The sequence below is a fragment of the Salmo trutta genome, chromosome 19, assembly GCF_901001165.1.
Source record: "Salmo trutta chromosome 19, fSalTru1.1, whole genome shotgun sequence".
Lineage (NCBI taxonomy): Eukaryota > Metazoa > Chordata > Actinopteri > Salmoniformes > Salmonidae > Salmo > Salmo trutta.
The window spans coordinates 2,305,274-2,371,845 of NC_042975.1; the positions used below are offsets into that span (position 1 = coordinate 2,305,274).

General features: G+C 45.7%; 2 protein-coding genes across 2 annotated transcripts in view; one reads left to right on the forward strand and one right to left on the reverse strand.

The window, feature by feature from the left end:
* Positions 1 to 8,637, reverse strand: part of LOC115153809 (superoxide dismutase [Cu-Zn]) — a 9,414-nt gene extending 777 nt beyond the window's left edge. Inside the window, exons 1-3 of the mRNA XM_029699404.1 lie at positions 8,502 to 8,637; positions 5,197 to 5,363; positions 996 to 1,113 (exon numbers count right to left, since the gene is read on the reverse strand). Of these exons, the coding sequence (XP_029555264.1) occupies positions 996 to 1,113; positions 5,197 to 5,363; positions 8,502 to 8,573 (357 nt within the window). The 5' untranslated portion in view covers positions 8,574 to 8,637. The remainder of the gene's footprint in view (positions 1 to 995; positions 1,114 to 5,196; positions 5,364 to 8,501) is intronic.
* A 13,490-nt stretch (positions 8,638 to 22,127) lies between these two features.
* LOC115153810 (hormonally up-regulated neu tumor-associated kinase homolog A-like) lies at positions 22,128 to 55,586 on the forward strand. Its single transcript, XM_029699405.1, has 10 exons — positions 22,128 to 23,049; positions 43,614 to 43,756; positions 45,083 to 45,232; positions 47,303 to 47,358; positions 49,334 to 49,469; positions 50,704 to 50,831; positions 51,022 to 51,148; positions 51,582 to 51,750; positions 52,274 to 52,433; positions 54,834 to 55,586. The coding sequence occupies exons 1-10, from the start codon at positions 22,732 to 22,734 to the stop codon at positions 55,565 to 55,567; spliced, it is 2,121 nt and encodes a 706-aa protein (XP_029555265.1). The 5' UTR covers positions 22,128 to 22,731; the 3' UTR covers positions 55,568 to 55,586.
* Positions 55,587 to 66,572: the final 10,986 nt, after the last annotated feature.

The window sequence follows — 66,572 nt, forward strand, 5'->3', positions numbered from 1 at the left end:
TAAAGAGCGAGGAGATAAGAGATTGGAAAAGATAGTAAAACAGCACGAAAGAGAATTAATGACAGTGAGAGGGGAGATGGGGCGAGAACAGGGTTGTGTTAACTTGGAGAACTTTGAGCTTTGTCACATTTCCTGCCTAGTGGCCACAGGTTCCTTCCATTTCCTGCCTACCTACCTTCCATTTCCTGCCTTCCTTATATCCTGCCTGTTTGGCCCTGTCCAGGGGTATCATCGGATGGGGCCACAGTGTCTTCTGATCCCTCCTGTCTCAGCCTCCAGTATTTATGCTGCAGTAGTTTATGTGCCGGGGGGCTAGGGTCAGTCTGTTACATCTGGAGTATTCTCTTGTCTTATCCGGTGTCCTGTGTGAATTTAAACATGCTCTAATTCTCTCTTTCTCTCGGAGGACCTGAGCCCTAGGACCATGCCTCGGGACTACCTGGCATGATGACTCCTTGCTGTCCCCAGTCCACCTGGCCATGCTGCTGCTCCAGTTTCAACTGTTCTGCCTGCGGCTACGGAACCCTGACCTGTTCACCGGACGTGCTTGTTGCACCCTCGACAACTACAATGATTATTATTATTTGACCATGCTGGTCATTTTAACATCTTGACCATGTTCTGTTATAATATCCACCCGGCACAGCCAGAAGAGGACTGGCCACCCCTTATAGCCTGGTTCCTCTAGGTTTCTTCCTAGGTTTTTGGCCTAGGAAGCAATGCATGTGCTTCTTTCACATGCATTGCTTGCTGTTTGGGGTTTTAGGCTGGGTTTCTGTACAGCACTTTGAGATATCAGCTGATATACAAAGGGCTATATAAATAAATTTGATTTGATTTAGTGGACACAGCTACAGGTTCCTCCCATTTCCTGCCTAGTGAACACAGCTACAGGTTCCTCCCATTTCCTGCCTAGTGAACACAGCTACAGGTTTTCCATTTCCTGCCTAGTGGACACAACACGCAGCTACAGGTCAGGTAATGTTTGTTCTTACCACCATGGTCCTGCCGATGATAGAGTGGGGTCCAGTGAGAGTCAGTATCTCGTCCTGGATGTTGATCTTAGCCACACTGTCAGCTCCTGCAGTCACGTTGCCAAGGTCCCCTGCGTGCCTAGCAACAGAGACAGAACAGCTGGTCAGAGGAGAGATGGCTTTACAATAGTTTAACCCCGCCTCCCACATTGGTTGGTTGGACACTAGACCCACCTCCCACATTGGTTGGTTGGACACTACATCTCTCAAACAACCCTTGAATGTTGTGCAAATATGAAACAACGAAAACAGTGATAAGAGGTGGGGTTAGTTTATACCACTAGCCAGACTGACCCGTTTTCAATGCCATGGTTCAGTACATGGACTTAAAACAAGTTCCAACGACACGACGCTGGTAGAACTGATCACCGACGATGAGGCAGCCTATAGGGAGGAGGTCAGAGACCTGGCAGTGTGGTGGTGCCAGGACAACAACCTCTCCCTCAACATCAGCTAAATAGCTACCCGGATTACCCGATCCTCTCTGCACACCGACTCTGCACACAAACCCAGACGCTAAGCGATTAACCAACATTTGTGTTTAGAACTAATTAACCGAAGTCTGTTCATTTATTTTGAAATCCATTTAAATTCAGTGCACATAAAACAATTTTTCTAGAGAGATCTGAAACATGGTTGTCCAACTCACCATAGATAAACACAGAAAATGTGGGAAATAACTACAATGACCAGAATCCATTGCACCTACAGCTGCCTGTTGTCATTGGTTCTTGCCGGGCTGGCAGACAGACACCAGACGGACAGAGCAGTTGCTTGGGTATCGCTACCTGACAATACATTAATTGATAGTTATATACTTTGAAGAACTAGTGAAATGGTTGTCAGACAGCTATCCAGCTAGGCTACTAGCCTGAAGGGTGACTGAGGAGAACAGAAAACGGCTGGCTGGCAGCCTAAGTAGAGATGAACTTACTTGGAATGAAATGCATGTTTCATAATACACCCAACTGAAATGTATTAACGGTAACGTTAAAAGAGCGGTTTATTAGTCATCTACAGTAATGGGCAGTCACTACCATCATTGTGTTTTATTAATCAAATAATCATACTAACACAACCAGATTTAATTTAACAATAGTAATGTGAAAACATGGTTAGAGCCTAATACGTGATCGTACTGGCCAGTCACTATCATATACCGTTGTGTTACACCCCTACCTACAGTATACTGCTGTTACTGTCTATTATCTTTCCTTTACCCCTACCTACAGTAGGTTGCTGTTACTGTCAAAATCTAATTTTATTGGTCACATACACGTGACCAACATTAAATTGATCAGAAATACAGTGGACATTATTAACGTTGTAAATGACTATTGTAGCTGGAAACAGCTGATTTTTTTATGGAATATCTACATAGGCGTACAGAGGCCCATTATCAGCAAACATCACTCCTGTGTTCCAATGGCACGTTGTGTTAGCTAATACAAGTTTATCATTTTAAAACAGCTAATTGACTAGAAAACCCTTTTGCAATAAAACTGTCCTTCAGGCTAATTGAGTATCTGGAGCATCTGCATTTGATTACAGGCTCAAAATGGCCGGAAACAAAGTACATTCTTCTGAAACTAGTCAGTCTATTCTTGTTCTGAGAAATGAAGGCAATTTCATGCGAGAAATTGCCAAGAAACTGAAGATCTCATACAACGCTGTGTACTACTCCCTTCACAGAACAGCGCAAACCGGCTCTAACCAGAATAGAAAGAGTGGGAGGCCCCGGTGCAAAACTGAGCAAGAGGACAAGTACATTAGAGTGTCTAGTTTGAGAAACAGACACCTCATCTGGGGAAGGGTACCAAGAAAATGGCTGCAGCATTTAAGGTCCTCAAGAACACAGTGGCCGCCATCATTCTTAAAATAGAAGAAGTTTGAAACCACCAAGACTCTTCCTAGAGCTGGCCGACCGGCAAAACTGAGCAATCGGGGAGAAGGGCCTCGGTCATGGAGGTGACCAAGAACCCGATGGTCACACTGACAAAGCTAAGGAGTTCCTCTGTGGAGATGTGAGAACCTTCCAGAAGGACAACCATCTCTGCAGCACTCCACCAAATCAGGCCATTATGGTAGAGTGGCCAGCCGGAAGCCACTCCTCAGTAAAAGGCACATGAAAGCCTGCTTGGAGTTTGCCAAAAAGGCACCTAAAAGGACTGACTATGAGAAACAACATTCTCTGGTCTGATGAAACCAAGATTGAACTCTTTGACCTGAATGCCAAGTGTCACGTCTGGAGGAAACCTGGCACCATCCCTACGGTGAAGCATGGTGGTGGCAGCATCATGCTGAGGGGATGTTTCAGCAGCAGGGACTGGAGGACTAGTCAGGATCCTTGATGAAATCCTGCTCCAGAGCGCTCAGGACCTCAGACTGGGGTGAAGGTTCACCTACCAACAGGACAACAACCCAAAGCGCACAGCCAAGACAACGCGGGAGTGGCTTCGGGACAAGTCTCTGAATGCCCTCAGTGGCCCAGCCAGAGCCTGGACTTGAACCCGATCTAACATCTCTGGCGAGATCTGAAAATAGCTGTGCAGCAACGCTCCCCATTCAGCCTGAGAGTTTGAGACCATCTGCAGAGAAGAATGAGAGAAACTCCCCAAATACAGGTGTGCCAAGCTTGTAGCGTCATACCCAAGAAGACGAGGCTGTAATCGCTGCCAAAGATGCTTAAACAAAATACTGAGTAAAGGGTGTCAATACTTATGTGAAATGCTGTATTTCCATATTTTTATTTTATACATTTGCCAACATTTCTACAAACCTGTTTTTTCTTTGTCATTATGGGGTATTGTGTGTAGATTGATAAAGGGGAAAACATTATTTTATTCATTTTAGAATAAGGTGTAACGTAACAAAATGTGGAAAAGGTCAAGGGGTCTGAATACTTGACGAATGCACCGTTTGTCAATCTACTATCCCCTCCAGTACACCTATTCTATTGGTCAGCTTGTTGGCCAATACAATAGCACAGGAACAGTTGTGGGATGATAGAGCCCAAATTCATACTAGAAGGCACGGACATAAACCTGTAGACTGATAAGCATGACCAGTGAAATGTTTACTGGTTTCTACATCAACGAACAGATTCAAAAAAAAAAAATATTACAATGGAATTTCCTCTCCTGGACAAATGGCCTGCGCAAATATTTTAAGGTTTGGGGGCCCTAAAGTTGGCTAACGGAAACACTGCGCATCGACTCGGTACTTCCTGTATACAGCCATGTTATTACCTGGTACTTCCTGTATATAGCCATGTTATTTTTACTCAATTGTTATTCACTGTGTATTTATTCCTGGTTTCACTAATTCAATAAAAAAAAAAAAGGTACTTTAACTCCGCATTGTTGGAAAAGGACCCATAAGCAAAAAATGCACTTTAAACACAATTTGATTTGACTCCGAAGTAGAAAACATTAACCAAATTAAAACAGAGCCAACCTCCCCCAACGGCGCTGCCCATTAAAACAGAGCCCCCCCCCCCCCCCCCAACGGCGCTGCCCATTAAAACAGAGCCACCCTCCCCCAACGGCGCTGCCCATTAAAACAGAGCCACCCTCCCCCAACGGCGCTGCCCATTAAAACAGAGCCACCCCCCCCCCCCCCCACCGGCGCTGCCCATTAAAACAGAGCCCCCCCCCCCCCCCAACGGCGCTGCCCATTAAAACAGAGCCACCCCCCCCCCCCAACGGCGCTGCCCATTAAAACAGAGCCACCCCCCCCCCCCCAACGGCGCTGCCCATTAAAACAGAGCCCCCCCCCCCCCCAACGGCGCTGCCCATTAAAACAGAGCCACCCCCCCCCCAACGGCGCTGCCCATTAAAACAGAGCCACCCCCCCCCCCCCAACGGCGCTGCCCATTAAAACAGAGCCACCCCCCCCCCCCAACGGCGCTGCCCATTAAAACAGAGCCACCCCCCCCCCCAACGGCGCTGCCCATTAAAACAGAGCCACCCCCCCCCCCCCCCAACGGCGCTGCCCATTAAAACAGAGCCACCCTCCCCAACGGCGCTGCCCATTAAAACAGAGCCACCCCCTCAATGGCGCTGTCCATGTGGTCACTAAAGCCATTATGGCACAGATACAAAGACGAGTTCTCCTTTCTACCGCCATGGTTCAACTCCACTAGTGATGAGGCCAGACTCACCTGACATCGTCGTTGGGTCCTCCGTGGGTCTTGTTGTGGGGGTTGAAGTGGGGTCCTGCACTCATGCAACCGTTGGTGTTGTCTCCGAAGGCATGGACGTGGAAGCCATGTTCCCCCTGGGCCAGACCTGAAATCTCCCCGGTCAGCTTCACTGGAGTATTGTCACCCTGATAACAGAGAGACAAGTGTCAGTGGACCTACAGAAGACCACAGGCACAGGAAGCACAGAACAAACACACACATTGAAGACACAGATGGACAGTCAAACACTGAGGGGGGTAACAAGACTAGAGAATGGGGTTTGCAATGTGGTGTCAAAATCATGTGTCAGGATTGGGAAGACCGTTTCAATTAGCATATGAATGAGCCATGAGTTACACTGGAATAGCACCTACAAAACCAAGATGTGTAGCCAGCTAGTTGTTATGCTACTTCTGACATTTTGAGGGAGCAACTGTCAACTACAGTCAGTGGTCCACAAGCCTTTTTTTTAGGCAAACTTTGCTTTGTTTTTTGACAGTAGACCAACACACCAGACCAGGTTCAAGGGGAAATGAAAATGAAGGCCAAGGCAGAATGACTCTAGCCTGATCCCAGATCTGTTGCTGCTATTGCCTACCGTGTCAACACAACGTTGCATGACAATTCCATAAGGATTGGGCAAGAGAGCATAAACAGACTGGAACTCGGGCAAAAAAATGCTGCCTCTTCATCTGTAACGACGCTACATGCAGAGTGGTAGCTGGCAGCTAGTAGTAGCAGCCGCGTTGGCAAGTAGCAGCAAGCAGCCGCGTTGGCAAGTAGCAGCAAGCAGCCGCGTTGGCAAGTAGCAGAAGCTGCTTTGCCTGTTGTAGTATAGTTTAGCTAGAACCCCCCCCAACTTGCTAGCTAACTTGTACGACAGGCAAAACTAGCAATTAGCCTGCATTCATCTCAGCCATATTATTTTGTAAGCAGGGTAAATTGCTATCTAAATTGATGATTTACCAAGAGGGCTTAAGGGCAACTGCAAGATTAGGACTGGACTAGTATCAATGGTTGCCAAATGCTTGTATGGCTTAGTTGTAGCTAGTGAGCGTTAGGTACTTCTAGCACGTAACGTTAGTAGCAAGATACATTTTGCTTGACTGGCTACCCAAACTCCTTGCAGTGGCCAAACGCTATGCCACGCACAAGGATGTAACGTTTCTCCTCTACAATGAGTCTGTATAGGAGTAGCTACCACCCAACGATTTCTAGAATGGAAATCCATTCTAGATCGTCTGATTGGTGCCAGAAACAGATGGGTTGGGCCAGAGGCAGAACACGTGGATAAAAACAAAATTTGATACTCTGATTGGTTAGAGATGATCCAATCACTGATGGATTTTTATCAAAATGAAGTGTTTTACATGAGTCATTGCTATCCAGAATCCTTGGGACATCACTACCATAAAACTTAACCAAGATAATAAAACCACAGCTTGTAGTTTCCAATGGGAACAAAATGAGTCCTAGTGGGCAGAGCCAAGCTAGAAAGATCCTATTGGCCAGTTCTAACATGTGTAAGAGTGTAGGTTCCGTCCCAACCTGGGCTCGAACCAGGGACCCTCTGCACACATCAACAACTGACACCCACCGAAGCATCGTTACCCATCGCGCCACATAAGCCACGGCCCTCGCAGAGCAAGGGGAAACCCTACTTCAGGTCTCAGAGCGAGTGACGTCACTGATTGAAACGCTATTAGCGCGCACCACCGCTAACTAACTAGCCATTTCACATCGGTTACACAGGCATCTGCATATTTCCATTAAAAGAGGTTTTAAGGAACACCTACTCTGAAGTGCACATGTGCAATAACTCAATTCACCTTTGCACTCCTAAAGCTAGCCATTTTAAAACTTTGGCAAAGGGTAAAGTCTACAAAAATGGAGTCCACAACAGATTCTAGTTTTAGGAACAGAACTGTATTGAGAGCAAATGTTACATCGTTGAGAAAATGTGCAGAATTTCAGCCAAAATCCTTCTCCTCCTACTGCCGGCCACTGGGCATCCGTCCACCAAGCGGACACTAGACATTTATACAGCCGGTGAAATCTCCGTCTCATTGTTTCAGCCCCTACACTATTTTAAAATTAAACTTCAATGGAGAGGGGGGCGTCCCAAGGATCCCATGTTGCACGGACCTTTAACGTCCTATATAAGACTTCAATGCCGGCAGTCTCTCATGCCCTATTCAAAACACATCTGCTAATGTCAGGTATGCATGACACGATGTTGGCGGCCCAGACCCATGTTCATGGGGTGAAATCCTTTGGGCTCAAGGCCACACCAATGTTCCGTACTCCAGACCCCTGTCGGATGTTCCGATAACTTTAACGTGTCACAGATGTTGGTCGTGTATGTTATAGTAGCAGAAATACAACGTGACTGGGTAAGGACTGCGGATAATAGCGTATGAGCATTCAGCATGTGAGACCAAAACAAGGCTTAGAGACTAACGCCACACGCACCGTGTGGACTAACCGTGTGGACTAACGCCACTGCCTTTTCAATGGACCAATGCGTTTTACATAACCCGGTGCCCCGGTTAGGCAGAGTTACATATTTTAGGCGATTTGTTTTATTTAACTAGACAAGTCAGTTAAGAACAAATTCTTATTTACAATGACGGCCTACCGGGGAACAGTGGGTTAACTGCCTTGTTCAGGGACAATAACAGGTGTACCTTGTCAGCTCGGGGATTTGAACTGAATCAAATGTATTTATAAAGCCCTTCTTACATCAGCTGATGTCAGAAGTGCTGTACAGAAACCCAGCCTAAAACCCCAAACAGCAAGCAATGCAGGTGTAGAAACACGGTGGCTAGGAACCGTTCTGCACATTAAGCAGCTCACTGTTTGCGTGTCGGTATGTTTTCCCCTCTATGACAACCGGGAACCGTAGAGCAGCATCAACTAGGGAATATCCACGTCCTGGGGTTAAGGACGGCCAGAATTAAAGCTTCAAAATCAAGGAAAATGTGAAAATGTGAACACGTCCAAGTTGGAACGTGATTTAACTCTTAACGCTAGCTAAAACAACGTTACATAAATTCGCTGGAAGGGTTTTGATATAAAAAAAACAAGCTAACTAGCCGTCCTAGCTAGCTAGCCTCGCTAAGTCTGGTCGTCATGCCAACCGGATTTGTAAATGAACGCTAGCTAGCCAAGTTGCTAGCTAATCGATAAAGCCAGCCTCAGTCAGGTGTTTCAAATACATATATTCTGCAAAAAGTCCAAATGCAGGCTTGTATTTCCCCCCCCCGATTAATGGCATACTTTACCTCCTGTTCAAAGAATACGGTCCCGGTAACTTCCCCGGTTCCTTTCAGCACGCAAACAGCCTTCAACACCATCTCTATAAATTCACAAATTCCGTATGTCCACCGACTGACTTCCGGTGTGAACGCAGAGCTTTATTAACCGTTAGAGAGTTAATATCTTCCAATCAGCGGCCAGGGAATGGGTGAGCAGAGATCTGATTGGTAGGCGAGGTCATTACCGGTAGTGCGCAGCCGTAGATTCAACCGAGATAAACTTCTATTATAATACCGCACATGGAAAAATCAAAAGAACGATGTGAGGTGGTGTTTTTTTCCCCCAATATGAATTAATCTAGTCTATAAAAAAAAAAAATGTTAATATTATGTGTCTCCTCCATAGGTTAGAAATCAAATGTACATCCAACCTACAACTGACCTCCAGGTAAGATTGTTGCAGCTCAAACAGTTGTCACTGGTCAAATGTATCATTTCAGAGGCTTTTATCCCAAGGCTCTGCTATAGACTAGCGTCTTGTCCAGGGGGTTTACTTGTACATCAAGCTGCCTCACACTACAGAAACAGGAGATCGGCTCCTGCCCTTGCTCTTTTGCACCCCAGTATTTCTACATTGCACATTCATCTTCTGCGCATCCTACCATTCCAGTGTTTAATTGCTATATTGTAATTACTTCGCCACTATGGCCTATTTATTGCCTTTACCTCCCTTATCTTACCTCATTTGCTCACATTGTATATAGACTTATTTTTCTACTGTATTATTGACTGTATGTTTGTTTTACTCCATGTGTAACTCTGTGTTGTTGTGTGTCGAACTGCTTTGCTTTATCTTGGCCAGGTCGCAGTTGTAAATGACAACTTGTTCTCAACTAGCCTACCTGGTTAAATAAAGGTGAAATATATATATATTTTTAAATGAGCTGGTCTGGCTCAGGTGAAGCTACTTTACAGTTCTATTCGGTATGAACGGGGCATACAGGTATCAAACCCACAACTCCAGTGTTGTAACACAGGGTCAGGAATAAGCTATTTATAGTGTGTGGGTTAGGAAATTCTTTGTCAATATATTCTGTCTGTATTGTTTGTCTATATTCTGTCTGTATTGTTTGTCTATATTCTGTTTGTCTATATTCTGTCTGTATTGTTTGTCTATATTCTGTCTGTATTGTTTGTCTATATTCTGTCTGTATTGTTTGTCTATATTCTGTCTGTCTATATTCTGTCTGTATTGTTTGTCTATATTCTGTCTGTATTGTTTGTCTATATTCTGTTTGTCTATATTCTGTCTGTATTATGTTTGTCTATATTCTGTTTGTCTATATTCTGTCTGTATTGTTTGTCTATATTCTGTCTATATTCTGTTTGTCTATATTCTGTCTGTATTGTTTGTCTATTATCTGTCTGCATTGTTTGTCTATATTCTGTCTGTATTGTTTGTCTATTATCTGTCTGTATTGTTTGTCTATATTCTGTCTGTATTATGTTTGTCTATATTCTGTTTGTCTATATTCTGTCTGTATTGTTTGTCTATATCTGTCTGTATTATGTTTGTCTATATTCTGTCTGTATTATGTTTGTCTATATTCTGTTTGTCTATATTCTGTCTGTATTGTTTGTCTATATTCTGTCTGTATTGTTTGTCTATATTCTGTTTGTCTATATTCTGTATTGCACTCCACACTGCCCTTTCCCACCTGGACAAAAATAACACCTATGTGAGAATGCTATTCATTGACTACAGCTCAACGTTCAACACCATAGTGCCCTCAAAGCTCATCACTAAGCTAAGTACTCTGGGTCTTAACACCTCCCTCAGCAACTGGATTCTGGACTTCCTGACGGGCCGTCCCCAGGTGGTGAGGGTAGATAACAACACATCTGCCCCGCTGATCCTCAACATGGGTGGCCCCTCAGGGGTGCCTGCTCAGTCCCCTCCTGTACTCCCTGTTCACTCATGACTGCACGGCCAGGCACGACTCCAACACCATCATTAAGTGTGCTGACGATACAACAGCGGTAGGTCTGATCACCGATAACGATGAGACAGACAGCCTATAAGGAGGAGGTCAGAGACAATGACCCTTTGGTGCCAGGACAACAACCTATCCCTCAGCGTGATCAAGACAAAGGAGATGATTGTGGACTACAGGAAAAGGACCGAGCACGCCCCCATTCTCATCGACAGGGCTGTAGTGGAGCAGGTTGAGACCTTCAAGTTCATTGGCGTCCACATCAACAACAAACTATCATGGTCCAAACACACCAAACACCTCCCTCTGCAACTGGATCCTGGACTTCCTGACTGGCAGCCCCCAGGTGGTAAGGTTAGGTAACGACACATCTGCCACGCTGATCCTCAGCACAGAGGCCTGCTCAGTCCCCACCTGCAGTGGAGCAGGTTGAGAGCTTCAAGTTCCCTGGTGTCCACATCAACAACAAACTAGAATGGTCCAAACACACCAAGACAGTCGTGAAGAGGGACAGTTCCCTGGTGTCCACATCACTCTAACAAAGTAAAAATGTAGATTTCCATCAACCTCGCGCGCAAAAGTGTAGATATCAAAGAACGCCGCATTTCGCGGGTAGAGTAGTGGGTGAAACCATTCACTTCAGGAAAAGGGGTGATTATAAATAAAGTTTCCTTTCATTATGTGTTACTGAATTCCTAAAAAAATATTTGCTGCCATTGTAGTAAGGTTGGTAATACGAGAGGTCTTCGGACTTACCATTTTTGTATTATTTTCTTTGAAAGAACAACTTGTGGGTTTTGAGTGCTTCTCCCCTATTTGAGAAGTTGGTGTGCCTGCTCCTCAGGTCTGAGAGAGATATTCTGAGAGCAGGTTCGTGTCTCCTTCCTCTGTATATAAAAACTTGTCACGTCCTGACCATAGTAAGATGTGATTTTCTATGGTAGACTAGGTCAGGGCCTGACAGGGGGTGTTTTGTGTTTTTCTATGTTTTATATTTCTATGTTTAAGTTCTAGTTGTTCTATTTCTATGTTTTTTTTGTGTTTTTTTTATCTCCAATTGGAGGCAGCTGGTCCTCGTTGGCTCTAATTGGAGATCATATTTAAGTAGGGGTTTTTCTTCCTGGGTTTTGTGGGTGATTATCTTTTGAGTAGTGTTTGTTTCTCTCTGTGTCACGGTTTGTTGTTTTTGGTAAATTCAGTTATTTATGTTTTGCAGAGTTTCACGGATTTAATACAAATGTGGAACTACAACCACGCTGCACTTTGGTCCGATCCTTTCGACAGCCGTGACAAAACTGTTTAAAACTTTATAACACAAATAGTGTTTTTGGAAAACAGGTTCATATATCCTAAAGTCAATAGCGAATGTGGCTATGTATATATTTATTTTGCCTGTTAATGTATTGAAGACCTATTTCAGTAAGTGAAACAAGTGTGTGCTGGCTTAGCTAGCCATGTTAATGACGAGCTAACTAGCACCGTTGGTCACTGCACTACAATGTCACGCTAGCTATTGCCAGCAGGTGATTTATCTAAATATTAAGTGAATGTTTATTTTCTTACTACCTGTAAAGGTTTATATGAAAAGGGTTGTACTTATGCTCTGTATTTATGGATTAATATCAGTTAACATTGAGGCTATGTATCACTACTGTTGATCCTATCTAAAAGATATCTTGTGTCCTACCTAACCAGTGAACGTGTGGCTGTGACTGGCCTGTCAATGTCTGTCATCACTGTTTGATATCTTTTACTGCAGATAAAAATCGAATCAACCTGAAGTGTGGGTGTCCGTGTGCCTTTCTTCTGGGGGGGGGGGGTTACTACGTGAAGTTGGTTACATCACCAAACAAACTAACATGGTCCAAGCACACCAAGACAGTCGTGAAGAGGGCACGACAAAACCTATTCCCTATGTTGTAGGGAAAAGATGAATTTAAACTCTTACCATTAACTTATCAAACCCAACCATAGGATACCGTACATGGACTCAGGACTGTTACTCTACCTTGTAATCGTGCCTGTAGGGCTCCTTTTGTAACAGTTTAGCTTCCGTCCCTCTCCTCGCACCCTACCTGGGCTCGAACCAGGGACACTCTGCACACATCAACGACAGCCACCCTCGAAGCATCATTACCCATCGCTGTGGCCCTTGCAGAGCAAAGGGGAACAACTACTTCAAGGTCTCAGAGCGAGTGACGTCACCGATTGAAACACTATTAGCGCGCACCACTGCTAACTAGCTAGCCATTTCACATCGGTTACACCACCGCTAACTAGCTAGCCATTTCACATCGGTTACACCACCGCTAACTAGCTAGCCATTTCACATCGGTTACACCACCGCTAACTAGCTAGCCATTTCACATCGGTTACACCACCGCTAACTAGCTAGCCATTTCACATCAGTTACACCACCGCTAACTAGCTAGCCATTTCACATCAGTTACACCACTGCTAACTCGCTAGCCATTTCACATCGGTTACACTTTGTCAACATGGTCTCCCACACGCCACACTGTAGGACTTGTCCTTGAAATTGTGGCTGACCAGGATTTTCAGCCCCTGTCACTCATCCTGGATAGCAGCCATGTTGCACCCCGATCTGCAGGATTGAACAGAGCAAGTGAGTAACATTGTCTCATAAATGGCAATGCAGTGTCAAATAAATTCTTACCTCTCTAGGAGGCTCCGTGATAATGCCTCATCAGGTCTGCCACACCATCATCGTCAAAGGTGAGAAGGTTGGCCTGGTCTTCTGGCCATGCCATGCGTCGGGGTTTAGCACTCTGAAAGACTCCACTGGGGTCTGGACACCCTCCTTCCCAACTGTCTCTTGTGCCAACAGAAAACAATAATTCTGTGGTATTTACCATTCCAGCACTTAGCGGACGCACGCACACGCACACACACACACACACACACACACACACACACACACACACACACACACACACACACACACACACACACACACACACACACACACACACACACACACACACACACACAGTATTGTTTAACATTCTCTGCTAGCAAATAAAACTAAATCATAGAGAATTTATTAGTTACAAACCTATGTGGCATACAGTGGATTTGGGTTTATATGCCCCCCTGCCTCTCTCTGCAGGTGGTGCAATCACTCCCCCACGGTGGCCCATGGTCACGGAGGCGCCATCTGCCCCGAAGGAGATGCACCTCTTCCTCCATGACCCTCCATCCTCCTCTGGGAAAACAGCACGAAATGCCTTGGTGGCATCCAAAAAACACCTCGAATGAAAACACAAAAAAACAATTATACAAAAGTATTTCTGACAAATTAAATGATCTCCATTATGAATAATGATTCATGTGGAATGTGGGACTTGTACTGGTTACCCTGTTACAGTAGCATGGTTAATAGATACTAACCAGTAGCAGGGTTAATAGATACTAACCAGTAGCAGGGTTAATAGATACTAACCAGTAGCAGGGTTAATAGATAGATACTAACCAGTAGCAGGGTTAATAGATACTAACCAGTAGCAGGGTTAATAGATACTAACCAGTAGCAGGGTTAATAGATACTAACCAGTAGCAGGGTTAATAGATAGATACTAACCAGTAGCAGGGTTAATAGATACTAACCAGTAGCAGGGTTAATAGATAGATACTAACCAGTAGCAGGGTTAATAGATACTAACCAGTAGCAGGGTTAATAGATAGATACTAACCAGTAGCAGGGTTAATAGGTACTAACCAGTAGCAGGGTTAATAGATACTAACCAGTAGCAGGGTTAATAGATACTAACCAGTAGCAGGGTTAATAGATAGATACTAACCAGTAGCAGGGTTAATAGATACTAACCAGTAGCAGGGTTAATAGATACTAACCAGTAGCAGGGTTAAAAGATAGATACTAACCAGTAGCAGGGTTAATAGGTACTAACCAGTAGCAGGGTTAATAGATACTAACCAGTAGCAGGGTTAATAGATAGATAATAACCAGTAGCAGGGTTAATAGATAGATACTAACCAGTAGCAGGGTTAATAGATAGATACTAACCAGTAGCAGGGTTAATAGATACTAACCAGTAGCAGGGTTAATAGATACTAACCAGTAGCAGGGTTAATAGATAGATACTAACCAGTAGCAGGGTTAATAGATACTAACCAGTAGCAGGGTTAATAGATACTAACCAGTAGCAGGGTTAATAGATACTAACCAGTAGCAGGGTTAATAGATACTAACCAGTAGCAGGGTTAATAGATACTAACCAGTAGCAGGGTTAATAGATAGATACTAACCAGTAGCAGGGTTAATAGATAGATACTAACCAGTAGCAGGGTTAATAGGTACTAACCAGTAGCAGGGTTAATAGATACTAACCAGTAGCAGGGTTAATAGATACTAACCAGTAGCAGGGTTAATAGATACTAACCAGTAGCAGGGTTAATAGATAGATACTAACCAGTAGCAGGGTTAATAGATACTAACCAGTAGCAGGGTTCATAGATACTAACCAGTAGCAGGGTTAATAGATACTAACCAGTAGCAGGGTTAATAGATACTAACCAGTAGCAGGGTTAACAGATACTAACCAGTAGCAGGGTTAATAGATACTAACCAGTAGCAGGGTTAATAGATACTAACCAGTAGCAGGGTTAATAGATAGATACTAACCAGTAGCAGGGTTAATAGATACTAACCAGTAGCAGGGTTAATAGATACTAACCAGTAGCAGGGTTAATAGATACTAACCAGTAGCAGGGTTAATAGATACTAAACCAGTAGCAGGGTTAATAGATAGATACTAACCAGTAGCAGGGTTAATAGATACTAACCAGTAGCAGGGTTAATAGATACTAACCAGTAGCAGGGTTAATAGATAGATACTAACCAGTAGCAGGGTTAATAGATAGATACTAACCAGTAGCAGGGTTAATAGGTACTAACCAGTAGCAGGGTTAATAGATACTAACCAGTAGCAGGGTTAATAGATACTAACCAGTAGCAGGGTTAATAGATACTAACCAGTAGCAGGGTTAATAGATAGATACTAACCAGTAGCAGGGTTAATAGATACTAACCAGTAGCAGGGTTAACAGATACTAACCAGTAGCAGGGTTAATAGATACTAACCAGTAGCAGGGTTAATAGATACTAACCAGTAGCAGGGTTAATAGATAGATACTAACCAGTAGCAGGGTTAATAGATAGATACTAACCAGTAGCATAGTTAATAGATACTAACCAGTAGCAGGGTTAATAGATACTAACCAGTAGCAGGGTTAATAGATACTAACCAGTAGCAGGGTTAATAGATAGATACTAACCAGTAGCAGGGTTAATAGATACTAACCAGTAGCAGGGTTAATAGATAGATACTAACCAGTAGCAGGGTTAATAGATACTAACCAGTAGCAGGGTTAATAGATAGATACTAACCAGTAGCAGGGTTAACAGATACTAACCAGTAGCAGGGTTCATAGATAGATACTAACCAGTAGCAAGGTTAATAGATACTAACCAGTAGCAGGGTTAATAGATAGATACTAACCAGTAGCAGGGTTAATAGATACTAACCAGTAGCAGGGTTAATAGATAGATACTAACCAGTAGCAGGGTTAATAGATAGATACTAACCAGTAGCAGGGTTAATAGATACTAACCAGTAGCAGGGTTAATAGATACTAACCAGTAGCAGGGTTAATAGATACTAACCAGTAGCAGGGTTAATAGATACTAACCAGTAGCAGGGTTAATAGATAGATACTAACCAGTAGCAGGGTTAATAGATACTAACCAGTAGCAGGGTTAATAGATACTAACCAGTAGCAGGGTTAATAGATAGATACTAACCAGTAGCAGGGTTAATAGATAGATACTAACCAGTAGCAGGGTTAATAGATACTAACGCAGTAGCAGGGTTAATAGATAGATACTACCAGTAGCAGGGTTAATAGTAGATACTAACCAGTAGCAGGGTTAATAGATAGATACTAACCAGTAGCAGGGTTAATAGATAGATACTAACCAGTAGCAGGGTTAATAGATACTAACCAGTAGCAGGGTTATAGATAGATACTAACCAGTAGCAGGGTTAATAGATACTAACCAGTAGCAGGGTTAATAGATAGATACTAACCAGTAGCAGGGTTAATAGATACTAACCAGTAGCAGGGTTAATAGATAGATACTACCAGTAGCAGGGTTAATAGATACTAACCAGTAGCAGGGTTAGATAGATACTAACCAGTAGCAGGGTTAATAGATACTAACCAGTAGCAGGGTTAATAGATAGATACTAACCAGTAGCAGGGTTAATAGATACTAACCAGTAGCAGGGTTAATAGATAGATCTAACCAGTAGCAAGGGTTAATAGATACTAACCTAACCAGTAGCAGGGTTAATAGATAGATACTAACCAGTAGCAGGGTTAATAGATACTAACCAGTAGCAGGGTTAATAGATATATACTAACCAGTAGCAGGGTTAATAGATACTAACCAGTAGCAGGGTTAATAGATACTAACCAGTAGCAGGGTTAATAGATACTAACCAGTAGCAGGGTTAATAGATAGATACTAACCAGTAGCAGGGTTAATAGATACTAACCAGTAGCAGGGTTAATAGATACTAACCAGTAGCAGGGTTAATAGATAGATACTAACCAGTAGCAGGGTTAATAGATACTAACCAGTAGCAGGGTTAATAGATAGATACTAACCAGTAGCAGGGTTAATAGATACTAACCAGTAGCAGGGTTAATAGATAGATACTAACCAGTAGCAGGGTTAATAGATACTAACCAGTAGAAGGGTTAATAGATACTAACCAGTAGCAGGGTTAATAGATACTAACCAGTAGCAGGGTTAATAGATACTAACCAGTAGCAGGGTTAATAGGTACTAACCAGTAGCAGGGTTAATAGATAGATACTAACCAGTAGCAGGGTTAATAGATACTAACCAGTAGCAGGGTTAATAGATACTAACCAGTAGCAGGGTTAATAGGTACTAACCAGTAGCAGGGTTAATAGATACTAACCAGTAGCAGGGTTAATAGATACTAACCAGTAGCAGGGTTAATAGATAGATACTAACCAGTAGCAGGGTTAATAGATACTAACCAGTAGCAGGGTTAATAGATAGATACTAACCAATAGCAGGGTTAATAGATACTAACCAGTAGCAGGGTTAATAGATAGATACTAACTAGTAGCAGGGTTAATAGATACTAACCAGTAGCAGGGTTAATAGATACTAACCAGTAGCAGGGTTAATAGATACTAACCAGTAGCAGGGTTAATAGATACTAACCAGTAGCAGGTTAATAGATACTAACCAGTAGCAGGGTTAATAGATACTAACCAGTAGCAGGGTTAATAGATACTAACCAGTAGCAGGGTTAATAGATACTAACCAGTAGCAGGGTTAACAGATACTAACCAGTAGCAGGGTTAATAGATACTAACCAGTAGCAGGGTTAATAGATAGATACTAACCAGTAGCAGGGTTAATAGATACTAACCAGTAGCAGGGTTAATAGATAGATACTAACCAGTAGCAGGGTTAATAGATACTAACCAGTAGCAGGGTTAATAGATACTAACCAGTAGCAGGGTTAATAGATACTAACCAGTAGCAGGGTTAATAGATAGATACTAACCAGTAGCAGGGTTAATAGATACTAACCAGTAGCAGGGTTAATAGATACTAACCAGTAGCAGGGTTAATAGATACTAACCAGTAGCAGGGTTAATAGATAGATACTAACCAGTAGCAGGGTTAATAGATAGATACTAACCAGTAGCAGGGTTAATAGATACTAACCAGTAGCAGGGTTAATAGATACTAACCAGTAGCAGGGTTAATAGATAGATACTAACCAGTAGCAGGGTTAATAGATAGATACTAACCAGTAGCAGGGTTAATAGATACTAACCAGTAGCAGGGTTAATAGATAGATACCAACCAGTAGCAGGGTTAATAGATAGATACCAACCAGTAGCAGGGTTAATAGATAGATACCAACCAGTAGCAGGGTTAATAGATACTAACCAGTAGCAGGGTTAATAGATAGATACTAACCAGTAGCAGGGTTAATAGATACTAACCAGTAGCAGGGTTAATAGATACTAACCAGTAGCAGGGTTAATAGATACTAACCAGTAGCAGGGTTAATAGATACTAACCAGTAGCAGGGTTAATAGATACTAACCAGTAGCAGGGTTAATAGATAGATACTAACCAGTAGCAGGGTTAATAGATACTAACCAGTAGCAGGGTTAATAGATATATACTAACCAGTAGCAGGGTTAATAGATACTAACCAGTAGCAGGGTTAATAGATACTAACCAGTAGCAGGGTTAATAGATAGATACTAACCAGTAGCAGGGTTAATAGATACTAACCAGTAGCAGGGTTAATAGATAGATACTAACCAGTAGCAGGGTTAATAGATACTAACCAGTAGCAGGGTTAATAGATATACTAACCAGTAGCAGGGTTAATAGATACTAACCAGTAGCAGGGTTAATAGATACTAACCAGTAGCAGGGTTAATAGATACTAACCAGTAGCAGGGTTAATAGATACTAACCAGTAGCAGGGTTAATAGATACTAACCAGTAGCAGGGTTAATAGATACTAACCAGTAGCAGGGTTAATAGATACTAACCAGTAGCAGGGTTAATAGATACTAACCAGTAGCAGGGTTAATAGATAGATACTAACCAGTAGCAGGGTTAATAGATACTAACCAGTAGCAGGGTTAATAGATAGATACTAATGGTAATAAATAATTAATGAACAGCAGCGTAGAAGGGTGGTAATGAATTTTATCTATAATAAATGTTAGCATCAGTGTAGATGTGAGACAGAGCCATTTAACAGTCTATGCAACTCATATCACTGCATGTAGGATATTAAGATATGGTCCAAAGTAACTTGGTAACTGCTATGACAATATAATAGCCTAGTTATATCAGTCATATTGAAGATATTAATGGCTGACATGTATAGCTCACCTGGCTGGCTCATTCATCACTACAGTACAACTTCGGGGTTTTGAAGAAATCATTGTATAGCTCGTAATATATAATACTACCAATAGGTGGCGCCACATTCTTGTTTTAGCTCAGTTATTTGTTCGTCTTGTCTGATTTCGTCAGTGTCTAGACAGCACCTTCCAGGAGACAAAGCAAGGTGGAGCAACTATAAGGCAATGTGCTGAGCTGACACTTTGCAGCGGAGAGAAAAATGAAACAGTCCCATTTTCTAGGCTATAAATGACAACAACAATTAAATGATCGAGTTTTTCCCAAATCATGAACAAATAAAAATAGCAAAATGATATTGTGTTCTCTAACAACCCTACCGCCCAAAATATGGTATTTTTTTGTCGATTGATTGATTATGATTTGCACCAAAATGCTTTTCCTGCAGACAGTGACCTCATAGGTGGAAAATTATTCATATTTTTCCTAATGAATAAAGATTATTTCTTTTTTTTTTATGACAAAAATACAGTGTTTCTATGCTAAACAGTTTTGCTTATCAAGTGTAATATTGGGATATAAACTCAAAATAGAATAGATTTCAACACTATATCTGACACGGTACGGATGTGTGTTGTGTATACCTTTGTTTTAAGACCAAGAATCACTCTGTGTGACCCTGATTTATCACACTGCAGTAAATTACAGTGTAAATCACAGTCCACAGACACTGAGACTCGCTAGTCCTGCGTCCCATACAGTAGGTACTTGTCTCTGAGACCACCATTTCACAGGGAATACACAGAGCGAATGTCCCAACCAACACATCTCCAGTACGAATCCTCTAGTCATTTCAACCTGTCGACAGTTGGAGAAATTGTTCCTGTTCTGAGAATTCCAAAAGTATGAAAGTCAATTGTCCAATATTCATATATACGTTTTGAACTATGATCAACCTTTTTTTTTAAAGCGTAAATCAGAATCCATAGACGCTGAGACGAGATAGTCCAGAGTCCCGTAACTACTCAGCTCTGAGACCACCATCCGCTGGGGGACGGGGGGACGGGACAAAGCCCGAATGTCCACCTTCCCACAATTCCCAACCAATGTGACTCCAGTAGGTGTCTTCTGTTCATCTGAATGGGTTGACAGACTGATAATCCCTTTAAGTGTTGACAGACTATGATAATCCCTTTAAGTGTTGACAGACTATGATAATCCCTTTAAGTGTTGACAGATTGATAATCCCTTTAAGTGTTGACAGACTGATAACCCCTTTAAGTGTTGACAGACTATGATAATCCCTTTAAGTGTTGACAGACTGATAACCCCTTTAAGTGTTGACAGACTGATAATCCCTTTAAGTGTTGACAGATTATGATAATCCCTTTAAGTTTTGACAGACTGATAATCCCTTTAAGTGTTGACAGACTATGATAATCCCTTTAAGTGTTGACAGACTATGATAATCCCTTTAAGTGTTGACAGACTATGATAACCCCTTTAAGTGTTGACAGACTATGATAATCCCTTTAAGTGTTGACAGATTGATAATCCCTTTAAGTGTTGACAGATTGATAATCCCTTTAACTGTTGACAGACCATGATAGACACTGTACTCTTCGGGAGCTTAATTTAAGATGTTGAATGTAATGCACTTTGCTTATGAACTTAACATAAGCTTTCTCGTGTGTGCGTGCGTGCGTGCGTGCGTGTGTGTGTGTGTGTGTGTGTGTGTGTGTGTGTGTGTGTGTGTTTATAGAGACTGACGGGAGAGAGACTGAGCTCATTCCTCTCAGATGAAGAGACCTTCAAAGGGACTCCGCTGCTCTTTGTTCACTTCAATTATCATTCATTCATGAATTAAAACAGCCGGCTTCTCCATGGTGACGAATAAACGGAGAAAAGGGAAACCGTTTTAGTTTCCCCGTGTGCTACTTCTCTTGTATTGAAGACCAAACACATCTGATGCAATAGCTGTATCCTATGCGTTCGACTCGCACTCATAACACACGGATAGAAAGACAACACAAATGTTATTGTGTTTAGAATGTCATTTAGACCAGACCACTGTCATATTTGTCTTGAGACATCACTGTATAATAATAATGTCCATTAGACAAGCATGTTAGCTCATTTGGGTTATTGGTACGCGGAGACTCTCCGTGTTATTTTGGTAACGGAGCTGATCGTGTGGAACGGAGAGTCACAGCCCTTTAACGGTTCAACATCATAAATCAAAACATTTCTTTGTTCCTAAAAAAAAAAAAAAAAAGAACATGCAAAAAGCACCCCTATATTAACTTAGACATAACACATCATTTACGTTTAGACTATTCATGGTTACCAACACAGCCTAGTCTACACTACAAGGTTATCTATATTCAAGACCGGACTCCCTTGGAGGAGGGGAGGGAAAGGGGGGGTGTCTCTCGCCAAACAGCAAGACAAATCAATAGGCTCATTAATCACGATGCATATTCTTTCGCTACCAGGAGTCACCTTCCAATCAGGGAAGAGAGAGAGCCAGGTGATACCATCCCCATAGCCAGTCTCCAGAAGAGTTGGACCAGTCTTTGTTTGAGAGAGAGAGAGAGAGAGAGAGAGAGAGAGAGAGAGAGAGAGAGAGAGAGCACTTTGAGTTGAGAGGTGTGGAGGGGGGTCTCACGTCTGCTCCCGCCGCCGCGTCTGATAGGATTACAGCTCAACCCGGTTACCGAGTCAAGGAGCGTTTTTCTCACAAACATGTAACGCCCATCCAGTGAACCGGGAAAGTCGCATCAAACCCTACAGCGTTCTTCACTCTCAAATGCAAAAACCGCTTCACCGGGAAGGAGCGCTCAGCTCCACAAAACACCGAGAGAGACAAGTTTATTAATGAACAACACAAGGATATTTACACTCCTTTTTAAACACATTTATGACAACTTTTGGAAATATTTAGATATTTATTTCTCAGTCAAGAAGCCTATTTTGATTTTGTATTTTTCTTTATGAGACCGTTTAAGTGTTAGAAAACGTTTGGACGCGTCAAGCTCTTGGAAACTACGCACAAGTGCATGTTAACGCGTTGGTTGAACAGGTGGCTCGGAATCCGGTTAAATTGGTCTATTTACATTCAACGGGGACAACGGACAGGACAGGCAGACGGGACTTTCCTCACATACCGTACTGGCCAGATTTAGAGCGCAGGGGACACAACGAGGACGGACAGTTGGAAACGACTCCAAAAGGGTGAAAATAAACCTTGCTTTTGTAAGTTTGACAGTTCGGAGTTTTTATGCCAGCCGTTGACGTTGACATGGTTGTCGATAGTCCCCGGTTACACGGGGGTAAAGCCCCGGCCTCTACACCGGAGAACGTTGTCCCGGGGGGTAAAGCCCCGGCCTCTACACCGGAGAACGTTGTCCCGGGGGGTAAAGCCCCGGCCTCTACACCGGAGAACGTTGTCCCGGTTCCTCTAGGCAGTCCTGCTGCGGATATCCTCCGTAACTTTTACCACACTAAGCGGGTGGGAAACTACTTGATTGGGAGGAAACTTGGAGAGGGCTCCTTCGCTAAAGTCCGAGAGGGACTTCACGCCATGACTGGAGAGAAGGTAGGGCTAGTTCACAGTTGGCAAACTTATTTGTGAAGTTTTTACTGATGCATGAATAGTTTTTTTTTCACATTTTCCATGCATGTGGAATGATTATTTTCAGCAAGCGACAAAAAACACTTTGGATTTTTTGTTAGGTGATGTGATGATTTATTCCTCATTTTGACAACTTTGGTAACTGGATTACAATACTATTAAACACTTAGACACTTCACATTACAATACTATTAACACTTAGACACTTCACATTACAATACTATTAAACACTTAGACACTTCACATTACAATACTATTAACACTTAGACTCTTCACATTACAATACTATTAAACACTTAGACAGTTCACATTACAATACTATTAACACTTAGACATTTCACATTACAATACTATTACACACTTAGACTCTTCACATTACAATACTATTACACACTTAGACACTTCACATATAAATACTATTAAACACTTAGACACTTCACATTACAATACTATTAAACACTTAGACACTTCATATATAAATACTATTAAACACTTAGTAGACACTTCACATATAAATAGACACTTCACATTACAATACTATTAAACACTTAGACACTTCACATTACAATACTATTAAACACTTAGACACTTCACATTACAATACTATTAAACACTTAGACAGTTCACATTACAATACTATTAACACTTAGACATTTCACATTACAATACTATTAAACACTTAGACACTTCACATTACAATACTATTAAACACTTAGACACTTCACATTACAATACTATTAAACACTTAGACACTTCACATTACAATACTATTAAACACTTAGACACTTCACATATAAATACTATTACACACTTAGTAGACACTTCACATTACAATACTATTAAACACTTAGACACTTCACATTACAATACTATTAAACACTTAGACACTTCACATTACAATACTATTAACACTTAGACACTTCACATTACAATACTATTAACACTTAGACACTTCACATTACAATACTATTAACACTTAGACACTTCACATTACAATACTATTAAACACTTAGACACTTCACATATAAATACTATTAAACACTTAGTAGACACTGCACATATAAATAGACACTTCACATATAAATAGACACTTCACATTACAATGTGATGTTATTGTTATTTTCCAATTATATCACTTGAGTTCACTTTAGTTTAGGTCTAATATACAATGACTGATAACCTTAATATTCTTAATGTTATCATCGCTGTTTAATCTGAGCCTTTAATAACACAGTTTAATGTTATCATCACTGTTTAATCTGAGATGTTAATAACCCATTTTAATGTTATCATCACTGTTTAATCTGAGCTGTTAATAACCCATCTTAATGTTATCATCGCTGCTTAATCTGAGATGTTACCCATTTTAATGTTATCATCGCTGTTTAATCTGAGCTGTTAATAACCCATTTTAATGTTATCATCGCTGTTTAATCTGAGATGTTAATATCCCATTTTAATATTTCATTATGAATGAGCTAGTATAGTGCCAGGTTGTGGATGGCCAACCAACACAGTGAGGCACACACACACACACACACACACACACACACACACACACACACACACACACACACACACACACACACACACACACACACACACACACACACACACACACACACTCTCCTGCCCAAAACCCAGCTTGACTATTGTCAATATTTACTGCAGTGTGTGTTCTGTACCATGTGGTGGGTAGTGGCTGTGCTGTGATGAGGTTTCCTCAGTAGCTTTGCTCAAACATACAGACTGTTCTGCTGTCTAGTAGTGATCTCACCTCACCTCCACTGTATGTCTCTGTGTGTGTGTTTGTATCTCTCTCTCTCTCTCTGTGTGTCTCTCTCTGTGTCTCTCTTTCTCTCTCTCTCTGTGTGTGTCTCTCTCTCTGTGTCTCTCAATTTAAGGGCTTTATTGGCATAGGACACATATGTTAACATCGCCAAAGCAAGTGAAGTAGGTAATGAACAAAAGTGAAATAAACAATAAAAATTAAACAGTAAACATTACACTCACAGAAGTTCCAAAATAATAAAGACATTTCAAACGTTTAAAATGTCATATTATGTCTATATACACTGTAGTAACGATGTGCAAATAGTTAAAGTACAAAAGGGAAAATAAATAAACATAAATATGGGTTGTATTTACAATGGTGTTTGTTCTTCACTGGTTGCCCTTTTCTTGTGGCAACAGGTCACACATCTTCCTGCTGTGATGGAGCACTGTGGTATTTCACCCAGTAGATATGGGAGTTTATCAAAATGTGGATTTGTTTTTTGAATTCTTTGTGGATCTGTGTAATCTGAGGGAAATATGTGTCTCTAATATGGTCATACATTGGGCAGGAGGTTAGGAAGTGCAGCTCAGTTTCCACCTCATTTTGTGGGCAGTGTGCACATAGCCTGTCTTCTCTTGGGACCCAGGTCGGCCTACAGTGGTCTTTCTCAATAGCAAGGCTATGCTCAATGAGTCTGTACATAGTCAAAGCTTTCCTTAAGTTTGGGTCAGTCACAGTGGTCAGGTATTCTGCCACTGTGTCTCTCTGTTTAGGGACAAATAGCAATCTAGTTTACTCTCTTTTTTGTTAATTCTTTCCAATGTGTCAAGTAATTATCTTTCATTTTCTCATGATTTGGTTGGGTCTAATTGTGTTGCTGTCCTGGGGCTCTGTGGGGTCTGTCTGTGAACAGAGCCCCAGGACCAGCTTGCTTAGGGGACTCTTCTCCAGGTGTATCTCTCTGTAGGTGATGGCTTTGTTTTGGAAGGTTTGGGAATCACTTTGTTTTAGGTGGTTGTAGAATTTAACGTCTCTTTTCTGGATTTTGATAATTAGCGGGTATCGACCTAATTCTGCTCTGCATGTTTTACGTTGTACATGGAGGATATTTTTGCAGAATTCTGCATGCAGAGTCTCAATTTGGTGTTTGTCCCATTTTGTGAATTCATGGTTGGTGAGCGGACCCCAGACCTCACAACCATAAAGGGCAATGGGTTCTATAACTGATTCAAGTATTTTTAGCCAGATCCTAATTGGGATGTCGAATTTTATGTTCCATATTAGATTTGATAGGGAAGCTGAGAGGTCAAATATACTGTTTAGGTTTTCCACTGCCAAGTTTACACCTTCACTATTACAGTGGAACGTTTTGTCCAGGAAGTTGTCTGAAATGGATTGAATTTGTTGTAGGGCTGGGCGGTATACCGTATTTTATGATAAACCGGTATTGATGCAGGGACCAGTTTGGGTTTTTACTTTACCTTCTATACCGGCATTTGAATGTTTGGTTTGTTAAATATGATACGCCATGTGTAATGTCCATTTTTATAATTTACTTCGCTACTTGAGGCATCTCTCTCCGTTCTTTCTCTCCGTGCCACTTTCCACACAGACCTATTCACGCCCCACGTCACTCAAGGACATTTGATGTTCCTCAACCAGGAGACACTTGCGTTCAGTCTGCATGGAACAATGTTGACGACAACGAGGCTGTTTTCACTTTGCTTCTTAATATAAATCCACTAGCGTTCTATAATGACACTATTAGTTTCTGTTTCTTATATCAGCAAAACAGCTAGTTTGTCTTTTCTTAACAAGTTGCCCTTAATCTTGTGATACGCTAATTGTTAGCCGCTAACGCTAATAGCTAGCTAGTTAATAAATGTACTGAGTCAGAGCAAACGTAGCTAGCTAAAACAGCCTGATAATACCAGTGATGGTGTAGACCTAAAATCAGCATGTTGTTTGTGCAACAGTATCTTCTAAATCAAAGAGGAATATGCAAAACAAGAATATGTTAGCTACATGAAGTAGCTAAGAGAAAACATTCAATGTAGCCAAAGCTTATAGGGTCCCCTAGGAAACACTTATCAACACTTTAGTTCCTACCCTGTCACAATAACTCCTTCCTGACATTTTAATTCACTGCCATCGCAAACAATACTGTATTCAAAGTGCCCACTATTATATTACAACTATATAATTAGACTAGTCATTCTATTTACATGATTCCAACAGTTTTACTCCAATTCGCAAGTCAAATCACAATTGCAATATTTGTTTAAAAATAAGTCCTAGATTATTTGCCCATATCGTGCAGCCCTACGTGGCAGTGTGGAAATTATCTCAATTGAGCAGTGGTGTAAAGTACTTAAGTAAAAATACTTTCAAGTACTTAAGTAAAAATACTTTCAAGTACTACTTAAGTTTTTTTGTTTGTTGGTATCTGTACTTTAATTGACTATTTTTTTTTTGACAACTTTTACTTCACTACATTCCTAAAGAAAATACTGTACTTTCTACTCCTTACATTTTAATAGGAAAATTCACACACTTATCAAGAGAACATCCCTGGTCCTCTCTACTGCCTCTGATCTGGAGGACTCACTAAACAGAGAACATCCCTGGTCCTCTCTACTGCCTCTGATCTGGAGGACTCACTAAACAGAGAACATCCCTGGTCATCTCTACTGCCTCTGATCTGGAGGACTCACTAAACAGAGAACATCCCTGGTCATCCCTACTGCCTCTGATCTGGAGGACTCACTAAACAGAGAACATCCCTGGTCATCCCTACTGCCTCTGATCTGGAGGACTCACTAAACAGAGAACATGCCTGGTCATCTCTACTGCCTCTGATCTGGAGGACTCACTAAACAGAGAACATCCCTGGTCATCACTACTGCCTCTGATCTGGAGGACTCACTAAACAGAGAACATCCCTAGTCATCCCTACTGCCTCTGATCTGGAGGACTCACTAAACAGAGAACATCCCTGGTCATCCCTACTGCCTCTGATCTGGAGGACTCACTAAACAGAGAACATCCCTGGTCATCCCTACTGCCTCTGATCTGGAGGACTCACTAAACAGAGAACATCCCTGGTCATCCCTACTGCCTCTGATCTGGTGGACTCACTAAACAGAGAACATCCCTGGTCATCCCTACTGCCTCTGATCTGGAGGACTCACTAAACAGAGAACATCCCTGGTCATCCCTACTGCCTCTGATCTGGAGGACTCACTAAACAGAGAACATCCCTGGTCATCCCTACTGCCTCTGATCTGGAGGACTCACTAAACAGAGAACATCCCTGGTCATCCCTACTGCCTCTGATCTGGAGGACTCACTAAACAGAGAACATCCCTGGTCATCCCTACTGCCTCTGATCTGGTGGACTCACTAAACAGAGAACATCCCTGGTCATCCCTACTGCCTCTGATCTGGAGGACTCACTAAACAGAGAACATCCCTGGTCATCCCTACTGCCTCTGATCTGGAGGACTCACTAAACAGAGAACATCCCTGGTCATCCCTACTGCCTCTGATCTGGAGGACTCACTAAACAGAGAACATCCCTGGTCATCTCTACTGCCTCTGATCTGGAGGACTCACTAAACAGAGAACATCCCTGGTCATCCCTACTGCCTCTGATCTGGAGGACTCACTAAACAGAGAACATCCCTGGTCATCCCTACTGCCTCTGATCTGGAGGACTCACTAAACAGAGAACATGCCTGGTCATCTCTACTGCCTCTGATCTGGAGGACTCACTAAACAGAGAACATCCCTGGTCATCACTACTGCCTCTGATCTGGAGGACTCACTAAACAGAGAACATCCCTGGTCATCCCTACTGCCTCTGATCTGGAGGACTCACTAAACAGAGAACATCCCTGGTCATCCCTACTGCCTCTGATCTGGAGGACTCACTAAACAGAGAACATCCCTGGTCATCCCTACTGCCTCTGATCTGGAGGACTCACTAAACAGAGAACATCCCTGGTCATCCCTACTGCCTCTGATCTGGTGGACTCACTAAACAGAGAACATCCCTGGTCATCCCTACTGCCTCTGATCTGGAGGACTCACTAAACAGAGAACATCCCTGGTCATCCCTACTGCCTCTGATCTGGAGGACTCACTAAACAGAGAACATCCCTGGTCATCCCTACTGCCTCTGATCTGGAGGACTCACTAAACAGAGAACATCCCTGGTCATCCCTACTGCCTCTGATCTGGAGGACTCACTAAACAGAGAACATCCCTGGTCATCCCTACTGCCTCTGATCTGGTGGACTCACTAAACAGAGAACATCCCTGGTCATCCCTACTGCCTCTGATCTGGAGGACTCACTAAACAGAGAACATCCCTGGTCATCCCTACTGCCTCTGATCTGGAGGACTCACTAAACAGAGAACATCCCTGGTCATCCCTACTGCCTCTGATCTGGAGGACTCACTAAACAGAGAACATCCCTGGTCATCCCTACTGCCTCTGATCTGGAGGACTCACTAAACAGAGAACATCCCTGGTCATCCCTACAGTTTCTGATCTGGAGGACTCACTAAACAGAGAACATCCCTGGTCATCCCTACTGCCTCTGATCTGGAGGACTCACTAAACAGAGAACATCCCTGGTCATCCCTACTGCCTCTGATCTGGAGGACTCACTAAACAGAGAACATCCCTGGTCATCCCTACTGCCTCTGATCTGGTGGACTCACTAAACAGAGAACATCCCTGGTCATCCCTACTGCCTCTGATCTGGAGGACTCACTAAACAGAGAACATCCCTGGTCATCCCTACTGCCTCTGATCTGGAGGACTCACTAAACAGAGAACATCCCTGGTCATCCCTACTGCCTCTGATCTGGTGGACTCACTAAACAGAGAACATCCCTGGTCATCCCTACTGCCTCTGATCTGGAGGACTCACTAAACAGAGAACATCCCTGGTCATCCCTACTGCCTCTGATCTGGAGGACTCACTAAACAGAGAACATCCCTGGTCATCCCTACTGCCTCTGATCTGGAGGACTCACTAAACAGAGAACATCCCTGGTCATCCCTACTGCCTCTGATCTGGAGGACTCACTAAACAGAGAACATCCCTGGTCATCCCTACTGCCTCTGATCTGGTGGACTCACTAAACAGAGAACATCCCTGGTCATCCCTACTGCCTCTGATCTGGAGGACTCACTAAACAGAGAACATCCCTGGTCATCCCTACTGCCTCTGATCTGGAGGACTCACTAAACAGAGAACATCCCTGGTCATCCCTACTGCCTCTGATCTGGAGGACTCACTAAACAGAGAACATCCCTGGTCATCCCTACTGCCTCTGATCTGGAGGACTCACTAAACAGAGAACATCCCTGGTCATCCCTACAGTTTCTGATCTGGAGGACTCACTAAACAGAGAACATCCCTGGTCATCCCTACTGCCTCTGATCTGGAGGACTCACTAAACAGAGAACATCCCTGGTCATCCCTACTGCCTCTGATCTGGAGGACTCACTAAACAGAGAACATCCCTGGTCATCCCTACTGCCTCTGATCTGGTGGACTCACTAAACAGAGAACATCCCTGGTCATCCCTACTGCCTCTGATCTGGAGGACTCACTAAACAGAGAACATCCCTGGTCATCACTACTGCCTCTGATCTGGAGGACTCACTAAACAGAGAACATCCCTGGTCATCCCTACTGCCTCTGATCTGGAGGACTCACTAAACAGAGAACATCCCTGGTCATCCCTACTGCCTCTGATCTGGAGGACTCACTAAACAGAGAACATCCCTGGTCATCCCTACAGTTTCTGATCTGGAGGACTCACTAAACAGAGAACATCCCTGGTCATCCCTACTGCCTCTGATCTGGAGGACTCACTAAACAGAGAACATCCCTGGTCATCCCTACTGCCTCTGATCTGGAGGACTCACTAAACAGAGAACATCCCTGGTCATCCCTACTGCCTCTGATCTGGAGGACTCACTAAACAGAGAACATCCCTGGTCATCCCTACTGCCTCTGATCTGGAGGACTCACTAAACAGAGAACATCCCTGGTCATCCCTACTGTCTCTGATCTGGAGGACTCACTAAACAGAGAACATCCCTGGTCATCCCTACTGCCTCTGATCTGGAGGACTCACTAAACAGAGAACATCCCTGGTCATCCCTACAGTTTCTGATCTGGAGGACTCACTAAACAGAGAACATCCCTGGTCATCCCTACTGCCTCTGATCTGGAGGACTCACTAAACAGAGAACATCCCTGGTCATCCCTACTGCCTCTGATCTGGAGGACTCACTAAACAGAGAACATCCCTGGTCATCCCTACTGCCTCTGATCTGGTGGACTCACTAAACAGAGAACATCCCTGGTCATCCCTACTGCCTCTGATCTGGAGGACTCACTAAACAGAGAACATCCCTGGTCATCCCTACTGCCTCTGATCTGGAGGACTCACTAAACAGAGAACATCCCTGGTCATCCCTACTGCCTCTGATCTGGAGGACTCACTAAACAGAGAACATCCCTGGTCATCCCTACTGCCTCTGATCTGGAGGACTCACTAAACAGAGAACATCCCTGGTCATCCCTACAGTTTCTGATCTGGTGGACTCACTAAACAGAGAACATCCCTGGTCATCCCTACTGCCTCTGATCTGGAGGACTCACTAAACAGAGAACATCCCTGGTCATCCCTACTGCCTCTGATCTGGAGGACTCACTAAACAGAGAACATCCCTGGTCATCCCTACTGCCTCTGATCTGGTGGACTCACTAAACAGAGAACATCCCTGGTCATCCCTACTGCCTCTGATCTGGAGGACTCACTAAACAGAGAACATCCCTGGTCCTCTCTACTGCCTCTGATCTGGAGGACTCACTAAACAGAGAACATCCCTGGTCATCCCTACAGTTTCTGATCTGGAGGACTCACTAAAGACAAATGCTTAATTTGTAAATGATGTCTGAGTGTTGGAGTGTGCCCCTGGTTATCTATAAATAAATAAATAATAAAACGGTGCTGTCTGGTTTGCTTAATATAAGGACTTTGAAATGATTTATACTTTTACTTTTGATACTTCAGTATATTTAAAACCCAAATACTTTTTGACTTTTACTCAAGTAGTATTTTACTGACTTTCACTTTTACTGGGTACTTTTCCACCGCTGTCAGTTGAGTGCAGGAAATGATCAAATATCTGAAATTAGTTTTGGTTGAAGTTGAATTGAACAGTATTTAACCAATCAGAATGGAGAAAGACTCATTGAAATCCTGGGACCCTGGGATCTCTCACTACCCATAAAGCACCCTGGGATCTCTCACTACCCATAAAGCACCCTGGGATCTCTCACTACCCATAAAGCACCCTGGGATCACTCACTACTGCACCCTGAGATCACTCACTACTGCACCCTGGGATCACTCACTACTCATAAAGCCCCTGGGATCACTCACTACTCATAAAGCACCCTGGGATCACTCACTACTCATAAAGCCCCCTGAGATCACTCACTACTGCACCCTGAGATCACTCACTACTCATAAAGCACCCTGGGATCACTCACTACTCATAAAGCACCCTGGGATCACTCACTACTGCACCCTGGGATCACTCACTACCCATAAAGCACCCTGGGATCACTCACTACCCATAAAGCACCCTGGGATCACTCACTACCCATAAAGCACCCTGGGATCACTCACTACTCATAAAGCACCCTGGGTCTCTCACTACCCATAAAGCACCCTGGGTCTCTCACTACCCATAAAGCACCCTGGGATCTCTCACTACCCATAAAGCACCCTGGGATCACTCACTACTCATAAAGCACCCTGGGTCTCTCACTACCCATAAAGCACCCTGGGATCACTCACTACTCATAAAGCACCCCTGAAATCACTCACTACCCATAAAGCACCCTGGGTCTCTCACTACCCATAAAGCACCCTGGGATCACTCACTACCCATAAAGCACCCTGGGATCACTCACTACCCATAAAGCACCCTGGGATCACTCACTATCCATAAAGCCCCCTGGGATCACTCACTACCCATAAAACAACCTGGGATCACTCACTACTCATAAAGCACCCTGGGATCACTCACTACCCATAAAGCACCCTGGGATCACTCACTACCCATAAAGCACCCTGGGATCACTCACTACTCATGAAGCACCCTGGGATCACTCACTACTCATAAAGCAAACGTAGAACTTTTATTATTAAAAAAACGAAAAAAATACTGTCATACCATCCAATTTAAAAAATAAAATACTGCGATATAATATTTTTGCCATAATGCCCAGCCCTAATTTGTTGCTGCCTTATTGTTTTTTGGTCGGTTTCCACACTACTTTCCTTCCATCTATAGCATTTCTTAATGTTACTCAGTTCCTTTGGCTTTGATGCCTTGTGATTGAGTATTGCTCTGTTCCAGTAGACTGTGATTTTGCTGTGATCTGATAGGGGTGTCAGTGGACTGACTGTGAACCCTCTGAGAGACTCTGGGTTGAGGTCAGTGATAAAGTAGTCTACAGTACTACTGCCAAGAGATGAGCTATAGGTGAACCTACCATAGGAGGCCCCTCGAAGCCTACCATTGACTATGTACATACCCAGCATGTGACAGAGCTATAGGTGTACCTACCGTAGGAGTCCCCTCGAAGCCTGCCATTGACTATGTACAGACCCAGCGTGCGACAGAGCTGCAGGAGTTGTGACCTGTTTTTGTTTGTCACGACGGTGACGGATGGTGGCGCCCCTCCTCGGCCGGGCGGGGCTCGGCGGTCGTCGTCGCCGAACTACTAGCTGCCATCGATCCCTGTTTTGTTTCACTTTCGTTTGGTTAGGTCTAGGTAGGCACGCACCTGTTTTGGGTTAGTCATTAGAAAGGGGGGGTTATTTAGGTTAGCGTAGGATGTATGGTTTTTGTACGTGATTGTGTTTCTCTGTTTGCTTCGCTTGGCGACACTCTGATTTAGTATTTTGCAGTAGTGCGTGTGTTTGCACCAACAGTGTTTTGTCCCCCGTGTTTGGGGCACCTTGTTTTGTTGTGCGCTTTGATCGCTGTTTTGGGAAGGCTTGTGTTTTTGCCGTTGTGCTTATTAAAGCCACTACCCTGTATCGCAGCTTCCTGCATTTGATTCCTCACCCACTACACCCAAGCTTGACAGAAATCACGTACCCTAACGTAATGGAGTCAGCAGGAGCTTCAGCGCCAGCCATGTCCATGGAGGAAACCGTGGATCAACACTCTACCCTGCTCCACCGGCTGGGTAACGCCATGGATCAGGTGTTGGCGCGCCTGGAGAGCTGGGACCGACGCGCTCTCGGCCCCCCGAACGCGGCAGTCCAACAGCCTGCGCCCCCCCCAGCACCCACAGCTCCCAGTACCAGTGGGGTGAAACTCGCCCCCCCCAGGGAGTACGATGGAACGGCCGCTGGGTGTAAGGGCTTCTTACTCCAGTTGGAGTTATACCTGGAGACCGTTCGTCCCCCTCCCTCGGGGGAGGAGAGCGTCAGCGTCCTCGTCTCCTGTCTCACGGGTAAGGCCCTGGAATGGGCAAACGCCGTGTGGGACAGTCCGGACTCAGCCAGGGACAACTACCCAGAGTTCACCCGCCGCTTTCGGGCAGTATTCGATCATCCCCCGGAGGGGAGAGCGGCGGGTGAGCGGCTGTTTCACCTGAGGCAGGAGACGAGGAGCGCGCAGGATTTCGCTCTCGAGTTCCGGACCCTGGCCGCGGGAGCAGGGTGGAATGAGAGGGCCCTTATAGACCACTACCGTTGTAGTTTGAGGGAGGACGTCCGCCGGGAATTAGCCTGTCGGGACACGACTCACACACTGGACCAACTGGTGGATCTGTCCATCCGACTGGACAATCTGCTGGCCGCCCGCGGACGTCCGACCCGGGCCCTGCTCATTCCACCCTCCAGCCCTCCTGCTCCCACGCCTATGGAGATAGGGGGGGCAGCAGCCAGGAAGACTGGAGGGGGGGGAAACTCCTGCACCTCATGTGGTCGCAGAGGGCACACTGTGGACCGGTGCTGGGGAGACTCCCCTAGGAGTCCAGACGGCAGGCAGAGCGCTCCTTTGACACCTCAGGTGAGTCAGCACCAGCCTCACCCAGAGCCCCCTGTACGTCACATGTATGTGTCAGTGTCTTTCCCTTGTTTCTCCCCTCACTCCCGGTTTAAGGCGCTAGTCGATTCAGGCGCAGCAGGGAGTTTTATGGACCGTGGGGTCGCGGCTAAGTTAGGGATTCCCCTGGTCCAGTTGGACCAACCCTTCCCCATACACGCCCTAGACAGTCGACCACTAGGGTCGGGGCTGGTCAGGGAGGTCACTGTACCTCTGGTCATGGTAATGCGGGGGGGTCATGAGGAGCGGATTAGTCTTTTCCTCATCGATTCCCCAGCGTTTCCAGTGGTTCTAGGGATTCCCTGGCTAGCCACTCACAACCCTAAGATTTCGTGGGGACAGAGGGCTCTTAAGGGGTGGTCAAATGAGTGCTCGGGCAGGTGCATAGGAGTTTCCATCGGTGCGACTACGGTGGAGAGTCCAGACCAAGTCTCCACCGTGCACATTCCCTCAGAATATGCCGATTTGGCTATCGCCTTCAGTAAAACGAAGGCGACCCAATTACCACCTCATCGACGAGGAGACTGTGCGATAAACCTCCAGGTGGGCGCTGCCCTTCCTCGTAGTCACGTTTATCCCCTGTCTCAGGAGGAGACAGCGGCTATGGAGACATACGTCACTGAATCCTTGAGGCAGGGATACATTCGGCCATCTCACTCACCCGTCTCCTCGAGCTTCTTTTTCGTGAAGAAAAAGGAGGGAGGTCTGCGCCCGTGCATTGACTATAGAGGTCTAAATGCCATCACAGTGGGTTTCAGTTACCCACTACCTCTCATCGCCTCGGCGATGGAGTCATTTCACGGGGCGCGCTTCTTCACAAAATTGGATCTCAGGAGCGCATATAATCTGGTGCGTATCCGAGGAGGGGACGAGTGGAAAACTGCATTTAGTACCACATCTGGCCATTATGAGTACCTCGTCATGCCGTATGGGTTAAAGAATGCTCCCGCAGTCTTTCAATCCTTTGTGGACGAGATTCTCCGGGACCTGCTCGGTCAGGGTGTAGTGGTGTACATCGATGACATTCTGGTCTACTCCGCTACACGCGCCGAGCATGTGTCTCTGGTGCGTAAAGTGCTTGGGCGACTGGTGGAGCATGACCTATACGTCAAGGCTGAGAAATGTGAGTTTTCCAAACCAGCCGTCTCTTTCTTGGGGTATCGCATTTCCTCATCAGGGGTAGTGATGGAATGTGACCGGGTCTCAGCCGTGCGTAATTGGCCGACTCCCACCACGGTGAAGGAGGTGCAGCGGTTTTTGGGATTTGCCAATTACTACCGGAGGTTTATCCGGGGCTTTGGGCAGGTGGCGGCTCCCATTACCTCACTGTTGAAGGGGGGCCCGGTGCGGTTGCAGTGGTCCGCGGAGGCGGACAGGGCCTTTAGTCGTCTGAAGGTTCTGTTCACCGACGCCCCGGTGCTGGCGCACCCGGACCCCTCTTTGCCCTTCATAGTGGAGGTGGACGCGTCCGAGGCTGGGGTAGGAGCCGTGCTGTCCCAGCGCTCGGGCGCCCCCCCCAAGCTCCGCCCCTGCGCCTTCTTCTCTAGGAAGTTGAGTCCGGCGGAGCGTAACTATGATGTGGGGGACAGGGAGCTGTTGGCTGTGGTCAGAGCCCTGAAGGTGTGGAGACATTGGCTTGAGGGGGCGCGCCACCCTTTTCTCATCTGGACTGACCACTGCAATCTGGAGTACATCCGGGCGGCGAGGAGACTGAACCCGCGTCAAGCCAGGTGGGCGATGTTCTTTACGAGATTTCGGTTTAACATCTCGTATATCCCAGGTTCCCGGAACACTAAGGCCGACGCACTGTCTCGTCTCCATGACGCCGAGGAACGGTCCACCGAGCCCACGCCCATCCTTCCAGCCTCCTGCCTGGTGGCACCGGTGGTCTGGGAGGTGGACGCGGACATCGAGCGGGCGTTACGGACGGAGCCTACTCCTCCGCAGTGTCCAGTGGGTCGTAAGTACGTTCCGCTCGGTGTTCGCGATCGGCTGATTCGGTGGGCTCACACGCTTCCCTCCTCGGGTCACCCAGGGGTTGAGCGGACAGTGCGTGGTCTTAGTGGGAGATACTGGTGTCCCACCTTGGTGAAGGACGTGGGGCACTATGTCTCCTCCTGTTCGGTGTGCGCTCAGAGTAAGGCTCCCAGGCACCTGCCTAGAGGGAAATTACAACCCCTCCCGGTTCCACAACGACCATGGTCCCACCTGGCGGTGGATTTCTTGATCGATCTCCCGCCGTCTCAGGGCAACACTACGATCCTGGTCGTTGTGGACCGGTTTTCTAAGTCCTGCCGTCTGATTCCGTTACCCGGTCTTCCTACGGCCCTGCAGACCGCGGAAGCCTTATTCACCCACGTCTTCCGGCACTACGGGGTGCCCGAGGATATCGTCTCAGATCGAGGCCCCCAGTTCACGTCCCGAGTGTGGCGGGCGTTTATGGAGCGGCTGGGGGTTTCGGTCAGTCTGACCTCGGGGTTTCACCCCGAAAGTAATGGGCAGGTGGAAAGGGTAAACCAGGAGGTGGGCAGGTTCCTGCGGTCCTACTGCCAGGACCGGCCAGGGGAGTGGGCAAGGTTCGTGCCATGGGCCGAAATGGCTCAGAACTCTTTGCGCCACTCCTCCACCAACATGTCACCATTCCAATGTGTGTTGGGTTATCAGCCGGTCCTGGGGCCATGGCATCAGAGCCAGACGGAGGCCCCTGCGGTGGAGGAATGGGTGCAGCGCTCAAGGGAGACCTGGAACGCTGTGCAGGAATCCCTGGAACGAGCCAGGGAGCGACAGAAAGCGAGCGCTGACCGGCACCGCAGCGAGGCCCCCGAGTTCACCCCAGAGGAGAGAGTCTGGCTCTCGACCCGGAACCTGCCCCTCCGCCTGCCCTGCCGGAAGCTGGGTCCGCGGTTTGTGGGGCCATTTAAAGTCCTGAGGAGAATAAACGAGGTGTGTTACAGATTACAACTTCCTTCTTATTATCGTATTAACCCCTCGTTTCATGTGTCTCTCCTCAGGCCGGTGGTAGCTGGTCCGCTGCAGGAAAATGAGGTACGGGAGGTCCCTCCACCCCCCCTGGACATCGGGGGGGCCCCGGCGTACACAGTCCGATCCATCTTGGACTCCAGACGCCGGGCGAGGGGCCTGCAGTACCTCGTGGACTGGGAGGGGTACGGCCCGGAGGAGAGGTGCTGGGTACCGGTGGAGGACATACTGGACCCAGCGCTCACCCGGGAGTTCCACAGCCTCCATCCGGATCGCCCTGCGCCTCACCCTCCGGGGCGTCCTCGAGGTCGGCGACGGCGCGCTGCGGGAGCCGCGCGTCAGGGGGGGAGTACTGTCACGACGGTGACGGATGGTGGCGCCCCTCCTCGACCGGGCGGGGCTCGGCAGTCGTCGTCGCCGAACTACTAGCTGCCATCGATCCCTGTTTTGTTTCACTTTCGTTTGGTTAGGTCTAGGTAGGCACGCACCTGTTTTGGGTTAGTCATTAGAAAGGGGGGGTTATTTAGGTTAGCGTAGGATGTATGGTTTTTGTACGTGATTGTGTTTCTCTGTTTGCTTCGCTTGGCGACACTCTGATTTAGTATTTTGCAGTAGTGCGTGTGTTTGCACCAACAGTGTTTTGTCCCCCGTGTTTGGGGCACCTTGTTTTGTTGTGCGCTTTGATCGCTGTTTTGGGAAGGCTTGTGTTTTTGCCGTTGTGCTTATTAAAGCCACTACCCTGTATCGCAGCTTCCTGCATTTGATTCCTCACCCACTACACCCAAGCTTCACATTGTTGGTTATGTTGTCCTAGTTGTGCCTAGGGGGGCATATGGGGGAGGGAATGCTGTCACCTCCAGGTAGGTGTTTGTCCCCCTGTGTGCTGAGAGTGTCAGGTTCTTGTCCAGTTCTGGCATGTAGGTCTCTCTCTCACTCTGTGTCTCTCTCTGTGTCTCTCTCTGTGTCTCTTTCTCTGTATGTCTCTCTCTGTGTCTCTCTCTCTCTGTGTCTCTCTCTCTCTGTGTCTCTCTCTGTGTCTCTCTCTGTGTCTCTCTCTCTGTGTCTCTCTCTCTGTCTCTCTCTCTCTCTCTCTCTGTATGTCTCTCTCTGTGTCTCTCTCTCTCTGTGTGTCTCTCTCTGTGTGTCTCTCTCTGTGTCTCTCTCTCTGTGTCTCTCTCTGTGTCTCTCTCTGTGTCTCTCTCTCTGTCTCTCTCTCTGTGTCTCTCTCTCTGTGTTTCTCTCTCTGTGTCTCTCTCTTTCTCTCTGTATGTCTCTCTCTGTGTCTCTCTCTCTCTCTGTGTCTCTCTCTCTGTGTGTCTCTCTCTGTCTCTCTCTCTCTCTCTGTCTCTCTCTCTGTGTCTCTCTCTCACTCTGTGTCTCTCTCTCTCTGTGTCATATACATGTTATATACACATTGTGGTACTTACATATTAAATGATGTCTTTGATAAATGGTGTGTGTGTTTGGGTTTCATAGTGATTCCATCAGCTCGGGGCTGTGATGTGATGTGGTGTGTGTGTGTGTGTGTGTGTGTGTGTGTGTGTGTGTGTGTGTGTGTGACTTGAATTAGACCCCCCCACCACTGTACCCCTTTTCACTCTGTTGCTGAGGAGAGGAGAGAGAGAGAACGCTCCTCTCCTTTCCCCCCCTCCTCCCCTCGTTCTCTTTGTGTGGATGATGCAAACATTTGGCAATCGCAGTCAGAGAGGAGGGAGGGGAGGAGTGGTGGGAGGAGGGGAGGGGAGGAGAGAGGTGGGGTGGAGAGAGGTAGGAGGCGAGGAGGGAGGGGAGGAGAGAGGTGGGGTGGAGAGAGGTGGGACGTGAGGAGGGAGGGGAGGAGGGGAGGGGAGGAAAGAGGTGGGGTGGAGAGAGGTGGGACGTGAGGAGGGAGGGGAGGAGAGAGGTGGGAGGGGAGGGGAGGAGAGAGGGGAGGGGAGGAGAGAGGAGAGGAGGGAGGGGAGGAGAAAGGTGGGAGGGGAGGAGAGAGGGGAGGGGAGGAGAGAGGAGGGGAGGAGAGAGGTGGGGAGGGGATGTGAGGGGAGAGGTGGGGAGGAGAGAGATGGGAGGCGAGGAGGGAGGGGTGGAGAGAGGTGAGGTGGAGAGAGGTGGGGAGGGGAGGAGAGGTGGGGAGGGGAGGTGAGGGGAGGAGAGGTGGGGAGGGGAGGAGAGATGGAGAGAGGTGAGGTGGGGAGAGATGAGGGGAGGAGAGGTGGGGAGGGGAGGAGAGGTGGAGAGAGATGAGGGGAGGGGAGAGAAGAGGGGAGGAGAGGTGGGGAGGGGAGGAGAGGTGGAGAGAGATGAGGGGAGGGGAGAGAAGAGGGGAGGAGAGGTGGGGAGGGGAGGAGAGGTGGAGAGAGAGGTGGGGAGGGGAGAGATGAGGGGAGGAGAGGTGGGGAGGGGAGGAGAGGAGAGGTGAGGGGAGGAGAGGAGAGGTGAGGGGAGGAGAGAGAAGTAAGGCAGCAGTAGTAAAGACATGGGGGGTCAGTAGTATTACATCAGCAGCAGAGGAGAGAATAGGGGAGAGGGGGGTGTTAGGGGGGAGAATAGAGGAGAGGGTGGTGTTAGGGGGGAGAGGGGGGAGGGGGGAGAATAGGGGAGAGGGGGGAGGGGGGGAGAATAGAGGGGAGGGTGGTGTTAGGGGGAGAGGGGGGAGGGGGGGAGAATAGAGGAGAGGGGTGTTAAGGGGGAGAGGGGGGAGGAGGGAGAATAGAGGAGAGGGGGGTGTTAGGGGGGAGAATAGAGGAGAGGGTGGTGTTAGGGGGGAGAGGGGGGAGGGGGGAGAATAGGGGAGAGGGGGGAGGGGGGAGAATAGAGGAGAGGGTGGTGTTAGGGGGGAGAGGGGGGAGGGGGGAGAATAGAGGAGAGGGGGGTGTTAAGGGGGAGAGGGGGGAGGAGGGAGAATAGAGGAGAGGGGGGTGTTAGGGGGGGAGAATAGAGGAGAGGGTGGTGTTAGGGGGGAGAGGGGGGAGGGGGGAGAATAGAGGAGAGGGGGGTGTTAGGGGGAGAATAGAGGAGAGGGTGGTGTTAGGGGGGGGGAGGGGGGAGGGGGGGAGAATAGAGGAGAGGGGGGTGTTAAGGGGGAGAGGGGGGAGGAGGGAGAATAGAGGAGAGGGGGGTGTTAGGGGGGAGAATAGAGGAGAGGGTGGTGTTAGGGGGGAGCGGGGGGGAGGGGGGAGAATAGAGGAGAGGGGGGAGGGGGGAGAATAGAGGAGAGGGTGGTGTTAGGGGGGAGAGGAGGGAGGGGGGAGAATAGAGGAGAGGGGGGGTGTTAAGGGGGAGAGGGGGGAGGAGGGAGAATAGAGGAGAGGGGGGTGTTAGGGGGGAGAGGGGGGAGGGGGGAGAATAGAGGAGAGGGGGGTGTTAGGGGGAGAATAGAGGAGAGGGTGGTGTTAGGGGGGAGAGGGGGGAGGGGGGAGAATAGAGGAGAGGGGGGTGTTAAGGGGGAGAGGGGGGAGGAGGGAGAATAGAGGAGAGGGGGTGTTAGGGGGGAGAATAGAGGAGAGGGGGTGTTAGGGGGGGAGAGGGGGGAGAATAGAGGAGAGGGGGGGAGCATAGAGGAGAGGGGGGTGATGGGGGAGAGGGGGGTGTTAGGAGGGGGGAGAATAGAGGAGAGGGGTGTTAGGGGGGAGAGGGGGGAGAATAGAGGAGGGGGGGAGAATAGAGGAGAGGGGGGGTGATAGGGGGGTGTTAGGAGGGGGGAGAATAGAGGAGAGGGGGGAGCATAGAGTGTGTTAGGGGGGGAGCATAGAGGGTGTTAGGGGGGGGAGCATAGAGGGTGTTAGGGGGGATTGAGACAGTGGGAGGTAGTGGGATTGAGACAGTGGGAGATAGTGAGAGGTAGTGGGATTGAGACAGTGGGAGGCAGTGGGATTGAGACAGTGGGAGGTAGTGGGATTGAGACAGTGGGAGGTAGTGGAGGGAGTGGGATTGAGACAGTGGGAGATAGTGGGATTGAGACAGTGGGAGAAGGTGGGATTGAGACAGTGGGAGGCAGTGGAATTGAGACAGTGGGAGGTAGTGGGATTGAGACAGTGGGATGTAGTGGGATTGAGACAGTGGGAGGTAGTGGGATTGAGACAGTGGGAGGTAGTGGAGGGAGTGGGATTGAGACAGTGGGAGGTAGTGGGATTGAGACAATGGGAGGTAGTGGAGGTAGTGGGATTGAGACAGTGGGAGATAGTGAGAGGTAGTGGGATTGAGACAGTGGGAGGTAGTGGGAATGAGACAGTGGGAGGTAGTGGGATTGAGACAATGAGAGGTAGTGGGATTGAGACAGTGGGAGGTAGTGGAGGTAGTGGGATTGAGACAGTGGGAGGTAGTGGGATTGAGACAATGGGAGGTAGTGGAGGTAGTGGGATTGAGACAGTGGGAGGTAGTGGAGGTAGTGGGATTGAGACAGTGTCTCAGTCTGTCTCAGAGTGATGAGGTCAGGCTGTCTCAGAGAGTGGCGAGGTCAGGCTGTCTCAGAGAGTGGCGAGGTCAGGCTGTCTCTGTGTCTATCATATGTAGGCTGCGGTCCAAACACTTAAAAGATACAACCCTATCCCCTCAGCCCTCAAATTAAGAAGACACTTTTGATGATGTATCACGACATCTGATGAGTGTACACTTGCAGGGCGAGGGGGCGAAGGAGTAAGGAAGTCATTTTTAAATGGACCGCCCATGCCCGGAAATGTTTCACTCGTTCGCCCCGCGACAATTGTGTTTTCAGCCACCAGTAGCTTGTGGGTGCTTTTATATGCGCTACAGTCAATTATAATTGCATGTCTACTCATATTAAATATATAATTACTAATAGATGCCTACTGTATGAAAGCTAGCAAATTAATTAGCTAACTAACGTTAGCCTGCCTACTGTATGAAAGCTAGCAAATTAATTAGCAAACTAACGTTAGCCTGCCTACTGTATGAAAGCTAGTAAATTAATTAGCTAACTAACGTTAGCCTGCCTACTCTATGATAGCTAGTAAATTAATTAGCTAACTAACGTTAGCCTGCCTACTCTATGATAGCTAGTAAATTAATTAGCTAACTAACGTTAGCCTACCTACTGTATGATAGCTAGTAAATTAATTAGCTAACTAATGTTAGCCTACCTAGCTAGAACTTCTGAAGAAGGAAAATGTTTAAATTCTACAATTTTCCAAAGCTAACCAAACAAAAACATAATTACTTTAACGTGACGTGCTTGTGCCTTCATGTGCATTCGTTGCACAATTTCTAACTTATTTACATTTTGTTTTTTACTTACACTTGTATGTTGACTTCTCCATATTGACGTTGAGGTTTCGGCTGACTTTTCTTAGCGGATGTACAATCATTGTGAATTGAATTATGGGGACGTTTCAGGTTCCGAAGTGAACATAATTGTACACTCGCAACTCCATTAAAAATGAGGGATAGCTAGGCAGGCTTACGTTGCACACTTCCCTTGCTTGTCTAATCATTTGGACCGACGACCGCGGGGATTCCCCCAAGGGCAAAAGGCGAGGGTAAGTGGAGCAGACTGTGTCTTTAATGAGTTTGAAACGCAGCCAGAGTCTAGACTGATTTGTTTATTTTTTTCTCTCTCTGGTCCTCACTCCCCCCACCTCCTCCCTCTCCCAGGTCGCGGTAAAGGTGATCGATAAGAGGAAGGCGAAGAAGGACTCTTACGTGACGAAGAACCTCCGTAGAGAAGGTCACATCCAACAGATGATCAGACATCCCAACATCACCCAGCTGCTGGACATACTGGAGACTGAGAACAGGTACTACACTATACTATACTATACTATACTATACTATACTATACTATTACTATACTATACTATATACTACCGGACATACTGGAGACTGAGAACAGGTACTATACTATACTATACTATACTATACTATACTATAGCCTACTGGACATACTGGAGACTGAGAACAGGTACTATACTATACTCTAATATACTATACTATAGACTACTGGACATACTGGAGACTGAGAACAGGTACTATACTATACTATACTATACTATAGACTACTGGACATACTGGAGACTGAGAACAGGTACTATACTATACTATACTACACTATACTATACTATAGACTACTGGACCTACTGAGACTGAGAACAGGTACTATACTATACTATAATATACTATACTATAGACTACTGGACATACTGGAGACTGAGAACAGGTACTATACTATACTATACTATAGACTACTGGACATACTGGAGACTGAGAACAGGTACTATACTATACTATACTATACTATATTATACTATAGACTACTGGACATACTGGCAACTGAGAACAGGTACTATAATATACTATACTATAGACTACTGGACATACTGGAGACTGAGAACAGGTACTATAATATACTATACTATATTATACTATACTATAGACTACTGGACATACTGGAGACTGAGAACAGGTACTATACTATAATATACTATACTATACTATACTATACTATAGACTACTGGACATACTGGAGACTGAGAACAGGTACTATAATATACTATACTATACTATAGACTACTGGACATACTGGCAACTGAGAACAGGTACTATAATATACTATACTATAGACTACTGGACATACTGGCAACTGAGAACAGGTACTATAATATACTATACTATACTATACTATACTATAGACTACTGGACATACTGGAGACTGAGAACAGGTACTATACTATACTATACTATACTACACTATACTATACTATACTATACTATACTATAGACTACTGTACATACTGGATACTGAGAACAGGTACTATACTATACTATACTATACTATACTATACTATACTATACTATACTATAGACTACTGGACATACTGGAGACTGAGAACAGGTACTATACTATACTATACTATATTATACTATAGACTACTGAACGTACTATCATCAGTTACTACCTGGTGATGGAGTTGTCCTGTCATCTGTTATCATCAGTTACTACCTGGTGATGGAGTTGTGTCCTGTCATCTGTTATCATCAGTTACTACCTGGTGATGGAGTTGTGTCCTGTCATCTGTTATCATCAGTTACTACCTGGTGATGGAGTTGTGTCCTGTTATCATCAGTTACTACCTGGTGATGGAGTTGTGTCCTGGAGGAAACCTCATGAACCGGATCTACGATAAGAAGAAGCTGGACGAGAGAGAGACGCAGAAATACGTGCGGCAGCTAGTGATGGCTGTGGAACATCTACACAGAGCCGGAGTGGTGCACAGGTGAGAGGGAGAGACACACACACACACACACACACACACCACACACACACAACACACACACACACACACACACACACACACACACACACACACACACACACACACACACACACACACACACACACACACACACACACAGATTTTCAGCAAAGTATCAGTATATACCATATGTAATAAGATCATTTACTACTCTAATGTAGGAAACAGTCTGAGTGATAAGACTACTCTAATGTAGGGAGGACAGTCTGAGTGTTAAGACTACTCTAATGTAGGGAGGACAGTCTGAGTGTTAAGACTACTCTAATGTAGGGAGGACAGTCTGAGAGATAAGACTACTCTAATGTAGGGAGGACAGTCTGAGTGTTAAGACTACTCTAATGTAGGGAGGACAGTCTGAGTGTTAAGACTACTCTAATGTAGGGAGGACAGTCTGAGTGTTAAGACTACTCTAATATAGAGAGGACAGTCTGAGAGATAAGACTACTCTAATGTAGGGAGGACAGTCTGAGTGTTAAGACTACTCTAATGTAGGGAGGACAGTCTGAGAGATAAGACTACTCTAATGTAGGGAGGACAGTCTGAGTGTTGACTACTCTAATGTAGGGAGGACAGTCTGAGTGTTAAGACTACTCTAATGTAGGGAGGACAGTCTGAGTGATATTATTACCAGTTTAATCTACAGTTTCATACTTTAGACTTTGATAACATTTGGCCTGAGTCGACACAACGATGGTCCATTTCAGATCGGGGGAACAAATGTATACACATTTTCATTCATAAATCGAAAATCTACAGTAGAAATCTCTGTGGGAAAATCTGAGGGCGATTGTTGGATAGCTTGGGAATCAAAGTAGTTTGGGAACAATCCACATATAGAGATGGCCTATGTAGATACAGGTGAACAGATAGATAAATAAGATTCATATAAGACTAGGGGTATGGGGTCAGAAGAAACAATAGACCCTGGAAACACCTGGAATCACTGGAATCAACTGGAATCACTGGAATCAACTGGAAACACCTGGAATCAACTGGAAACACCTGGAAACACTGGAATCGACTGGAAACACCTGGAACCAACTGGAATCACCTGGAATCAACTGGAAACACCTGGAATCAACTGGAAACACCTGGAACCAACTGGAATCACCTGGAAACACTGGAATCAACTGGAAACACCTGGAAACACCTGGAATCAACTGGAAACACCTGGAACCAACTGGAATCACCTGGAAACACTGGAATCAACTGGAAACACCTGGAACCAACTGGAAACACCTGGAACCAACTGGAATCAACTGGAATCAACTGGAAACACCTGGAATCACATGGAATCACATGGAATCAACTGGAACCAACTGGAACCAACTGGAATCACATGGAATCAAATGGAAACACTAGAATAAACTGGAATCAAATGGAAACACCTGGAAACACCTGGAATCAACTGTAAACACCTGTAAACACTGGAATCAACTGTAAACACCTGGAACCAACTGGAATCAACTGGAACCAACTGGAAACACATGGAATCAAATGGAAACACTAGAATCAACTGGAATCAAATGGAAACACTGGAATCACATAGAATCAAATGGAAACACCTAGAAACACTGGAATCAACTGGAATCACGTGGAATCAAATGGAAACACTGGAATCAACTGAAATCACATGAAATCAACTGGAATCACCTGGAAACACTGGAATCGACTGGAAACACCTGGAACCAACTGGAAACACCTGGAACCAACTGGAATCAACTGGAAACACCTGGAACCAACTGGAATCACCTGGAAACACTGGAATCAACTGGAAACACCTGGAACCAACTGGAATCAACTGGAAACACATGGAATCAACTGGAATCAACTGCCACGACCCACATTGACAGGCGGTCCCAGTGTGTGTGTGGTGACTGTGCTGATAAAGTTGTCCTATTTAAACCCTGTGTTCTGTGTTGTCCTCTGTGTGTCTGTCCTATTTTAACCCTGTGTTCTGTGTTGTCCTCTGTGTGTCTGTCCTATTTTAACCCTGTGTTCTGTGTTGTCCTCTGTGTGTCTGTCTCACAGGGACCTGAAAATAGAAAACCTGCTGTTGGATGAACAGGAACACATCAAGCTAATAGGTACAACTGTTTCCTGTTTACCAACCCCTGCTTTGTCTTATATGTAACAAAGTCAGCTGTGTGTGTGTGTGTGTGTGTGTGTGTGTGTATATGTAACAAAGTCAGCTGCAAAAGTTTCAGTTCCATGAAGCTTGAACTATTAACTATTATTATAACTACTATTCCAGGAGTTAAAGTTCTCTGCTAAACAAACAGGCAGAACCTCTGGTGGCCCCAGTAGCTGGGTCAGGCAGAACCTCTGGTGGCCCCAGTAGCTGGGTCAGACAGAACCTCTGGTGCCCCCAGTAGCTGGGTCAGTCAGAACCTCTGGTGCCCCCAGTAGCTGGGTCAGACAGAACCTCTGGTGCCTCCAGTAGCTGGGTCAGTCAGAACCTCTGGGGCCTCCAGTAGCTGGGTCAGACAGAACCTCTGGTGCCTCCAGTAGCTGGGTCAGTCAGAACCTCTGGGGCCTCCAGCCTCCAGTAGCTGGGTCAGACAGAACCTCTGGTGCCCCCAGTAGCTGGGTCAGTCAGAACCTCCAGTAGCTGGGTCAGACAGAACCTCTGGGGCCTCCAGTAGCTGGGTCAGTCAGAACCTCTGGTGGCCCCAGTAGCTGGGTCAGACAGAACCTCTGGTGGCCCCAGTAGCTGGGTCAGACAGAACCTCTGGTGCCTCCAGTAGCTGGGTCAGACAGAACCTCTGGTGCCCCCAGTAGCTGGGTCAGACAGAACCTCTGGTGCCTCCAGTAGCTGGGTCAGACAGAAACTCTGGTGCCTCCAGTAGCTGGGTCAGACAGAACCTCTGGTGCCTCCAGTAGCTGGGTCAGACAGAACCTCTGGTGCCTCCAGTAGCTGGGTCAGTCAGAACCTCTGGTGCCCCCAGTAGCTGGGTCAGTCAGAACCTCTGGTGCCTCCAGTAGCTGGGTCAGACAGAACCTCTGGTGCCTCCAGCCCCCAGTAGCTGGGTCAGACAGAACCTCTGGTGCCCTCAGTAGCACACAACATAATCTAAAACACAACCAAAACAAACTGCAAACGCATCCAACAAGTTTGTAGAGTCACAAGCTTCATGTAATCACTGCATGTTAGGAACATGGGACCAAATCCTGAACTTTTGACTACTTTAATACAACGTTATGAAACCTTCAAATGGGGGGGTCTACATGCTTTCATTCCTAAACGGTAAAACACATATCTATTTTTTAATTTAATACATTTCAAAAAAAAATGTAACCTTTATTTAACTAGGCAAGCCAGTTAAGAACAAATTGTTATTTACAATGACATCCTACCCCCGGGCCAAATCTGAACGACGCTGGACCAATTGTTCACAGCCCTATGGGACTTCCAATCATGGCCGGATCAAAATGCTGGAGTACAGAGCCAAATTAAATGTTTTAGTTTCACTGTCCAAATAAATACGTAGGGGACTGTACATTATAACGCATATTTAAGCAATAAGGCCCGAGGGGGGGGGGGCGTGATATATGGCTAATATACCACGGCTAACGGCCGTTCTAATGCACATCGCAGCGCAGACTGCCTGGACACAACCCTTCGCCGTGCCTTATTGCTATTAGAAACTGGTTACCAACATAATTAGAGCAGTAAAAATGTATGTTTTGCCATACCCGTGGTTTATACGGTGTTAATATACCACGGCTGTCAGCCAATCAGAATTCAGGGCTCAAAACAGCCAGTTTATAATACACATTCTAACACCAAACAGCTCCTTAGTAACAGATAATATACACGACCATTCAAAAGTTTGGGGTCACTTAGAAATGTCCTTATTTTTGAAAGGAGGTAGGGACAGGAAGGAGGTAGGGACAGGAAGGAGGTAGGGACAGGAAGGAGGTAGGGACAGGAAGGAGGTAGGGACAGGAAGGAGGGTAACAAGCTCTGTCTTTATGTTGTTACTATTTCTCCCTCTTTCAACACCCCCCCCCCCCCCCAAACCCCTAAATGACATTCAGAACCTGTCTCCTCCCCTTTAGATTTTGGTCTCAGTAACTGTGCAGGGATTCTGGGATACTCAGACCCGTTCAGTACACAGTGTGGGAGTCCAGCCTACGCCGCTCCAGAACTACTGTCCCGGAAGAAGTACGGACCCAAGGTGGACGTCTGGTCCATGTGAGTACACAAACCATACAACTGACAGGGTTTATACACAAACCATACAACTGACAGGGTTTATACACAAACCATACAACTGACAGGGTTTATACACAAACCATACAACTGACAGGGTTTATACACAAACCATACAACTGACAGGGTAACCGGGTTTATACACAAACCATACAACTGACAGGGTTTATACACAAACCATACAACTGACAGGGGTTTATACCACAACCATACAACTGACAGGGTTTATACACAAACCATACAACTGACAGGGTTTATACACAAACCATACAACTGACAGGGTTTATACACAACCATACAACTGACAGGGTTTATACACAACCATACAACTGACAGGGTTTATACACAAACCATACAACTGACAGGTTTATACACAAACCATACAACTGACAGGGTTAATACACAAACCATACAACTGACAGGGTTATACACAAACCATACAACTGACAGGGTTTTACACAAACACACAACTGACAGGGTTTATACACAAACCATACAACTGACAGGGTTTATACACAAACCATACAACTGACAGGGTTTATACACAAACCATACAACTGACAGGGTTTATACACAAACCATACAACTGACAGGGTTTATACACAAACCATACAACTGACAGGGTTTATACACAAACCATACAACTGACAGGGTTTATACACAACCATACAACTGACAGGGTTTATACACAAACCATACAACTGACAGGGTTTATACACAAACCATACAACTGACAGGGTTTATACACAAACCATACAACTGACAGGGTTTATACACATATCACACAACTGACAGGGTTTATACACAAACCATACAACTGACAGGGTTTATACACAAACCACACAACTGACAGGGTTTATACACAAACCAATACAACTGGACAGGGTTTATACACAAACCACACAACTGACAGGGTTTATACACAACAGTGTTTTTATATACAACGAACACATTTCATGTTACAGTTTACAACGAACACAGTTCATGTGAAAAGTTCATGTCATAGGTAATGTTCATTCACACACACCTTATTTCTCTGTCAGAATAAATACACTTCTAGACTGTAAACATTAAAGACATCTATACAAACAACGAGATCACTTCTCAACCAGTTCACTAGAACTAATTTTTATTAATGACATTTATTAGTGGCTGGGTGAGTGTATGTTGTACACGGGTATGTAACGTTCCTGTGCATGTTGTCTGTCCCGTACAGAGGAGTGAACATGTACGCCATGCTGACTGGGAGCCTTCCCTTCACCGTGGAGCCCTTCAGTCTCAGAGCTCTGCACCAGAAGATGGTGGACAAAGATATGAACCCACTACCGCCCTCTCTCTCTACAGGTACACACAGAGAGACGCGCGCACAGAAACAAATGCACCAAAACAAGTGGCTGGCGGCTTGTTTTTCGATTTCCCAGAATGCAGCTTTAACAAATTCTCACCCCCTTCCCTCTCTCTCTTTCCCTCTTTTCTCTCTCCCCGTCCGTCCGTCCGTCCGTCCGTCCGTCCGTCTGTCTGTCTCCCTCTACAGCGGCCATCTGTCTAATGAAGAAGCTGTTAGAACCAGATCCAGCTAAGAGACCCAACATCCACCAGGTCATGTCTGACTCCTGGCTACAACTGGCTAACGCTAACACTGGAGCACCCTACCTCAACAGGTAAACACACAGGTCTGATGGCTAACGCTAACACTGGAGCACCCTACCTCAACAGGTAAACACACAGGTCTGATGGCTAACGCTGGAGCACCCTACCTCAACAGGTAAACACACAGGTCTGATGGCTAACGCTAACACTGGAGCACCCTACCTCAACAGGTAAACACACAGGTCTGATGGCTAACGCTAACACTGGAGCACCCTACCTCAACAGGTAAACACACAGGTCTGATGGCTAACGCTAACACTGGAGCACCCTACCTCAACAGGTAAACACACAGGTCTGATGGCTAACACTGGAGCACCCTACCTCAACAGGTAAACACACAGGTCTGATGGCTAACGCTAACACTGGAGCACCCTACCTCAACAGGTACACACACAGGTCTGATGGCTAACCTCTCTCTGTCTCTCTGTCTCTCTGTCTCTCTAGGATCCACATCGAGGAGATCAACCACATGGTACTACTGCACATGACAGAGCGGATGGGTTATAAACACAGCGAGGTGCTGAGCGCCGTGCTCACCAATAGAGCCTGTCACACCCTGGCTGTCTACTTCCTGCTCAACAACAAGATGAAGAGGCTCTCCAAGGAGTACAGGGTAGGTTAGGGTAAACAACAACACAGGCTAGGTTAGGGTAAACAACACCACAGGCTAGGTTAGGGTAAACAACACCACAGGCTAGGTTAGGGTAAACAACACCACAGGCTAGGTTAGGGTAAACAACAACACAGGCTAGGTTAGGGTAAACAACAACATGGAGTACAGGGTAGGTTAGGGTAAACAACAACACAGGGTAGGTTAGGGTAAACAACACCACAGGCTAGGTTAGGGTAAACAACACCACAGGCTAGGTTAGGGTAAACAACACCACAGGCTAGGTTAGGGTAAACAACACCACAGGCTAGGTTAGGGTAAACAACACCACAGGCTAGGTTAGGGTAAACAACACCTGGAGTACAGCTGATCTCCTGTTTCTGTAGCGTGAGGAAGTTTGATGTCCTCCAGGAGAAGGTGCACCAAGTTGTATAAACATTGTAATAACGTTTCTGACCTCCAGGAAAAGGTGTACCAAGTTGTATAAACATTATAATAACGTTGGTATAACGTCTCTGTCCTCCAGGAGAAGGTGTACCAGGAGAAAGAGAAGAAGACAGAGAAGAACGAGTACTTCCAGACCCAGTGGAGGAAACACGTAGAGAAGGTCACCATCCCTCCTAAACAGACTCCTGTCTACCTGGCCGTCAGCAAGGGCCCTAGCAAGGAGAAGAAGCACAGGAATGGTGAGACCAGAGAGAAACACACACACACACACACAGAGAGACACACACACACACACACACACACACACACACACACACACACACACACACACACACACAGGCTGGAGCACTGACTGCTCTCAACAACAATGGCTGATGCCACCCCTCCACCCCACCCCATCCCTCCATCCCATCCCTCCACCCCAAACCCCCCATCCCTCCATCCCATCCCTCCACCCCAAACCCCCATCCCTCCACCCCATCCCTCCATCCCAAACCCCCATCCCTCCATCCCATCCCTCCACCCCAAACCCCCATCCCTCCATCCCAAACCCCCATCCCTCCACCCCATCCCTCCATCCCAAACCCCCATCCCTCCACCCCATCCCTCCATCCCAAACCCCCATCCCTCTACCCCATCCCTCCATCCCTCCACCCCAAACACCCATCCCTCCATCCCAAACCCCCACCCCTCCACCCCACCCCATCCCTCCATCCCATCCCTCCACCCCAAACCCCCACCCCTCCACCCCACCCCATCCCTCCATCCCATCCCTCCACCCCAAACCCCCATCCCTCCACCCCAAACCCCCATCCCTCCACCCCACCCCTCCATCTCTCCACCCCCATAAAACAGGTGACACCACAAGCTTACATACACACAGCCAACATTGTCCTGAGTCTGCCTTGGAATGGTTCTGAGTCTGCCTTGGAATGGTTCTGAGTCTGCCTTGGAATGGTTCTGAGTCTGCCTTGGAATGGACCTGAGTCTGCCTTGGAATGGACCTGAGTCTGCCTTGGAATGGTTCTGAGTCTGCCTTGGAATGGTTCTGAGTCTGCCTTGGAATGGACCTGAGTCTGCCTTGGAATGGTTCTGAGTCTGCCTTGGAATGGTTCTGAGTCTGCCTTGGAATGGTTCTGAGTCTGCCTTGGAATGGGCCTGAGTCTGCCTTGGAATGGTTCTGAGTCTGCCTTGGAATGGGCCTGAGTCTGCCTTGGAATGGACCTGAGTCTGCCTTGGAATGGTTCTGAGTCTGCCTTGGAATGGTTCTGAGTCTGCCTTGGAATGGACCTGAGTCTGCCTTGGAATGGTTCTGAGTCTGCCTTGGAATGGGCCTGAGTCTGCCTTGGAATGGACCTGAGTCTGCCTTGGAATGGGCCTGTGAAAGTCTACACCCCATCACACAGCCTTAAAATTACATCTAAAAAGGGATTAAATGAGATGGGTTTCCTGCCGATCTACTCCACATTTACAAAATGAAAGAAAAATTCTAGAAATGTTTCCAAATTAATATGAAATTTAAAAAAATGAAGATGAATTGATTGCGTATGTCTTCACCCCCCTGAGGTAATAACTGGTGGAAACACCATATTACAGCTATGAATCATATGGAATACGATTCTACCAACCTGAATCAACTCTTAGGGAAACATACAGTCTCTTCAGAACGATTCTACCAACCTGAATCAACTCTTAGGGAAACATACAGTCCGTTCAGAACGATTCTACCAACCTGAATCAACTCTTAGGGAAACATACAGTCCCTTCAGAATGATTCTACCAACCTGAATCAACTCTTAGGGAAACATACAGTCTCTTCAGAACGATTCTACCAACCTGAATCAACTCTTAGGGAAACATACAGTCCCTTCAGAACGATTCTACCAACATGAATCAACTCTTAGGGAAACATACAGTCCCTTCAGAACGATTCTACCAACCTGAATCAACTCTTAGGGAAACATACAGTCCCTTCAGAACGATTCTACCAACCTGAATCAACTCTTAGGGAAACATACAGTCCCTTCAGAACGATTCTACTAACCTGAATCAACTCTTAGGGAAACATACAGTCTCTTCAGAACGATTCTACCAACCTGAATCAACTCTTAGGGAAACATACAGTCTCTTCAGAACGATTCTACCAACCTGAATCAACTCTTAGGGAAACATACAGTCCCTTCAGAACGATTCTACCAACCTGAATCAACTCTTAGGGAAACACATATCTGTTGTTTTTCTCAAAATTGCTCAAGTATTGATGTGGCAGCATCATGTTATGGGTATGTTTGTCACCGGCAGGAACCCGGGGAGTTTGTCAGGATCAAAATAAATATAAAAGCAGGGAAGTCTGGGTAAAAAGTTAGAGGAAAACCCGCCTCAGTCTTCTGAAAATCTAACCCTGAGATTTAGTTGTATTATTCAGTGAGACATTTTACACACATTTTCATGCCAAATACACACCAGAATGGCTTTCCAAGAGGTGTTGAGTGTTCCTGAGTGGTCCAGTCTCATGGACTGATTGGTTTTATTTTAGGGTAAAAAGACCACCATTGTGTGGCTACATGTCAGCCCCAGAAGGTAACACTTTTCTCTCTCTCTCTCTCTCTCCTCTTCCTCTCTCTCCTCATCTCTCTCAGGTCTGCTGCGAGCGGTAACGGGTAACTTCCACCGTGCTTCTCCTCTCGCCCCGTCCGGCACCGTTGCCTCGTCGTCCATGGAATACCTAGAGATCCACCCCCTCTTCCCGTCACAGCCAACCAGGCACCTAGAAACTCTCCAGGCAGCCAATACCAGCCCAGACCACATCCCCGCCCCTCCGGCTCCTTCTCCAATCGGCATGCACTCCTACGACTCCCTCTCCAAAGCCGAGCCAATCGACGACGTCGTGGTCCCCGCCTCGGCCACACCCTGGTACAAACTGACCAATGGGACCTTCTCTCCTCCGCGACACGTCTCGGCCTTCCACCCTGATTCGTCCTACTTAAAAAAGGCGACTATCCCCAGCCCGCCCGTCCTGATCGTCAACCCCCAGCCAAAAAAGTCCTCCTCTAACTTGGGTGACAACCCTCCTAGTATCTTCGGTAGCCCCCCTGGAGGCTCAGCCTTCTCCCCGCCCAAATCAGCCTTCAGTCCCCTCAACCCGTCATCTGCGTTCAGTCCTCCGTCCATCAGGGGCAGCGTTGAGCCAGACAGCCCCCAGCACAGTAAGTTCCCCTCTATGGGCATCGGTCAGATCCTGAGGAAGAAGGTTCCCTTCCAGCCGTTCAGTTTCAGGGCGGAGCAAGCGGTGGAGGAGGATCTGGTGTCTCCGCCCCCTTACCACATGCAGACGCTGCTCTGCGCCTCCGGGGCGCTCAAGACCCTCTGCTGAAGCATTATGGGTAACGGTACAAAGATGATGATGACGACGGAAGACCATCTGGAGGATGTGGCTCTGGTCCAAAGTATGAAACGAGGGGAAAAGGTGCGGTCGTTTTGAGAGAGTTTGGATCTCACGCCTGAACAGCCTTGGAACTCGTCCTCTGCCGAGGCAGTCGCCATGACAACACTACGACTCTAGAGACCCTCTTGGTGTTAGAGAAACTATTGTAATAATAGTAATTAATGCGTTAAACATTAAAGACATAGAGAAAGACTGAGGTGGATAAAATGCCACTTTGTCAACGAGTGTTTCGGCTGACGAAAGGCCTTTGTTGTGACAGTGGTAACTGGAACACGTGACCAAGCTCCACAGTGTTACCTGTCATTGTTGTATATTGTGTTGTGAGAGAGAGCTGAGTCACACACACACACACACACACACACACACACACACACACACACACACACACAGAGAGAGAGCTGAGTGACACACACACACACACAGAGAGAGAGCTGAGTGACACACACACACACACAGAGAGAGAGAGAGAGCTGAGTCACACACACACACACAGAGAGAGCTGAGTGACACACACACACACACACACACAGAGAGAGAGAGCTGAGTGACACACACAGAGAGAGAGAGAGAGAGCTGAGTGACACACACAGAGAGAGAGCTGTGACACACACACACACACACACACACACAGAGCGAGAGAGAGAGCTGAGTGATTCATGTCATCCTAAGTAACACTTGACTGTAGTCTGTGCTATAATAGTACTATATGTGTGTTCTGCCGGCCGACCATGTCGGTATTTCCAAGGTGTTCTGAACAAATGGGACCGGTGGTAGTGAAGACTCCATGTTCCAATTATGAACTCTAGTGTAACGTTCACTAAGATGTTACCTTCATATATTCACCGTATTGGACTAACTAATGCTTCCATTTACTGTAGACAAGGCTACTCGCTGTTGAGATGGGTCTTACATAAACAAGGCTTCTCGCTGTTGAGATGGGTCTTTCATACACAAGGCTTCTCGCTGTTGAGATGGGTCTTTCATAAACAAGGCTTCTCGCTGTTGAGATCGGTCTTTCATAAACAAGGCTGCTCGCTGTTGAGATGGGTCTTTCCTAAACAAGGCTTCTCGCTGTTGAGATGGGTCTTTCATAAACAAGGCTTCTCGCTGTTGAGATGGGTCTTTCCTAAACAAGGCTTCTCGCTGTTGAGATGGGTCTTTCATAAACAAGGCTTCTCGCTGTTGAGATGGGTCTTTCCTAAACAAGGCTTCTCGCTGTTGAGATGGGTCTTTCATAAACAAGGCTTCTCGCTGTTGAGATGGGTCTTTCCTAAACAAGGCTTCTCGCTGTTGAGATGGGTCTTTCATAAACAAGGCTTCTCGCTGTTGAGATGGGTCTTTCATACACAAGGCTTCTCGCTGTTGAGATGGGTCTTTCATAAACAAGGCTTCTCGCTGTTGAGATCGGTCTTTCATAAACAAGGCTGCTCGCTGTTGAGATGGGTCTTTCCTAAACAAGGCTTCTCGCTGTTGAGATGGGTCTTTCATAAACAAGGCTTCTCGCTGTTGAGATGGGTCTTTCCTAAACAAGGCTTCTCGCTGTTGAGATGGGTCTTTCATAAACAAGGCTTCTCGCTGTTGAGATGGGTCTTTCCTAAACAAGGCTTCTCGCTGTTGAGATGGGTCTTTCATAAACAAGGCTTCTCGCTGTTGAGATGGGTCTTTCCTAAACAAGGCTTCTCGCTGTTGAGATGGGTCTTTCATAAACAAGGCTTCTCGCTGTTGAGATGGGTCTTTCCTAAACAAGGCTTCTCGCTGTTGAGATGGGTCTTTCATAAACAAGGCTTCTCGCTGTTGAGATGGGTCTTTCCTAAACAAGGCTTCTCGCTGTTGAGATGGGTCTTTCATAAACAAGGCTTCTCGCTGTTGAGATGGGTCTTTCATAAACAAGGCTTCTCGCTGTTGAGATGGGTCTTTCATACCTGACCAAATCTGCATGCAAAACTGTTTTAATATGTAAATGTGAAAAAACGTAACTTTTTTTTTTTTTTTAACAACGAATGTCTTTGTAAACCTTTTTTGGGGGTCAATATTGATATTGATTTGGACTGATTTGAGTCACGTTCTTTAGTAAGAATTTGTATTTTTTATTTTTATGTTGTGTGTTGACAGATTTTTATGATGCCTTATGAAATATTTTAAATATTTATACTAAATCCATGATGTCTCTGTCTGGTTCTTCTACACCACATTGCTCCTTGTCTGGGGGCTTGTCAGTAGACACAGTGTGTGTGTGTGTGTGTGTGTGTGTGTGTGTGTGTGTGTGTGTATACTCAACCTTTTGATGAACATTCCTGAAATGCAATTCATACTATACATTTGCCAATATAATCCAGATTTATGAATAGAAACCAAATAATCCAATGTTGTTGTCACAAAAAAACAAAAAAAAAACATTGATCAAATCAAATGTTAAGTTTAATTTGGATTAAATCATAAGAACAACTCGTGTCTCACCCCGGGAAAGGCAGACTTGGTAAACAAGTAGGTGGATTAGCTCCTTCCCAGTAGGGTGATGAGGAAACAGACACGGCCCTCTGTGGCTTCTCCCTACACACGGTGTATCCATTTCCCACAAGACATCTGTGGTGGTCATGAAACCAACACCACAGCTGAACGACCCCTTGGTACTGACGACCCCACCCCTCCATGTTAATCCACTCAAGTACGGACCCCGGTCCATAAACCGTTCTCTGTCACACTCTGTCACGACCAGACAAAGAAAGGGGGGGGGGTCCCGAAAGCTCTGTGAGACATGCACACAGCAGAAACAGGACTCCCTGGTTAAATCGGTGTGGCTGAGCCGCTGAGAGCCGAGGAGGAGGAGGAGGAGGGGGGTGTATTAGGGTCTAAGCCCTTTGTTTACCAAAGGGGACAGTGAGAGCCAAATCACCCCGAAGCACCAGAAACACAAACGGACTATGACACAGGCCCCTATAGCTTAACCACAGAACGGACAGAAAGGGTGATACACACTACACACCAGAAACACTCTGGGTTAACTACAGTCTACAAACCTGAAAACACTCAGGGTTAACTACAGTCTACAAACCTGAAAACAATCTGGGTTAACTACAGTCTTGTCACGATCCTCGTATTCTCCCTCATCGGAAGATATATCGAAATCACTCGATGACCAATACGCAGCAGGTTGACTGTTCCACATCATATTTATTTTAGATAGGAACGACAAAACAAAATAAATACGCAAAGGAGAAAGGTGACAGTTTCACAGGTGAAACGAAACACAGTGCAAAATACAATTACCCACAAATACCAAACACAAACACACCCCACTATATGGGACTCTCAATCAAAGGCAGATAGACAACACCTGCCTTCAACTGAGAGTCCCAACCCCAATTAACCAAACATAGACATACACCTACACATAGAAAACCTAACCTAGAACCTAACCCAACACTCACAACCCCACTATACCATAACCAAACATAACTCTGCCACGTTCTGACCAAATATAATACAAAAAATACCTAAGTATATGGTCAGGACGTGACAAGTCTACGAACCTGAAAACAATCTGGGTTAACTACAGTCTACAAACCTGAAAACAATCTGGGTTAACTACAGTCACCACACCAGAAACAATCTGGGTTAACTACAGTCTACGAACCTGAAAACACTCAGGGTTAACTAGTCTACGAACCTAAAAACACTCTAGGTTAACTACAGTCTACGAACCTGAAAACAATCTGGGTTAACTACAGTCTACGAACCTGAAAACATTCAGGGTTAACTAGTCTACGAACCTGAAAACAATCTGGGTTAACTACAGTCTACGAACCTGAAAACAATCTGGGTTAACTAGTCTACAAATCTGAAAACAATCTGGGTTAACTACGGTCTACGAACCTGAAAACACTCATGGTTAACTACAGTCTACGAACCTGAAAACAATCTGGGTTAACTACAGTCTACGAACCTGAAAACATTCTGGGTTAACTACAGTCTACGAACCTGAAAACAATATGGGTTAACTACAGTCTACAAACCTGAAAACACTCTGGGTTAACTAGTCTACAAACCTGAAAACAATCTGGGTTAACTACAGTCTACAAACCTAAAAACACTCTGGGTTAACTACAGTCTACAAACCTGAAAACACTCATGGTTAACTAGTCTACAAACCTGAAAACACTCTGGGTTAACTACAGTCTACGAACCTGAAAACACTCAGGGTTAACTACAATCTACAAACCTGAAAACATTCAGGGTTAACTAGTCTACAAACCTGAAAACACTCAGGGATAACTAGTCTACAAACCTGAAAACACTCTGGGTTAACTACGGTCTACGTACCTGAAAACAATCTGGGTTAACTAGTCTACAAACCTGAAAACACTCTGGGTTAACTACAGTCTACGAACCTGAAAACAATCTGGGTTAACTAGTCTACAAACCTGAAAACACTCTGGGTTAACTACGGTCTACGAACCTGAAAACAATCTGGGTTAACTAGTCTACAAACCTGAAAACAATCTGGGTTAACTAGTCTACAAACCTGAAAACAATCTGGGTTAACTACAGTCTACAAACCTGAAAACACACTGGGTTAACTATAGTCTACGAACCTGAAAACACTCTGGGTTAACTACAGTCTACGAACCTGAAAACAATCTGGGTTAACTACAGTCTACAAACCTGAAAACACTATAGGTAGGATAGTGTATATGATAGTAGATATAATACATAACCCTCCCCCTTCTGAACCATAGGTTACTGTACTGACGTAACCATAGGTTACTGTACTGACGTTACCATAGGTTACTGTACTGACGTTACCATAGGCTACTGACCTGACGTTACCATAGGTTACTGTACTGACGTTACCATAGGTTACTGTACTGACCTGACGTTACCATAGGTTACTGTACTGACGTTACCATAGGCTACTGTACTGACATTACCATAGGTTACTGTACTGACGTTACCATAGGTTACTGTACTGACGTTACCATAGGTTACTGTACTGACCTGACGTTACCATAGGCTACTGTACTGACGTTACCATAGGTTACTGACCTGACGTTACCATAGGTTACTGTATTGACGTTACCATAGGTTACTGTACTGACGTTACCATAGGTTACTGTACTGACGTTACCATAGGCTACTGACCTGACGTTACCATATGCTACTGTACTGACGTTACCATAGGTTACTGTACTGACGTTACCATAGGTTACTGTATTGACGTTACCATAGGGTACTGTACTGACGTTACCATAGGCTACTGTATTGATGTTACCATAGGTTACTGTACTGACCTGACGTTACCATAGGCTACTGTACTGACCTGACGTTACCATAGGTTACTGTACTGACCTGACGTTACCATAGGCTACTGTACTGACCTGACGTTACCATAGGTTACTGTACTGACCTGACGTTACCATAGGCTACTGTACTGACCTGACATTACCATAGGTTACTGTACTGACGTTACCATAGGTTACTGTACTGACGATACCATAGGCTACTGACCTGACGTTACCATAGGTTACTGACCTGACGTTACCATAGGTTACTGTACTGAAGTTACCATAGGTTACTGTACTGATGTTACCATAGGTTACTGTACTGACGTTACCATAGGTTACTGACCTGACGTTACCATAGGTTACTGCACTGACGTTACCATAGGTTACTGTACTGACGTTACCATAGGTTACTGTACTGACGTTACCATAGGTTACTGTACTGACGTTACCATAGGTTACTGTACTGACGTTACCATAGGTTACTGTACTGATGTTACCATAGGTTACTGTACTGACGTTACCATAGGTTACTGACCTGACGTTACCATAGGTTACTGCACTGACGTTACCATAGGCTACTGTACTGACCTGACGTTACCATAGGTTACTGTACTGACCTGACGTTACCATAGGTTACTGTACTGACCTGACGTTACCATAGGCTACTGTACTGACCTGACGTTGCCATAGGTTACTGTACTGACCTGACGTTACCGTAGGTTACTGACCTGACGTTACCATAGGTTACTGTACTGACGTTACCATAGGTTACTGTACTGACCTGACGTTACCATAGGTTACTGACCTGACGTTACCATAGGTTACTGTACTGACGTTACCATAGGTTACTGACCTGACGTTACCATAGGTTACTGTACTGACGTTACCATAGGTTACTGTACTGACGTTACCATAGGTTACTGTACTGACGTTACCATAGGTTACTGACCTGAAGTTACCATAGGTTACTGTACTGACGTTACCATAGGTTACTGTACTGACCTGACGTTACCATAGGTTACTGTACTGACCTGACGTTACCATAGGTTACTGTACTGACGTTACCATAGGTTACTGTACTGACCTGACGTTGCCATAGGTTACTGTACTGACCTGACGTTACCATAGGTTACTGTACTGACGTTACCATAGGGTACTGTACTGACGTTACCATAGGTTACTGTACTGACGTTACCATAGGCTACTGTACTGACCTGACGTTACCATAGGTTACTGTACTGACCTGACGTTACCGTAGGTTACTGTACTGACCTGACGTTACCATAGGCTACTGTACTGACCTGACGTTACCATAGGCTACTGTACTGACCTGACATTACCATAGGTTACTGTATTGACGTTACCATAGGTTACTGACCTGACGTTACCATAGGTTACTGTACTGACGTTACCATAGGTTACTGTACTGAAGTTACCATAGGTTACTGTACTGACGTTACCATAGGTTACTGTACTGACGTTACCATAGGTTACTGTACTGACGTTACCATAGGCTACTGTACTGACCTGACGTTACCATAGGTTACTGTACTGACCTGACGTTACCATAGGTTACTGTACTGACGTTACCATAGGGTACTGTACTGACGTTACCATAGGTTACTGTACTGACGTTACCATAGGTTACTGTACTGACGTTACCATAGGTTACTGTACTGACCTGACGTTACCATAGGTTACTGTACTGACGTTACCATAGGTTACTGACCTGACGTTACCATAGGTTACTGTACTGACCTGACGTTACCATAGGTTACTGTACTGATGTTACCATAGGTTACTGTACTGATGTTACCATAGGTTACTGTACTGACGTTACCATAGGTTACTGACCTGACGTTACCATAGGTTACTGCACTGACCTGACGTTACCATAGGTTACTGCACTGACGTTACCATAGGTTACTGACCTGACGTTACCATAGGTTACTGTACTGACCTGACGTTACCATAGGTTACTGTACTGACGATACCATAGGCTACTGACCTGACGTTACAATAGGTTACTGACCTGACGTTACCATAGGCTACTGTACTGACGTTACCATAGGTTACTGACCTGACGTTACCATAGGTTACTGTACTGACGTTACCATAGGTTACTGACCTGACGTTACCATAGGTTACTGACCTGATGTTACCATAGGCTACTGTACTGACGTTACCATAGGTTACTGTACTGACCTGACGTTACCATAGGTTACTGACCTGATGTTACCATAGGTTACTGTACTGACGTTACCATAGGTTACTGTACTGACCTGACGTTACCATAGGTTACTGTATTGACCTGACGTTACCATAGGTTACTGACCTGACGTTACCATAGGCTACTGTACTGACGTTACCATAGGTTACTGTACTGACCTGACGTTACCATAGGTTAGTGTACTGACGTTACCATAGGTTACTGTACTGACGTTACCGTAGGTTACGGTGCTGACGTTACCATAGGCTACTGTACTGACCTGACGTTACCATAGGCTACTGTACTGACCTGACGTTACCATAGGTTACTGTACTGACCTGACGTTACCATAGGCTACTGTACTGACCTGACGTTACCATAGGTTACTGTACTGACGTTACCATAGGTTACTGTACTGACGTTACCATAGGTTACTGTACTGACCTGACGTTACCATAGGTTACTGACCTGACCTGACGTTACCATAGGTTACTGTACTGACGTTACCATAGGTTACTGTACTGACGTTACCATAGGTTACTGTACTGACCTGACGTTACCATAGGCTACTGTACTGACCTGACGTTGCCATAGGTTACTGTACTGACCTGACGTTACCATAGGCTACTGTACTGACCTGACGTTACCATAGGTTACTGTACTGACCTGACGTTACCATAGGTTACTGTATTGACGTTGCCATAGGTTACTGACCTGACGTTACCATAGGTTACTGTACTGACGTTACCATAGGTTACTGTACTGACGTTACCGTAGGTTACTGTACTGACCTGACGTTACCATAGGTTACTGTACTGACGTTACCATAGGCTACTGTACTGACCTGAAGTTACCATAGGTTACTGTACTGACGTTACCATAGGTTACTGTACTGACGTTACCATAGGTTACTGTACTGACCTGACGTTACCATAGGTTACTGTACTGACGTTACCATAGGTTACTGACCTGACGTTACCATAGGTTACTGTACTGACCTGACGTTACCATAGGTTACTGTGCTGACGTTACCATAGGTTACTGACCTGACGTTACCATAGGCTACTGTACTGACGATACCATAGGTTACTGTATTGACGTTACCATAGGTTACTGACCTGACGTTACCATAGGTTACTGTACTGACGTTACCATAGGTTACTGTACTGACGATACCATAGGCTACTGACCTGACGATACCATAGGCTACTGACCTGACGTTACCATAGGCTACTGACCTGACGTTACCATAGGTTACTGTACTGACCTGACGTTACCATAGGTTACTGTACTGACGTTACCATAGGTTACTGTACTGACCTGACGTTGCCATAGGTTACTGTACTGACCTGACGTTACCATAGGTTACTGTACTGACCTGACGTTACCATAGGTTACTGTACTGACGTTACCATAGGGTACTGTACTGACGTTACCATAGGTTACTGTACTGACGTTACCATAGGTTACTGTACTGACGTTACCATAGGTTACTGTACTGACCTGACGTTACCATAGGTTACTGTACTGACGTTACCATAGGTTACTGACCTGACGTTACCATAGGTTACTGTACTGACGTTACCATAGGTTACTGTACTGACGTTACCATAGGTTACTGTACTGACGTTACCATAGGCTACTGTACTGACCTGACCTTACCATAGGTTACTGTACTGACCTGACGTTACCATAGGTTACTGTACTGACCTGACGTTACCATAGGTTACTGTATTGATGTTACCATAGGTTACTGACCTGACGTTACCATAGGCTACTGTACTGACCTGACGTTGCCATAGGTTACTGTACTGACCTGACGTTACCATAGGTTACTGTACTGACGTTACCATAGGTTACTGTACTGACGTTACCATAGGTTACTGTACTGACCTGACGTTACCATAGGTTACTGTACTGACCTGACGTTACCATAGGTTACTGTACTGACGTTACCATAGGTTACTGTACTGACCTGACGTTACCATAGGTTACTGTACTGACGTTACCATAGGTTACTGTACTGACCTGACGTTGCCATAGGTTACTGTACTGACCTGACGTTACCATAGGTTACTGTACTGACGTTACCATAGGGTACTGTACTGACGTTACCATAGGTTACTGTACTGACGTTACCATAGGTTACTGTACTGACCTGACGTTACCATAGGTTACTGTACTGACCTGACGTTACCATAGGCTACTGTACTGACCTGACGTTACCATAGGCTACTGTACTGACCTGACGTTACCATAGGTTACTGTACTGACCTGCCGTTACCGTAGGTTACTGTACTGACCTGACGTTACCATAGGTTACTGTACTGACGTTACCATAGGCTACTGTACTGACCTGACGTTACCATAGGTTACTGTACTGACGTTACCATAGTTTACTGACCTGACGTTACCATAGGTTACTGTACTGACGTTACCATAGGTTACTGTACTGACCTGACGTTACCATAGGTTACTGTACTGACCTGACGTTACCATAGGTTACTGTACTGACGTTACCATAGGTTACTGTACTGACGTTACCATAGGTTACTGTACTGAAGTTACCATAGGTTACTGTACTGACGTTACCATAGGGTACTGTATTGACGTTACCATAGGTTACTGTACTGACGTTACCATAGGTTACTGTACTGACCTGACGTTACCATAGGTTACTGTACTGACCTGACGTTACCATAGGTTACTGTACTGACCTGACGTTACCATAGGCTACTGTACTGACCTGACGTTACCATAGGTTACTGTACTGACCTGACGTTACCATAGGTTACTGTACTGACCTGACGTTACCATAGGTTACTGTACTGACGTTACCATAGGCTACTGTACTGACCTGACCTTACCATAGGTTACTGTACTGACCTGACGTTACCATAGGTTACTGTACTGACGTTACCATAGGGTACTGTACTGACCTGACGTTACCATAGGTTACTGTACTGACCTGACGTTACCATAGGTTACTGTACTGACCTGACGTTACCGTAGGTTACTGTACTGACCTGACGTTACCATAGGCTACTGTACTGACCTGACCTTACCATAGGTTACTGTACTGACCTGACGTTACCATAGGTTACTGTACTGATGTTACCATAGGTTACTGTACTGACCTGACGTTGCCATAGGTTACTGTACTGACCTGACGTTACCATAGGTTACTGTACTGACGTTACCATAGGTTACTGTACTGACCTGACGTTACCATAGGTTACTGTACTGACCTGACGTTACCATAGGTTACTGTACTGACGTTACCATAGGTTACTGTACTGACCTGACGTTGCCATAGGTTACTGTACTGACCTGACGTTACCATAGGTTACTGTACTGACGTTACCATAGGTTACTGTACTGACGTTACCATAGGTTACTGTACTGACCTGACGTTACCATAGGTTACTGTACTGACCTGACG

Excerpts from the sequence above, each read along its gene's own strand:
- LOC115153810 (XM_029699405.1), top strand. The coding sequence starts at position 22,732 with ATGCCAGCCGTTGACGTTGACATGGTTGTCGATAGTCCCCGGTTACAC. Across the intron at positions 49,470-50,703 it reads AAGGTGGACGTCTGGTCCAT|AGGAGTGAACATGTACGCCA; the intron begins GTGAGTACACAA and ends TGTCCCGTACAG. Across the intron at positions 50,832-51,021 it reads ACCGCCCTCTCTCTCTACAG|CGGCCATCTGTCTAATGAAG; the intron begins GTACACACAGAG and ends CTCCCTCTACAG.